Below are 60,948 nucleotides of genomic sequence, written 5' to 3' on the forward strand. Positions count from 1 at the left end.
GCACCTTTAAAGCAGCAAACTGAGGATATTCCCGACATCACAGCAACTCAGTAAACAGGATTTCAATTCATAGAGTAAGACTCAAACAGACATGCTATCTAAAGGATGAAAACAATTAAAATTTATAACAGCCAAGAGCCTGAGAGTATATGTCATGCAGGTTGTGATGAAACAATTGTCAACAAGAGAGCCAAGAGCAAGCATACCTTGGTGCACGATTCCATTGAACCTCAGTAGTCGCAGAACAAGCTTGGAAGCACCCACACCTGCGGCCTCCCAAAACCAACCCCTGGTTCACCTGGATACTGTGCAGGGAAGCATTTACAGGTCCCATCGACCAGAGAATACTCGCTCCATCCCCCACTCCATGGCAATGATCCATACACACAGTCGGCACGGATCCCTGGAACATCTGGACCAAGGCACGCGACGAAATCGTCGTAGCCAATAAACAGCGTCCGCCCGCCGAGGCTCGTCGTCATCACCCACTTCCCCACATTGAAGTCCCACCGGAAAATCTTGTATTCCGGATCGATGCGCCCCACCTTGCAGATAAGCAGGGGCTCGCCACCGCACTCCCCCAGCAATGATCCGCCCACGGTCTCCTTCAGAGTCTCTTCAAGGTCCTCGTCGAATTCGCCCCCAAGCATCCACAGCTCCAGTGTGTTGTCCTTGGGGAGCGAAGCCATGACGAGCCCGCAGGAGGGGAGGAGCCCGTAGAGGGCGCCGTTGACGATGCGCCAGTCCTGGATCTCAAAGTCGCCGCCGTAGGACGCTACGGCCCAGTGGGCGTACCAGAGGCTGCAGTACTGGATCTCGGTGCGGCCCCTCGCCGGGGCGAAGACGTAGCCGCCGCTGAGGATGACGCGGCTGTACTCCAGCGGGGGCCTGGGGAGGCGGGCCTGCGCGCCGGAGAGGAGGTCGGTGACGAGGATCTCGCCGGTGGCGCCGTCGACGGCGGCGACGCGGGCGCCGTCGGAGGTGAGGACGCCACCGGTCCTGGCGAAGGGGAGGCGGGCGCGGAAGCGGAGGAGGCGGCGGTCGGGGACGTGGAAGAGGGCGAGCGAGAAGGCGGCGCAGCCGGGCTCGAGGACCTTGAAGAGGGACAGCGAGGGGTCGGCGGTGTGGGGGACGAGGAGGTGCGGCGGCTGGTTCGCGAGCAGGGCCCGGCAGTTGGGGAGGGCGGCGCGGTAGGCGCGGCAGCCGGCGCGGAGGGCGAAGAAGTCGTGCAGGCTCGTCAGGTGCTTCGCGATGTCCGGGACCAGCTCCGCGGGGATGTACGGCCCGCCGGCGTCTCCGTCGCCGTCGACGGGGGCGTTGGCGGGCAGATCTGGGCCGCCGTCGTTCGCGGCCATCCTCCTCCCTCCCTCCTTCGCCGCGACCAGCACAAGATGATTTTATCGGAGTCGAACGAAGTCGCGAGATTTAGGGTGGCAACGGCCGGCGGAGGAGGCGGCGGAGTCCGGCGGCGACGGCACAAAAAGAGGGGAAACTGTCAAACCCTTCACCCACGTCGGCGCTTATGTGAGAGGGGAGAATTTCAGGTGCTCCTGCACCTCCCGTGTTACCATGATACATGAATTTGTGGTCCGTCAGATCGGAGATCAACGTTTAGTGTTGAAGCCTCTAGACCTGCGCAGAATCATGATACTCTTTGAGGGGTTTTCTGCAAGTTTGAGCCAACTCTTGCCATGACCGTCGGATCTTCGATCCAACGGACGACGAGTTCCTGTATCATCGTAGCACGGGAGGTGCGGGACACCTGGAAATCTCAAAATAATGTGGGAGGATTGTGCAATTTGTGTATGACATTTTCTGAAGTTCTTTTTTTTTGAGAAAGGATTAAAGTCCACCAACTGATCGTGTCGTTTACGCCAATGACGTAGGAAGTCGTTGGATCTGCTTTAGTCATGCGACATAGGGTGCGCCCATCGGTGGCTTCGGCCACCGCCCAACTACCCATACACATGTCTCATCAACCATCCGCACACACTTATCCATGTCTCATCAACCATCCGAACACACTTATCCTCTTTGTATCTAGTCCTGGCCATGGGAAGCCCAGCCCGGCCGGCCCGACCCGACGCTGCTCCCGGGCCGGGCTCGGGCCTGCCTTTTTTGCGTTTTTCTGAAGGGGCCCGGCCCGAGACCCGGCGGGCTTTTACACGTTCGGGACGGGCTTGGGCCCAAAAAAGCAGCCCGATGGCCGGGCCGGGCCAGGCCCGGGCCTACGTCTTTTGCCTCGGACTTGGCTAGGCCTGGCCCGGCCCAAGGTTTGGCCAGGTATATCTGTATCCATCCTCATCCTTATCCTCCGGTAAGCATTTATCTTTCCTAAATGAATCCTCAAGCTTGCTCCCTTTCTTTCCATCCTCCTTCCAGAAGCTTCCAAGGTTGTCGATCCCTCTCCCCTCTCCTCTCTTTCCAAATAAGTTGTAAGACATGGGTAGAGGTAGCACTGCTGCAAAGAGTGGTAGGTTCGCAACATCATTCGTATTGAATGGGGTGACCACAACATCGTTCGTGCTAGTAATGCGCGACCGCAACGCCTTCCGCGTTGCAATGAACGACCACAACGCCATCCGTGTTGCAATGAGCGACTACAACGTCAATGGGCTTCCACAATGTCGCATATGTTGCAATGGGTCACCCAATGTCGTTCATGTTGCAATGGGCAACCGCAACATCATCTGTGTTGCAATGGTAGCAGTAGAATGCTATGTGGACACAGAGCTGATAGCCAGCAACACAAACGATCCCTTCCCAAGATCAACGTGTTGACGGCTAGCGTCGACCATGGGAACTAACAAACAACCACTAATCACACCAAGCGATTCGCCGACTGGAGCGGTCGGCACGTTTCCCTCACAGGGCCCACACATCGCTTTCCCCATCTACCCTTATGCCTAACAGTGAGTACAACCACCTGTTGACCCTTTGTTTTTCTTCTTCGCCCAACCTCTTTTCTCCCTGGATCTCGTCCCCTACTTGTTCTTTTCTCTTACCACTCTGGCAGCTCACCCTCGCACATACCCCACAACCATCCTGCATCGGCAAGCAGATGTTGCAACGCAGCACATGGCTGCAAGCCTACCTCAAGTAGACAATATTGCTTCGAGGGGCAGTTGCCATGCTGCGAGGTTGCCATCACACGTCGATGTTGCAGCAACGCCGCGACATGGCAGAAGATGTTTCTAGGTCGTGACCAAGGAGAAGCGTCGTTGGTGCTGCGACCTGACAGTTATTGTAGCAAGACAATGGTTGCACCCAGTGTTGCAACTGGCTTTCTCGACGATGTTGCAAGCGCAACCACCGGGGTGGGGGGGGGGGGCATGGTCAGTGCATCGAAAAGGGCTCGAGGGTTGTAACATCGTCAGGGGCTTCAAGCACATCGATGGATTGCAACGTCGCTGGTGCCTTAGGCACATCATGGGGTTGTAACAACATGTGGTTCAGGCACATCGACGCGTGTCTCATGCAATTGCGATGACCGCAACATGGCCGATGTTGCAATGGCAACCACAAGGATGTCCATATTGTGATGGGCGGCCGCATTATTCGTTCGTGTTGCGCTGGTGGCAGCCTGACCCAACGACTACGTTGGGTCAGATCCGACGGCTTGTAACCCGACTGATCTTTGGCAAAGATCAGTTTGGCCGATGAGTTGTGCTGGCCTTTTAGATGGATCCAAGATTGCTATTATGTAATAAACCAAAACATTTGGCATAGGCTTTGCCTTATTTGCTCGTATGTTACTTGTGCATCACTTGCTAAGAAAACTCCACCACGAATTAGCTCCAACGATATTTTCGATTCAGTACAGTCAACTGCTAGATGGCGAAGACTGGCAATCGACCGTCATTGCCCAATCCTCTCAAAGTGGATGAAAGCTTCAACATCCATGTAGCTCTACCACAATCATCGATGATGAGGAAGCTCCCTCCTGCCCTCCCCCACTCGGCCAGACAGATTTCGGCACACGTTGCTACACGAGTCGATGGCTACTTCTACGCACGTGGGGGGGCGGGGGGGGGGGGGCTCTTTTCTCATCAATGCCACCGTTGCTGCAACACGATGCGAGGATGCTACAAGGCCTGGGTGCACCACTCAGTGGTGCTGCAAGGTATCTCTTGTTGTGCTGCGAGGGATCTCTCGTCTGCAACATGGAAGATGTTGCAATGGTCGGAACCTTGCCGACGATTGCAACGTGGAAGATATTGCGATGACAAGAACCTTGGCGACAACTGCAATGTGGATGGTGTAGCAACTACAACATGAGGGATGTTCTGATGGATGGAACCTTGGCAATGACTTCAATGCAGGCCATGTTGCAGAAGTTTGCAGCATAGGTCGTGGTCGGTGCAACTCTGTTTGGATGGAGGCGAGCATCAAAGAGGTTTTTTTTGCGGCTGCAACATTGGCCACTTTGCAATGATAGAAAACGCTTTGTACATGGCGCAACATGCATGGCTCATGTTGCAACCCTCGAGCACAACACGAGCCATGTTGCAAATGGTTGGGGTAGAACTGAGTGATTGATGCGGCAGAGATCGGACGACGCACACATGATTCAATGGCCATGGAGGCGACCGATCCGATCCGTGCTTCATTTGGCGACGCGTAGTGCTGTCCATAGTAATTTTTCCTCACAACCGTAACCACTTTGATGAGATCTCCGCTCTCGGCTTCCCCATTGAAGCTAGCAAGCCTATCTTACAACCCAACCATTTGGCGAGGTCTCATGCACCGACTAAGTTGTCGTCATCGCTCTTGTGTCGTTGGTGGCTCTATCTCGCGCTAGCCCCACACTAACTCCGCTGCTACCACATCACTGCCAGCTCAATCTTACTGTATGAATCAACTAGTTTTAGAAAACACAAACAACAACATCATACAACTATGTTTTTATCAAATCAAAACCCCAAATGTGTAAACAATGCGCTCAAGAAAAAATCTAGTTGTGAGAAGCATCAAATTCAAAGTTAGCAGTGATAAATTTCAGAAAAACCGCACAACTTTATAAAAAAGGTGTGGAGCCATAGTAGCCATGCTATTTCTACCTCACATGATTAATTGTTATTTTCAAATCGATCATGTTGCACATCTCAAGTCTGAAGTTGCACAAAAAGTTGTTTGCAACTTCTGGTTTAGAAACAACGCAGTCATCTACATGCACATTCTTGAAATCAATGTTGCATAGAGCATAGAAAATGTGGAACTACTCATCTTCAGAATCTACGTTCAAGATCATCAACTGAGAGAGAGAGAGAATTTCATGGTCACTTTTCCTCATGGTATTTGGCACTAGGAAATCGATTGTATATATTATGGTATAGTGATATGTGAATTGCAATGATTACTAGCTTTGCACATGCCTTTTTTTTCTCGTCTAGATCTATACCACCTAACGACGAGTACAAGCATTAAAGCGAGCCAGAGGCGCGTCACCTTTATTGCCCCTCCCTCTCCGGAGTCGGACAACACAATCAGAAAGTCATCATGCTAAGGCCGCATAGAACAGCGCACCAAAATAACAATCGCCGCCGATGAAGAATAGCATAGATCGGAAGGATCCAATCCAAAGACACATGAACGTAGACGAATGACGACCAGAACCGAGCAAGATCCACCAAAGAAAGATCCGCTAGAGACACACCTCCACATGCCCACCGACGATGCTAGACGCACCACTGGGACGGGGCTAGACGGGGAGAATATTATTCCATCTTCAGGGAGCTGCCTTCGTCTCGCCTTCTCGAGCAGGACGTAAACCCTAACAAAACTCAGAGAAATATCTAAAAACGGAGCCCTCCCGCAAGCAAAGGAAGGAATCTACTGCGCCTCCATGGCCCGAAGGCCATTGGAGACGAGGCGGACTGGCATCGACACAGGCGGGAGGTAAAGGAACCCTAAGCTTTTTTGGAGAGGAAGCGGAGGCTACGTAGACAACTCTGTGTTGCATATATATGTCGGAGGTGTAGTGGAGAAAGCCGCGCCACAGTTACTACTTTAAAATTAAATTATCCGTGCGGAATATGCTGGTTCGAAGTGTCACTAGGCCATCAATATATTTTAAGCTAATGATGTTACAAATACATGTTTTAGACTGCAATATACTCTTCTATTCAGTACGGTAAACTGTGTACACAGTATGTCGATTTTTTTTTTGAGGATGGTTAATTTGTATTTTCAACATGCTTGGGGCTCTTCTCCATTCTAGAATTTGGGGTGTGCTAATCTCATGCGTATGGGACGTCCGTGCCAGCCAGTTGGTTGAGCATAGAAGTTATATTGATGTCCTAGCTGCATGATTGCCCTTCTGCATGACAAAGTAAGGTAGATTCATCAAAGTTTTATGGCTGCTCCAGCTATAGTAGCTATCATAGTCATAGCAGTATAAATACTAGGAACTTCACTGGTTTAACCGTCCATGCTATTGTAGTTGAGAGCTATGAAGTGGATACATATATTTCCTTTGTATATTAGTATATGGTGGAGTATGCATGAAATATTGGAGTATAACAAAATACAACTTCTGTAACGACATAGCTAAAGCTTGCTAAGCTGGTGCAGGGAGTCTTCTTCATTAGTTGTGAGTGGATCATTGCCAGCAGTGTTGGAAAACAAGGTCGACCGACTTCCCAATGGATCCAAGCGAAAGCTCAGCTGTCCTCCCTTGAGGCCGGGGTACTCTTGCCCAAATGGGAGCGTGGAGCAATCTCGACACAGATCAACAAGGATGCGTCTAGTAGGCTGCACCGAGCCCAACCAGCCTCGCTGGATGCAGGTTTTCTTTCGTGTTGGGCTGTTTGGTTGTATGTAATCATTGTTGGGCTTACATGGCATGCTTCTTAAAACACCGTTTTGGCTGCATCGTTAGCACATATTTTCTTCTAAGCACCTCTTTAATTCCCTTCACCCCTTCTACACAACTGTAATTCGATTTGTGATAAGCTGTACACGAAAAATATGCACCTCGGTGTTCTGATTCCATTCAGGCGATCGAATCATAGTTTCGTTCACTCTATATGTTGAATTTCGTGTTCATATTTGAAGCTTTCGCCGCTGTTCACCGCTGGCCCCGGGAGGGAAAGCACGTTGTCGCCGCGCACCTGGACGCTGGCGTCGCGCTCCTCGGCGTCTGCAACGCCATCGCTGCCCGCGTCCACCGCCTCCTTCGCCACCCATCACTGTCCCCGTCCGACCTCGTCTCATCGTCGCCCTTGTCCCCGTCCTCGCTTCGCCGGGCGCAGGCCGTCCTCGCCAATCGCGACGGCTGCTGCGTGCCAGGGGCCACTCCCTCCCCTAGCCCCTGTCCTCGCTCCGCCGGGGCGCGGGCCGCCCTCGCCGGGGCCACTCCCTCCCCTGCACTGCTACCTTCCATCCCGTTCGTCGACCCGCCCCACAACGGCCGCGGACAACAACTCACCGCCGTCGCGCGCGTCGTCCTCGCCGTCAACGCCGTCTATCGTCGAGAGGAGGAGGCCGGCAAGGAGACACGGTAGACGGTGTTGGAGCTCCAAGGAGCCGACGGAGGAGTCGGTGAACATTCTACTTTAACCTCTATGCTCAGTGTAGTTGTTAACTCCTAATCGCGATGCATGTATACAACCAAACGCCGGGTAGAGGAGTCTTCCACGATGCAGGCAATTTATATGTAGGTAATCAATCAACATGCAAACGTCGTATTTTGGCCTGTATCTACTCAACCAGACTCTGCTCAGCCTGTCCCTTTTTTTTTTCTCATGCAACCTTTAGAAAACAATGCAGGTAACCAAACACATCCTAAGTATTTCATGGTGTTCCAGATGGCCGGTCCGGTTTTGGAATCCGATTATGTACATTTGATCATTGGCCGTTGATAGCTTGGTTCGCACATCAGGTGTGCGACGCCCACCGGTTTCACCATCATTACAGGCAGCCGCTTTAGCTCGTTCAGATTAGTTCCAGTTAATGCAAGAAACCGCATATATAACCCTTAATTTTTTTAGGAAAAAGTATATATTTCGTCCCTTAATTATTTCGAAAATATAAAAATGGTCCCTTAACTTTAAACTAGCAAACCTTAGTCCCTCAAACAATTTCTGGAACCAGATAATTTTAGTCCCTCGTGCTGCTTTGTGTGGTTTTGACCGGGTCTACGTCCACGTGGCGATCCCAGGTGTGGATCTTCTTGTTCCTTATCATTCGAACTTGGCTAGGCATTTCATCAAGCAGTTGATGCGCGTCCAGCACCAGGAGAAGGGCGTGGGCATGGAGGCCTCCGGCGAGGTGGCTCTAGTCCTTGGAGATGTCCGTAAGGCCGTTCGGGCGCTTCCCGCAGCGCGCCGCCCACGGGGTTGACGTGGAGGCTGCCGCCGCATGTGTCCGACCCGCGGGCTGCACGCACAGCTCCGCCCTGACCTTGCTGTTGTACGAGCTCGCATGTATGCCGAGGCCAAGCTGTCGCGTGCGTCTGTGCCCGCTGGCTGCACGCACAACTCCGTCCCAACCCTGCTGACCTCGCCATGCCTCGGCATCCTGCACCTTCTCTGCATCAGGAACCCGGCCTACAGCCATCCCGCCGGCCCGCACCGTCGTGCACGTTCGATGCCGCCACCCGCGAGTTCATGAGTCCCGTCATCACAACGCCCAGCAATCACGGGCCACCACCTCGTCGCCCTCGCACACCGAGCGCATCACGCAAATCACGCGCACAGACAAGAGCAGCAACGTCAACCCAGCACGCAGCACGCACACTCAGCGCGAACGGTAGCACATACACAAGCACAAATCCTAGAGCTACTCAATGCGCAGCAGCCCATCAACTCCTGGTGGAGCGGGCGAGGGAGTGCATGCTGCCGCGTGCCACCTTCGGAGCCAGGCTTGGTCATCGGCGAGCTTCAGAGCACCGGCATCCAGGGTGCCGACACACGAACCGTGTGCTAGCTGTTTGAGGTTGAAGATGCTCATTACAGTGGGGTTCATAGGTAAGTCAGAGGGATAAACAACAGGAATTAAAGTTTAAAAAATGGGGAGAGGTGGTGGGGCCCACACTTTGCCAATCCGAGTCAAAAAACCGCTCAAAGATCGGCAGAAAACCACCCAAAGTTGCACGAGGGACTAAACTTATCCAGTTTAAAAAGTTAAGAGACTAAGTTTTGCTGATTTTGAAGTTGAAGGACCATTTGTATAGTTTTGAAATAATCGAGGGACGAAAAATATACTTTTCTCTTTTATTTAAACCGCATATATAACAGGAGATTGCTCCCTGGGCGCACAATACTGGTAGGCGTGATAGGTGAAGTTAGTAGGTCGGGTAGGTGGCTTTATTACTGATGCAGTCGCTCTTGTAAGTCTTATTCTCCCAACCTAAGTGAAAATGACAGCCATCCTTTGGTTACGTGTATTTGAGAGAGAAAAAAAAATGCAAGAAGCAGCATGCTTGATCTCGCAAACCTATGCACTTGTACGCAGAAGCACGTTAATTTTTGATGAGACCATGCTGATGAAGAGGACGAGGCACGAACTGAAAGTTTGCATGTTCTACTACACCATGAAAACACTCCAAGTCTGACGTCCAACGAAAAAGTTTCATCGAAACTACCTTGCGTACGATTGTTTCCATACGATTTTCATACGACAAGAGAGGCCCGCTTCTCATGTTTGGGTCCACAACAGCACATTAGTCTGATCGTCCAAAAGTCGTATGTATAGCAGCTCTCAAGTTTCATCCTGTCATGACTCCCGATTCTCATTCCATCGGACGGTGCATGCATCTTCCACCGCCGCATCATTTAATTCCTTATATGTGAGATGTCATTTTGTGAGGTGTCATTTTATTCCTTGATGCAGATAATTCGGTGCTGCATTGTATAGTGACTTTTGGCTATGTCATCTTGTGGTAAAGTTTGGCGGATATTGTTCGGTCTCCTGCAAGCATCTTTTTGTGTTCAGTCTTATTGGACAAGATTGGCTATGTCATCTTGTGATTTTTCCACCCCAGGAGCTCATTTTAAGTGAAGACGATGCGGATGACAAATAGGTGACCTCGGACCATGACCGGTACAATAATGTTTCTTCCATAGTTTGATGTCTGTATCCATAAAAAACACAAAGAATCCCTGCGATATCTTTCTTACGCATGTCGCATCTCATATCCGCCTATCCAGTTCCAATGCAAGATTGAGCCTACCTTGATGGGTTCAGGTGCGATATCAATCCTTTGTGCCCAAGCCGCCTGGGTTCCATCCCACCCCGATCCCATCTGCCCCCGCGCCGCTCCCTCCCTGGGGCGACACGGGCGGCGAACCCCCCCCCCCCCCCAAGCCTCTCCTCGCCCCACCCATCCCATCCACCCCCTCACCGTCGCCGGTGGCCTCCGGCAGGCAAAGCCTGCGCGGAGCCGGCGGCGGCGGGGCTCGTGCTCCTCATCGGCTGCTCTTTTGATGGGGAGATCTCAGGCGGCTGGTGACTGTCCGGAGCTCGTCTTCACGACGGCGTCCTCGATCGTGGCAGCGGTGGTCGCTGGCGCGCAGCGCGGTGTCGCCACGATGGGAGCTCTGTCGCGGGCTTGCGGTCGCGGTCTTGGCCGCCCGTGCGGGTCCGATCTGGATCCTCGCGGGCCGCGGCTGGCGCGGATGGTGGAGGCGAGATTCGGGCTCGGCCGACGTGCTGTTCGCCGGATCTGGTATGGCGCGGTGCTGCGGCTCAGCACGCGGGCTGGTGGTGGCACCGGCTGTAGGTATCGTGGTGGTGCCATGGCCGGTCAGGCAGCGGTGGCCTGGACCCTTTTCGTCCAAGCCCCGACACAGATGGAGGCGGACCGTGCACGACATGCCTGAGGGAGGCTCTTCGAACAGATCCGGGTGAAAACCTGCTCTCAGCTAGCTGCCAAGGCCGGCGATGGCGGCGCTGTCTGCGTCGTTCCCTTCTTAAAGGCATCGCCGTGGAGAAGGTCAAGGCCACTCTCTGCTACCTCCGGGGAAACCCTAGATCAGTAGATCGGATGATGGCGGCGCTTTGGTGTCATTTCCCTCTTGGGGGCGTCATTCTTGGAGGTGTACATGGGCCGAGGGACCAGTGGAAGGCTTCTTTGGTGGAGCGGTGCTTCAGCTTATGCATTGATGTCGGCGGATTCCGGCGGCATGGCGCAGTGGAGATTCGGCGTCCGATGCGCGGAGATGGACTCGCGCAGGAGGAGAAAACTGTCTGGCGTCATGGTGGCGTCGATGACAGGGAGGCCTGACAAGGTCGGTGCATCAGTTCTGCTCTGAGGATGGATCGATGGAAGATGGAGGTGACGGCCCTCGCAGCGTGCGGTGCTCACTGAGAGTGTGCTAGACCGGTGTGTGACACAATCCAGGCAGTGGCCTGGATGGGGCATCCGGCTTTAGATGTTAGGCTTTGGTGCGATGTCTGTTTGGTATTAGGCCGGACATTCGGCACACCTTCATCAAGGGGATAAGAGTAGCAACAGCGTTGCCAAGATGGTGGCTTCAGGCTTATTGATGTATCACCTTGTATGGTCTTTGCGAACAATTAATAAAATGGCTGCATGCATTGTCCAGATGCAGAGGCCGGGGTACATCCCCTTTTCAAAAATAAAAAAACATTATGGCTTGATTGCAATGTTGGCTCAGATAAAGCTGTTGCCGTTGAAGGTGTCGCCGAAGCGCCATTTTGAACAGGGAAGGAGATGGCAAGGATGGCGTTTCACTGCCAGTTCTCCCCGCCCCAGGGCTGGGCGACATGGACACGGGAAAGGAGGACTGCTTGACTTGCAGATGCAGTAATTCATTTGGTGGAGAGTAATTCGCTTCCTGCTGTACTTTGTGGTGGCCAACGTCATGTTATTAATGTATGTACAAATGCCTGTGCCATCGAAGTTTCTTTCACTGGATGTACTGGAAATGTGGATTTTCTCTCTCGATGTAGCGTGTACTCCAATATACATCATACTCTGTTCCAACAGATCTCAGTGTGGTTTATTACTCTGCTTTGAGCAAAGTGTGCTAGCATTATTTGTAATTAGTTGTGCTTATAATTTGTTAGTATTATTTGCAATAAGCTGTCGTACTAATTTACAAAGACGATATGTAACTGTGTATTGCATACTCCTATAACTAAATGTCAAGTATTGTGATAACAAAAAAGGTCTTGCCACGCTTCTCCACTTATCAAGCACGCTTGTCTGTTAGTCGGTTGAGCATAGAAGTTATATGATGGTTCTAACTGTCCTGATCTGCATGCCAGTTACTTAGTTTCACCCAAGTCATATGACATATTACCAATCCTAGTAGTGTAAATACTTCTCTAAAAAGCTAGTATAGATACTAAGCGCTTCTCCACATCTAAGCTGTACAGCTCCACTGATGTTGAGGATTAATTTGATACATATGTTTCTCTATATTTAAGAGAGTATGAGATATTGGGGTATACCAAAAGATAGAAGGTTCAAGGTTTCGATTGTCTCTGCAGCAGCACTAATGTCTCCTCTTCCCGCTAGTATTTCTTTTTCTGGTGGACGTTTCAAGCTGCAATGCATCAGACTGGAAGCTATTAAGCCGCTATGCGTCGTCCACATCTGGAAGCTTTGGCCAGGAATGCCACGACCAAGGACGCGGTGCTGCTGTGCTGTCCGTGTTGATGGGTCATCCTCGAGTTGCCCCTTCCAAAGCAATCTGCTCGCTGGTGGTGGTCATCGACGTCCTCCGTGCGGCCGCGTGGAAGGCTACATATTGTTGTTTCTCGCTTGTCGTCGTGGAATTTGTTGTAGTGCTGTCCACGAAACTGCCATTGTTGCCACTGGTCTTTTGCATGTAGGGAACCCAGTCTGTGCAGGTACTGCTAGCACTTGTGATTGCTGCACAAATAGGTGCTTTATTACTTGCATATTCTTCTAGTCTGCCTCGCACCTTGTGAGTCATGGAAGATAAAAGTGCAGAGACGTCAGAGGTTCCAGTGTCGACAAATTATGGGAGAGTATGCATAAATTGTTTGCTCAGCTTGTTGAGCAATCCCAACAAAAATCTAAACAAACCATCACTTTGGAGCCTAATCCGGTCAAGTTTTCTGGACCCCATAATTATTTCAGTTGGTCACGGCATGCGACTCTGATTTAGGATCTCATGGTCTGAAACATTTTATAGACGCCCTCGCAAAAGAAAAACATTTTACAGACGGAACGTTTGTGAAACCAGATGATAAAGTTGAGTTAGAGCAATTTTAAATTGAACGAGCTCCATGTTTTGGCGTGGTTCTTGGGGTCGATGGAACCTTCAGTTCGTGAGCAGGTTGAGAATCTACAAACTGCAGCAGAAGCGTAAAAGGAAATTGAACAATAACTCTTGGGGAAAACAAACATAATGAAGTGACACGAGTGCTCCATGAGATGAGATGAAACAAGGTGAGAGGTGTATATAACTAACAAACGGAAGAAAAATACATACTCGTACATCATTAAAGGGTCTTCTATTTAACTGCCACAGAACATCCAAAACTACAATTGCACACTGGTGAATATTAATGTGCAAATTAGTCGATTTAAATTTAAAAGGGAATTCCGGTTTTTACCCCCTATTTTAACATTCTTGACACTAATTAGACCATTTAACGGGATTTAATCCGTTTTACCCCATTTAGCAACAGTGTTGCCACAATTTACCCTGTTCAAAATTTTATGGGTGTTCTGGTCGATGGGTCCCAATTGTAAGGTCCAGCTGGCATGCCACATAGGCGGATTTTTTTTCCTGATGGTTTTCCTGCACGCCGAATCACATTGCCTAGCTTCTCCCGACCGGCCAACCTCAATATGATCGCACCAGAGTAGCTCGTCGGATGGCCAAGTCGCCCAGGTCGGTCCGCACCACATTGGGCTCCATTATTCACGGCACACATCACTCGCATTCTATTTGCATGCATGATCCTACCCTAGTCTGACCCAAAACCACTGCCTCATTCGTTAGGAGGGGGTAGGAAGACGTAGGCGACAACGGTAGGCAAGACTTCAAGGTGTGGCCGCTGGCGGTCGTTGGAGCAAACAACAACCAGTACGGCAATCTTCTCCCATCCCATGCATGCTGCATCCTATGTTTGTCACCCCTGGTGGTTAGGTTTTCTGTGGCTAGATTTTCTCTCAGTCTAGGATGCATATTAGATAGGTTTAGGCTACTCGTTTCCAGTTCGAAGAAGTATTGTGATGAGATGACTGTACTTGATCAGCATGGCATGTTGCCATTGAATAAATTATAGGAGGAACTGTTGCTGATATAATATGAAATCACATATATTTTTCTTTAGTGTTATCATATACAACCTGAAGTATGAATGATTCTGTGGATCAGATTAAAAATAGTGTAAATAGACCGCTTCACTAACTCTGATGCGTACATATCCACATACCTACACTACTGGGGAAAGTGCTTATAGGTGATCACAAATCAGTGACGGGTGGGACGGGTCAGCCGCCACAGCTACTTTGAAAAGTTAGCCGTGGCGGGTGCTAAAGAGCGCCCACCACAAGTTGTTCAGAAGCAGTGGCGGGCATTTTTCGCTGCCTGCCACACGTACGGTCTCTTCATATTTTTTTTGTATAACTCACCTGTGGCGGGCGTGTCGCAATGCCCGCCACAGCTACATGCCCTGGCAGTGGCGGGCAGTTTCTTCTGACCGTCACAAGTTGACCTTGCACGATGAACACTGATGACAACATATTGCGGTGGCGTGTAAATAAGCACGCCCGCCACAGGTAGACCCGTTCACTACCTACATTGCAGTTTTCCCCGGTCGTCTCCCCCCCCCCCAAAACCACCCTTCCCTCTCCCGTAAACGCAATTTCAAATCTCTCCGCCGCTCTCGCCCCCAAACCCCGTGCCTCGTCGCCACCCGGCCTCTGGTGCGATCATATCGAGCTGGCTAGTTGGGAGAAGCTAGGGTGATCTGGTCAGCGTGTAGAAAACCATCAAGAAAAAACCCGGCGATTTGGCATTCTAGCTGGACCTTACAATTCAGACCCATTGGTCAGAATGCTCACAAAAGTTTAAACAGGGTAAATTGTGGCAAACTTTTTCTAAATGGGGTAAAACGGATGGAACCCCGCTAAATGGGGTAATTGGTGTAAGAAATGTCAAAATACGGGGTTCTAAAATTAATCAGCCAGTCTAGAGAAATCTTCTGATAATAATTAAATTAGTTATTCATAAAGTTTAGAATGTTTTATATCTTAAGAAAAATTGATAACATGGTCACTAACTTAAAACGCTGGAAAAAGAATAACAAGATTTTCAGACTAAATGCCGGGAAGTACACAATATGGCAGGTAGCAAGGATTGCTCTAGAGACACTGCCTTTGAGTTCCTGCTCATCTCTTTGTACATAAGAGAGTGGGAACAACAGACAAGTGCATGCAAGTCTGTTACTTTCATTTGGCGATTCCTCTCAAGCATTGAATGCACTCGTCTGCAATCCGCTTAGCATAGAATTTGTATGACTGGTCTAGCTGTATATGACTTTCCTGATCTGCATGATTAAGTTAGTTAGGCTCATCTAAATCGTATGGCATATAGCTGTAGTACTAATGCTAGTAGTATAAATACCGAGAACTTCTCCACACTTCTCCACATTGCACCCATTCTCAATTCTACTGCATATATTTCCCTATATTTCCCTATATTTAGTAGTGTATGAGATATTGGAGTACACCAAAAGGTAGAAGGTTTGAGGTTCCGGCTGTATCCTATATTATGATTAAAATATTGTCTTCCCACTAATGTCTGCTTCTCTTGTGGACGCCAGTGTGCGGTGGCGTGCAGTCTGTGCACCTTATGTTGGTGAATCGAAGTCTGAATAGGCTAGTTACTATCACATCCATTTTGGCACAACAAGGATGAATTATTCAACGATTGATGGCAAAGGCAGTTGATAGCAACTCAAATACACACCACACGTGCAATATCTCCATTGTTGACCAAGATCCCGGTGCCGCACCAAGGATTCCTGGGTGCATCCAAGCGCGGCGGAACGCCATGGTTGTGCTTTCGGGTCACGAACCACAGTTCAGACCTCCCTCCCAATCGCATCATGTGTGCCCACGCAATCACCTGGTGAGGGGAAGGTGATGGATGAGTTGTGGAGCAATTGCATTGAGGAGTAGGTGGTGCTCTTATGAAATGTGCAGACAGAGGAGATTGGAGGCGAGACACACTTGGCGGAGAGGGGACGGAGAGAGAAGTCAAAACCGCCATCAGCAATGTGTCACCAAGTTTATGGCTGTCCTAGCTGTATACGATTATACGAATGCATGACAAAGTTAGGTAGGCTCATCAAAGTGTTATGACTGTTCAAGCTATAGTAGTTAGTATAAATAGTAAGCGCTTCACCTGATTTAACCCGTTCCAAATTCTTGCTACTGTTGTTGAGAACTATGAAGTGGACACATATGTTTCCTTCGCGTATTAGAGAGTATGCTTGAGATATTGGGGTACAACAAAATATAACTTCTGTTAGGAAGTAGCCTGCTAAGTTGTTGAATGGAGTCTTCTTCGGTGGTTGTAAGAGGATTGTCGTGAGGCAGTGTTTTTTTCTTTTCAAAATGGCAGGATTCCTGCATTCAGACCGATCACCTTCTAATGGATCCAAATGAAAATGGATGTGTGCTCGTTTGAACCAGGGATACCGGCCGGTGCCCAAATGGGAGTGTTGTGCAATTTGGAGTTTGATCAAAATGGGTTTTCAACATGTTCCAGCTGTGTTTTTGTTTTGGAATCCGGTGATGTACATGTTACCATCAGCCGTTGTTAGCTGGAATGGTTCGCTAATCAGGTGTGTTATGCCTGCCCCGTTAACCACCACCACAAAATTTTGCAATGAAATCCGAATCGCACTGGAGTAATTTGAATGGCATGTTGAAGCATGCCTACAAGGAGGAAAGCTGCACATAACCTGGACTCCTGGAGTATCCAACGACACATCACTAAAAGATCAAAGCCAACTGGGGCAGATCAGTTTGGTTTGGGGAACCAGATATTTGGTCCTTTCCTTGGCACTTGGCATGTAACCTAAAACGAGAACAAGAATGATCAATTGACAATTCATGAAAGATGCAATATTGTCTAATTTCTCTTGTGTGACCTTGGTAGGTTGGGGTCCAAGTGCCATGCGGATGAAGAAGAGACGACACACAAACGGAAAGTTTTCGCATGCTCGAATACAAAGGGCCAGAACGGTCGATGACCGTCGCCACCCCAACCTATAGAGCTCATATTTACGGCGCTCCTCCTCGATGCACTCCGGGTAGCCGCGGCGGAGCTCCGCCATGTTTTTTTTAAAAGAAGGTTAAATTTCCTGGCCTCTGCATCAATCGATGCATACATCCATCTTTATTAATTATTCAACGAATGTCTATAAGAACATACATCAAGCCACTCGAAGCAACCACTTACATCTATAAACTTGATAATGTGGAGTGCTCTCACCCCCCGTATCTAAAATCGGTATCGCCGCCGATCCATCCACATAACGTATCGGAACCAATAGCCGGTGCAGCAGACCTAAAGCGTACACCACATGCACACATTTTAGAAGCCGTCATGATCATTCGACCGCTGACCCATCTTCAGGAGAGAGATCCGCATCATCCTTGCCAAGTCCGGCCACCCTTCGATGCCACCACGGCGCCCAACGACACCACCGCCCAACGCTTGTCCATCCAGACGCGAAGACTCTGGAAGATCTATCATGCGTAGCACCTGCCGACCAGGCATGACACAACGTAGCACCTGTCGGCTAGGCATGACTTGACATCTCCACGGAAGTTCCGTGCAAGACGAAGCCGCTCCACCTCCTGCCTCTGTCTTCCAGCGCTGCTCAACAAACGATGCTCCCAAGAGAGAAACGACACCGCAGTACCGCCATCATCCGATCCGGAAGACCAGATCCTAGGGTTTTCCCCGGAGCATCACGAGTGAGTCGACAGTAGCTAGACGACGATGCCTTCATCAAGCTAACGACGCAGAACGCCACCATCGCCCGTCATCGGCTCGGTTTTCACCGGCAACTATGTCTCCCCGACTCGCAACCGGGACTAAATAATTGATCTCGAGATCCGACCACCCAGCCTCAGGCCGACCACCTCCGACAGAGGAGATGGACACCACCGCCATAATCCTCGTGTTGTATGGCAGACCTGGAGTGCTGTCCTAGCCGCCGCTGCCCGCCATCCACGTCGCAAGGGGGTGAAGATCTGGCCGCCACCGCCGACTCAGATCCCCGGACACTAGAGGAGTTTCGCCGCCGAGCGTCGGCCAGCAAAAGTGTGGAAGGAAAGTGAACAACAACTATTAGGGAAAACAAACATAATGCAAGTGACAAGAGTGCTCCATGATATGAGATGAAACAAGATGAGAGTATTGAATTCATGCTCCAGCCTACTCATTCAAAAGTCCGTACTGATGAAGAGAGATGGGCAATATATTTCAACAACCCCCCCCCCCCCCCCCTCACGTCTGCATACGAACTCGGATGAAAAAGTTTTTTATATGAAAAATCATCTACTCAAAAAGTTACATCCGAATTTAATCGGGGAACCCCGTTAAACATTTTCAAAATCCTCAAAAACCTAACAGAAAAAAAGATACGGGGCTTTTAAGATCTGGAGAGGCAAAAAAATTCAAAAAATTTCAAATTGTGGTCAAACTGTGGTCAAACAATGGTCAAACTAATTATTCTAGAATATTAGTGTTACTAAATAATTATTTCAGTTTTTTTGAATTTTAGTCAAATCTGGTCAAACAGTGGTCAAACAATGGTCAAACTAATCATTCCAGAAATATTAGTGTTACTAAATAATTATTGTTTTTTAAAACAATAGTTTCAAACTCAAACAGTGAAATGTGTCACTTCATGCTCAAGCTAAATTCCTGAGGGTTAATAGAATTGACATCTTACTATTGTCAGGAAAACAACAAGTGCAGACTTGGAAACGAGCGAGAATAGAACGTGGAGCTCCAGGCTGCGTCCACGTGGACGGCCTTTAGTTCCGGTTCATGTAAGAACCAGGACTAAAGGTGGGAGGCATTAGTAACGACCCTTTAGTCCCGGTTCAAAAACCGGGACTAAAGGCCCTTACCAACCGGGACAAAAGCCCCCTTTTCTACTAGTGGATAAATAAAAATTCATTTTTTTTTCCAATTTGAGAAGCAGGTGTCGCTGATATATGTAGATAGTCCAAAGGTGATTTATCTATATATCCTTCACCTTGATATCATATAACCTATGTTCAGCCCTAAAGCATGTAATTGTTTCCTTGTCAACAAAGCTAATATGAACATAAAATGCGTGGTGTTAATCACCAACAGGGAAGGTAGATCCTACAGTTCTGCAACAGGCAGCAACCAAGATATACACAAAAGGGTAATATGTGCAGGAGAACTTAAAATGACAACACCTATAACAACATATATAAAAGGCACTGTACCGCGAGCTAAGAAAAGTAAGAATTATCTAACTGATAGATGCCCAATAGTAATTTTTCTTTACTGTGCACTATTTATTGTAGCATCGGTAACACAATTAATCGCCTTGAAGTGTCCTCATCGTTGAAAATAAAGCTTGTGCAGGTGCCTTTCTTCTTCTGCACTGCTGGATATATATGGAATAAAACACATGATTATCTGCCCAGGAAGTTCTGTACACAGCTTACAATCTCGGTTTATCTACACTAATTTTTGCTCAGATCGATGGCGGCACATGACAGAATGGTACACATAGCCTAAGCAAGAAGATTGAGAATAATCCAAAGTGGAAGGCAATACACCAACCATTAATCAACCAAGAATAGTAAAAAAATTCAGAGCATGTGTCATACTCATACCAAATGGAGAAATATTGAAATGAGAAAATGTTTCTCTATGAAGGAACAAAATTAGGACAACATGAATGGATAAAGTAAGAGGATTGGTCCTTTGTGAAGAAGAACTGGGTGTCAACAATTGATACATGTAGATTATTATGTTTTTGCTATAGAAGTATTTAGTATGTCCAACCCACACGAAATTACTGTTTTCTATCTAGTATAACGTCATACATGGAAACATGAAACTGGTACTGAGACAATCATTTAGACCTCTCTCTCCCTCCCTCTCCATCGCTCCCTCTCTTTCTGTTCCTCATCATTGGTGATACAACATAAAGAGAAAACAGAGACTGAAACACATGAGAGCTAGAGGATATACATTTTATCTACATTACAAATATATACAGAGAAGTAACTGTGGATGTCAATGTTAATGCAGCAACGAATCTAATGGTTTTCCAATGCATATAAGTAGCCTAATCAACATAGTTTATGAATAGATATATAGAGAGAGAAAAATTAGTAAGTATATATGTAACTCATTTTATTGATTAGAGTAGCCATTGTATCAGGCAGTTTTGGATCTTCTGAATCTCAGTTTCTCAACTTTAATAGTTTCGGGATAGAAAGCAAATAGATTGAAAACCAACTATTTTCCTAAAATTACATATCAAATAGTATCCTATTTCAAATATAGATAAAGTAACATGCCAAAGCAAGCAAATTTAATAAATATGGGAGATTATTTATTACCGGAAGCTGAATGGAGCTCTCGACCAGCATTTTCTTACCATATAAGGAAGCTCATGTCTAGAGCCGCGGAAGTGCAAACGTCCAAAGATATAATGTTGCACGAAAGCGGCTAGGCAAGCTTTCATGGAGTACTCGGCATTTCAAATGTTCAGAGATGAGATATCCAGATCTGGACTGAGCAACAGTATTATCTCAGCCTGCGTAAAATGAATTAAAATGTATGAGAAAGATAAAATATTCCTAAGTTTTAGGAAGCTAAGAACCTCGATTAATATATTTTCGGGCAAGAAAGAAGTGTATAAAATTATAATAACAGGGTGTAGTACCATCTCAATCAATAATTTAAGCTAGGAAAATGAGTACATAATTCAGTTGGTGTTTTTATTTCCATTCACAATTCATTGACATCAAGTTATCTTCTCTCTTCCTTTATGTGAGACTGCAGCTACATATTTAAGTCAGATTAGTACATGAGCTTTTTTACGCACATAACTAAACTGAGATCCTGCTTTCGCTTTTAAATCCTGACTGGATGCTAGCATTTATTCCATGGCTCCGACATTAGTTAACCAGAAGGGTTTATACAATACAATCTATCGTCGTTGCGGCAGCCGATACAATCAATTTATAATGTAAAATGGATGGATCAAGCACAAAAAGACCACCAAAATACACACATGCATACATGCACCACTCTCTGGAAAATTCCTTACTTACCGCAGCTCAGTGGTGATGAACGATCCCGGCCTTGGACATCCTCCAACTCAGAGGTGATGAAAGACCATCTCATTGTGGAACTGTCGCTCCCAATAGCACAGGAGCTTCCGAAACTCCATCCCCCTCCTATAGAACGATCCCGGCCTTATCAAATTGAACCGTTAATAATGCAAATCATAGGCACCAATAGTAACTGGAAAGGGAAGTAACGAACGCACTGGTGAATCTCAAGCCATGGAAAGAAATTAGTGAAATTCAAAAGAATAAATCTGGGACATCTCTCCGAAGTATCTTAGTATGATCCAGAATGTCTGAAAACAAAAACAATGTTGAAATGGGAATTACCAGAAATCTGGTACATGTTGCTAACAACAAATTGCATGACTGATAAACTACATCAATTATGTCACAAGCTACCAGGCACTTCCGAATCATAATGACTCTCAATCAAATTAAGCAATTGACTTCACAAACATGGGATTATAGAGAACCCGCCAATAATAAAGAACGTTTCGGGTTTAGAAATTAGAAATAAGGACGATCAGGATCAACCTGCCAAAACACGTTTTAGAACATGTCTCGGTATCTGAATATATTCATCATTCGGCACCTCCTTGACAGTTTCCAGATTGCCTGTGCATCGCCTAGACAGAGCTTGGGAGAGGCTTTCTTCCTCTCGCCTGCATCTCTTTCCTGATGAAATCATGAAAGCGTATGATAAAACAATGTTAAGAAAATAAATCATTTGCAGACGTCTTCTGTGCAAGTATCTCAACTGTAACTAAGGGTGAGTTGGAAACATGTCTCTTACCTTGTTGTCAGGGATAGCTACACTAGTAGAAAAGAGGGCTTTGGTTCAGGCCGGGTCAGCCCATTAGTCCCGGTTCAGTCCAGAACCGGGACCCATGGGGCACTGGTCCCGGTTCATGAGGCCAGGGGCCTGCCGGGCCTCGTGGGGCCATTGGTCCCGGTTCGTCTAGCTCCTTTGGTCCTGGTTGGTGGGACGAACCGGGACCAATGGGCCTCGCTCCTGGCCCACCACCATTGGTCCCAGTTGGTGGCTTGAACCGGGACCACAGGCTGCCCTTTAGTCCCGGTTCATGCCACGAACCGGGACCAATGAGGTGCCTATATATACCCCTCGCCCGCGAGCAGAGCTCTCCAGTGCTCTGTTTTTCTCTGGCCGGCGAGGGGAGGGCTCTGTGGTGCTCTACCTCACCTTCTATGCACATGAGGTATTTGATGAAATGCCTGAGCCACACTAGTTAAGCTTTCTCGTCTCGAAGCTCGACCTCAAAGCTCCATTTTCCTCGAGATTTGTCTAGGTTTAGCGGCCCGTCACGTCCCATTCCCGTCTTCACCACCGTCGATCGCCCGCGCCGATCTCGTCGCCGGCACTACCGTGGTGAGCCTCTTGTTCTTATCTTCTTTCTGAAAGAAAAAAAATTCTTACTTTAGAGAGATACTTGTCTAATTTTCTTACTATTTTATTGCTTGTTATTATATAGTGCGATGGTTTTGGTATCCGCCCCCTTGGCCCTCGTCCTGTCTATGATTCGGATGTGGTATATATTATCTTTATAACTATTGGTTCATTTATTGTTTATGAAAATTATGCCGACCAACGTGACATAGATTTTATTTATCTAGAAGGTATGTGAACTGGAAATTCCAACCGACCCCATTGTCGAGAGGTTAAATTTAGTTGAAGAAGAAAACAATTTCTTGAAGGAAAAAATAAAAAAAATTGAGGAGGAGAAGATGATATTGGAGTTGCATGTTGCGGATGTCGTCGATGATCACAAGATCAAGATGGATGCAATGCGCTTGAAGATTAGAAAGATTAGAAAATATGCCATTCATACCGAGGCTTGGTATTATTATGCCGTTAGATCAATTGTTATCTTGGTTGCGATTATGATCGCATTTGTTTTTGCATTGAAATATTTTACATAGTTTCAATGTATGGTTTAATTCATTTGATGCTCTGGAGAGCTATATGTTGTTAGATGAGAACTATGTATGTACTTTGGTTTTAATGTGATGATGAACTTCTATTAATTTGGTCACTTAATTATCTATTCATGATGTTCTGTAATGGTTTTTGACACACTTGATTATGACGCAACTGCTTCCGGTTGCATTGAGGGGGCTTCTACCGGAAAACGTCCGATTAGCCATTGTGAAGCTATGTGCATTCCTCAATGCAATCTCTCAGAAGGTGATCGATCCAGAAATCATACCAAGGCTAAGGAGTGATGTGGCGCAATGTCTTGTCAGTTTCGAGCTGGGGTTCCCACCATCCTTCTTCAATATCATGACGCACGTCCTAGTTCATCTAGTCGACGTGATTTTCATTCTGGGGCCCGTATTTCTACACAATATGTTCCCCTTTGAGAGGTTCATGGGAGTCCTAAAGAAATATGTCCGTAACCGCGCTAGGCCAGAAGGAAGCATCTCCATGGGCCATCAAACAGAGGATGTCATTGGGTTTTGTGTTGACTTCATTCCTGGCCTTAAGAAGATAGGTCTCCCTAAATCGCGGTATGAGGGGAGACTGACTGGAAAAGGCACGTTAGGAGCGGACTCAATAATATGCAGGGACGGGCATTCTTGGTCTCAAGCACACTACACAGTTCTACAGAACTCTACCTTGGTGACCCCGTATGTCGATGAACACAAGAACAGTCTGCGCTCCAAACACCCGGAGCAGTGCGACGACTGGATTACATGTGAACACATCAGGACTTTCAGCAGTTGGTTGGAAACACATCTCAGAGGTGACAACACTGTTTGTGATGAGCTGTACTCGTTGTCCAAGGGACCATCTTTGACTGTATTGACTTACAAAGGATACGAGATAAATGGAATACATTTTACACGATCGCCCAAGATCAAAAGAGCACCAACAAAAAAAAACGGTGTCCGCTTTGATGCAGCAACCGAGAGGGGAAAGGACACATATTATGGTTACATAGTGGACATATGGAAACTTGACTACGGACATGATTTTAAGGTCCCTTTGTTTAAGTGCAAATGGGTCAATCTGTCAGGAGGCGGGGTACAGGTAGACCCATAGTACGGAATGACAACAGTGGATCTGAAAAATCTTGGGTACACTGACGAACCGTTCGTCCTAGCCAATGATGTGGCACAGGTTATCTATGTGAAGGACATGTCTACAAAACCGAGAAAAAGAAAAGATAAGGAAGCGAATACATCATACGATGAGCCAAAGCGCCACATAGTTCTTTCAGAAAAAGGGACATCGTGGGAGTGGAGGGCAAGACAGACATATATCTGAAGATTATGAAAAGTTTCATGAAATTCCTCCCTTCAAAGTCAAGGCTGACCCAAGCATCCTGATAAACGATGAAGATTATCCGTGATTACGGCGCAATAAGCAAATGACACAAGCGAAGAAAAAGTGAAAACTTTCTCCCACAACTATTATGATGATACCATGCCAACTTTGTAACAGATGAGTATGATACCATTGTCCGTTTTGTACACGAAGTGCATCCAGTTTTTGCCGTAACCCTCTCAACTTTCTTGCACATGCTATGTGGATGAAATGATGATACCATGCCAACTTTCAACCTTTTGAGAGTTCATTTGAAATGCTTTTCAATTTCAGGGTCTTATAGCTCAAAATAATCAATAAATGCATGAAAAATAACAAATGAAGTCAGAAAGGGTTGAAAATTGATGATGTGGCTTTGAATGGTGCATTTTGAACACACACAAAAGTCAGGAGTTCAAATAAGTTTTAAAAAATGAAATCCCTTTGTAACAGACGAGTTTCCGTATGAAATCTTGATACTTCGAAAGAGATTGTCCGTTTTGTACACGAAGTGCATCCAGTTTTTGCCGTAACCCTCTCAACTTTCTTGCACATGCTATGTGGATGAAATGATGATACCATGCCAACTTTCAACCTTTTCAGAGTTCATTTGAAATGCTTTTCAATTTTAGGGTCTTATAGCTCAAAATAATCAGTAAATGCATGAAAAATGGTGCATGAAAAATAACAAATAAAATAAATAAGTAATTAGAAACAAAATAATATAAAATTTAATAAAATATATAAGTAGAAACAAAATAAAATAAACTTTAATAACATAAATAAAATTTATGAAACTAAAATTATCAAAGTATTTTCTGTTCAAAACATTATAAGCAACCTCTAGTATTATTGAAACTAAAATTATATAAAATTGATGCAACTAAAATTATCAAAGTATTTTCTATTCAAAATCATTGAAAGCAAAAAGAATTTTCATAAAGAACTTTTTTTGTTAGAAACTTTAATAGCAAAAAGAATTATCATAAAGTAAAATAAATAAGTAATTAGAAACAAAATAAAATAAAATAAATAAGTTTTTTGTTGTAAGTAGAAACAAAACAAAATAAATAAAGCAAAAAGAAAACAAAAAACCAGGCAAAAAATAAAAAATATGCCACCTACTGGGCCACCACGGCCTGAATACGACTAGAAACCCATCGATGGGCCAGGATTCAGGCCCGCAGAAGGCCCAGTAGGCCCATCAAGCATAGCAGTGACAATTAGGCCCATAAGCCTGCAATGGAGAGGAGCTCGAGAGGGGAGCGGCAGTGGGGCTTATAAACCACTGCGCGCCCCTCTCAACTAGCGAGGTGGGACTAAACTTTCGACGCGGGCGCAGCAGCACAAGGCCTTTGGTCCAGGTTGGTGGCACCAACCGATACTAAAGGGGTGCATTGGTGCCGGTTCGTGGCACCAACCGGTACCAATGCCCCCCTTTAGTCCCGGTTGGTGCCACCAACCGGGACCAAAGGCTGCTGCTTCCCGCCCTTTGGGCTGCTGAAAAGAGGCCTTTGGTCCCGGTTGGTGACACCAACCGGGACCTGTGGACCAAAGGCCGCCGCTTCCCGCCCTTTGGGCTGCTGAAAAGAGGCCTTTGGTCCCGGTTGGTGACACCAACCGGGACTAAAGGTGGCATTGGTACCGGTTTGTGCCACCAACCGGTACCAATGGGTTTGCTATATAAGCCAGCACTTGTGAAAATTTCGTCAGTTCTTCGATCCCTCCGACGACGCCGCCAGGCTGCCCGAGCTCGCCCGCGCCCTCGCCGTCGCCGCGCGCCGTCCCTGCCCCGACGCGCGCCGCCCTTGCCGCGCCCCCGACCCGCCCCGCCGTCGCCGTCGCCCGCGCCCGTCGTCGCCGTCGCCCGCGCCCTCGCCGTCGCCGCGCCCTCGCCCGACATCGTCGCCGCGCGCCGTCCCTGCCCCGACGCGCGCCGCCCCTGCCCCGCCGCGCGCCGCTCCTGCCCCAACGCCGTCTCCGCGCCACTCCCCGTGCCCCTGCTTGCCCCGACGCCGCCCTTCGCGCGCTCCTCTCTCTGTGAGCACCGCGCCTCTGCCGGCCCCGCCGCCGTGCTATTTTTTTACATGTTTTTTGATTTTCATATATGTATGTATGTATTTTTTAGATATATGTATTTTTTTATGTATATTCGTATATGTATGTATGTATTTTTTACATGTTTTTTGTATGTATGTATGTATTTTTTCAATTGTAATGATGTTTTAAAAATACATATATGCAAAAGTTAGATTTTTAGAAAAGTTTTATCTATATATGTTCTCCGATTTAGTACATTTTAGGTTAGTTTCATTTTTAGAAAAGTTTTATATATTTAGGAAGAAGGAAGAAGAAGGAAAAAGAAAAAGTTTTATATATGCAAAAGTTACATTTTTAGAAAAGTTTTATATATCCAGCTAGGAAAGGAAGAAGAAGAAAAAGAATGAGAGGAAAAAGGAAAATAAGAAGAATAAGAAAGGAGAAGAAGAGGAGAGGAAGAAGATGAGAAATAAATAAGAAGAAGAAAAAAGAAGAAAAAGAAGAGGAGAAGAAGAAAGGAATAGAGGAGAAGAAGAGAAAAATAGAATATTCTATTTTCTCTTTTTCTCCTCTATTCCTGTCTTCTTCTTCTCTTTTTTTTCTTCTTTTTTTTCTTCAATCTTCTCCTCTATTAATATCTTCTTCTCCTCTTTTTATTTCTTCTTCGTCTTCTTATTTTTTTATCGGATATGTCATTGTCGATATACCCCGTGTCCCGATAACTTCAACACGAGGGGGGGGGGGGTTCGACCTACCCCCTCCTCGATAACATTATTTTTCCATGTATGTATGTCGTTGTTGTCGATATAACCCCCTCCCGGATAACTTCGACCGTGATAACTTATACCACGGGAGCACCCCCCGGCCCTCTCGCTCGACCAAGACTCTCGAGGACACCCAAACCCTAGAAAAAAGATGTCGGTCTCCTACCCCCTCCCGCCGCGCCCCTACCCTTGAAGCGTTGCCGAGGCCACCCCAAACCCGGAATAAGCTAGGTCTACGTTTGCACTAATATATCCACCTGCTGTCATGTTTGTGTAATAATTGCCATGTTGTAATATTTGCAGAAACAATGGAGCACGGACGAGACGAGGAAGCAGAAGAGGTGTTGAGGGACATAATCTTAGCCAGAGGTGATGTCTTGTCGTATCTTAACGACAATGATGGTCTGGAAGAACAGGGTGAAGAAGCGGGCTACGGTGATCGAAGAGTGGAGGAGGAAAGACATGATTATGATGGCTCCGGTGACCCAATGCTGGTGCAAGAAGGAGCCCGTGGTGACGGCTCCGGTGACCGAACAGAGTCCGGCCAGGTAAATATATTAGTTAAGCCTGTGCTGACTAGTTAATTGATGCATTCATTGTTTTGGTATGTACACATATTAATTAACTCTCGTCTTTCTAATTTTTTCTAGCCCTCCGGATCGAGCACAACTTCGGTAAAGAGACGAGGCCCGAAGAGAAAGTTGCGCTCGGATGAAAGGTTTGAGATCACAGCAATCGCGCGCGACGGCCAACCGATTGAACCCATTTGGACAAAGGAAGCATTTGCTGCTCAGTGCGGGGTTCTTGTTAGGGACAAGATCCCGATCAGCATCCACCAATGGTATAAGCCTAAGAAGGAAGACCCTGAGGTGTCTTATGTCAATGATATGCAGAAAGATGATCTTTGGACTGAGTTGAAGGAAAATTCCACCCTACCGCCAGAGGAGGATCTGGAGAAGCCAGTTAAAGAGCAATTAATCAAGTCTCATGCTCTTAAGAAGATGGCAGACCTATTCAGGAGGTGGAAGAATGAGCTGAAAACGTTTGTCGACAAAGAAGAGACACCAGAATTCATCGGCAAATATGAGAAGATCAGAGATCACTGGCCCGCATTTGTGGCCCACAAGACATCGGAAAAGAGTAAGAAGTTGTCAGTGACAAACAAGAAAAATGTTGCGAAGAAGAAGCTTTACCATCGCACGGGGTCAGGTGGCTACCTCAAAGCCCGGCCTAAGTGGGCCAAGGCTGAGAATGATCTGCTTGATAAAGGGATCGAACCATAGACAATGAACTGGCCAGACCGTTGCCGGACTTGGTTCTTCGGGGCTGGCAGAACCTTGGACCCTGTATCAGGGAAGTGCGTTTGGAAGGACGAGCAAATGAGAATACCAGTCAAGAGGCTTCAGCACTATATCGATGCAGCGCAGCAAGGGACGTTCGTTCCAAACAGAGAGAACGACGAGCTCACACTGGCCCTCGGGAATTCTGAGCGCCCTGGACGGACAGGAGGCACGCCAGGCTCCGTTCCGTGGAAGGCTGGTTTTCCGGACACAGGCGGTTACAAATGCCAGGAGAGGAGGAAAAAAATGGAGCAGACCCAAATTCAGAAGCTACACGAAAGGGTTCAATCGCTAGAGGAACGAGACGTAGCTCGCAGCAATCGACCTGCCGAAACTAGCCCCGAAGCTACCCCGCCATCTCAGCGGAGAAGCAGCGTGGCTTCCACCGAGCTGCTTCAGCCGGAGCATGTCTTGACGGCTCCTGCTAGCTACCCCGTGGATGCTATCACGGAGTCTGAACATTGCCACCTTATGACGCAATGGGAGAACTTCAAAGTCAAGGTGGTTGTCGGCTCTGTTCGACCTCCTGAACCCGGCGCAACTTTTCACTGTCGTTCGATTCCAGAAGGATATGCTAGGGTGACGGTGGACGAAATAACGGAGGGATTTGAGGACCTCCAGCTTGACCACCCTACCGGTGAAGGGGAGACTCGGCTGGGTTCTGCTCTGAAGACTCCATGCCTATGGCGGAAGGAGCTCATCAACCTTCCGAACTGGACGCCTCCGGCGAGTAAGGGCACTCCGCCTCCTCCTCCGGCGAGTGATCAGGGCACTCAGCCTCCTTCTCCGGCGCGTGGCGGCACTCCGCCTCCTCCTCCGGCGAGTGATCAGGGCACTCAGCCTCCTTCTTCGGCGCGTGGCGGCACTCCGCCTCCTTCTCCGCCTGCGCCGGCGCGCCCGAGCAGCCAGCCTCCTCCTTCTCCGCCTCGTCAGCAAGGGCGGAAGAGACCCGCCGCCGCTCCGGCTGCTCCGGCGCGTCGTAGTCCTTCTCCTCCGCCTCGTAAGCAAGGAAAGAAGATAGCCGCAGCCGCTCCGTCTGCTCTGCCGGTGTCTAGCAGTACAGCCAGAGGCGGGAGGCAATACAGATTCGGTCCTTCTCTGAAGACTCCAGAGAAGTTACCATACGAGAGGACCAAGGAGGAAACCACGAAGATCGTGCGAGCCGAAGTGACGAACTTCTTTGAAGGGGTGAAAGCAAAGAAACATCCACCTCCGGAGGAGAAGGTAGATCCGGTGAAAGCGAAGCGCACTCTGGCTGCCCTGACAAAACCACCAAAGTCTCCGCCGAAAGGCAACTATGAGCGCATTATTGCAAAGACATTTGTCGAAGCGGAGCAGTCGGGAAGTACTGTCAGTGATCAAAGGTTAAAAGAACGACGAGCTGGGAAAAAAATGCCCAGCTCGGCGAACAAGCGAACCAATCGTGCCCCCCGCTCAAGGCGTCTAGCGACATCGTCGCTAATGATCCGAGGATGATGCCCGGTTATAGCAATCTTGGAGATTACCTGCCCGACGATGTACATTATGATTTCTTGGAGGTGGACGAACACAAATACCATTACGGGAAGCCTCTCGTCAAAGATGAAAGATCTCTAACAACGATGATGCGAAGATTATATGATTGGTACATGAAAACCTGCAGAGAGTCTGGGGGAGGGATATTTTGACGCTGAGAGTTAAAGAGGAGCATGACCTCGTTGGAATTGAACTGTTGAATGTTCCATTTGAGGAGTTCTTCCAGTTTTTCAATCAAAAGGCCCTCGATAAATCAACGGTCACTTGCTACTGTCTGTAAGTAGTACTACTTATGTCATTAAGTCTCTCTATATAGGTCAGCTCTTTCATTGCATGTATTTATAATTATCCTCTCTATATTATGCAGATTGAAGATCGCCGAATTGAAGAAAAGACAAATCGGTGATATTGGATTCATTAACACAAATCTCATAGATGCAACTGAGGTTAAATATCATGCCGAAAATACCGAGGACAACTTGCTACGATCGTTGGTAATAAATGAAAACAAAGATATAATACTCTTTCCTTACAACTTCAAGTGAGTGTTACTGTCTTGTGCATATTCGGTTTCCCTTATTAGTCCAGGTTATAGTAATATAATTGATGACTTATGCATGCGTGCGCAGCTTCCACTATATTCTCCTAGAGATTAAGCTTGAGCAGGGAGTAGTAACCGTCTTAGACTCGAGACGAAAAGATCCCCAGGACTATGCGGACATGGCTCAAATGCTCGAGAAGTAAGTTAAATCGATCATTATCCACCATATCAGCAACTTTGTTCATTTCCTGATATCAAGTAATTGTTTTCTTTGTCTGGCAGGGTTTGGAGAAAATTCACCAAAAAAGCTCCGGGACTGCCGAAGAAGCTGCAATTTAGACACCCGAAAGTAAGTACTATAGTAGCATGTTCCGCGCATCTCCTAGTGATTCAAGCGCTAGTTTCATCAATACCATTTAGCATGCTTGCTTATCAGTTTGATTGACCTCTATTTCTTGTAAAGTGGTTGTGGCAGGAACAAGGGAATGATTTCTGTGGATACTACGTTTGCGAGTCCATCCGCCACACGACCTGTGAGCGGGGCTACTCTGACGAACAATATGAAGTGCGTAAGCAATAATATTCATAATTTTATTTTATTACCATCATTTGTGTTGAGTTTCATTTATTCATATATATATGTATTGACCCCCTTATTAAAATTAGATCTTTCGAATGCGGGATGAACTCCTAGCACCAGATCGTATGCGAGCAATTCAAGAGGAATTGGCGGCATTCTTCCTTGACCACGTGATCGCTGAAAACGGAGAATACTATGTGGACCATGTGTTCATATATAATTAGGAGATTATATTGTAAGAGATAATTATTGTATATATGTAGCCGGTAGTGTCGGATAGATATACGAGAACTTCTTGTTCGACCAATCTCTCGGAGAAGGAGAGGTGGTCGATATCACTTCTCTCTGTATGCATATGTTCATGACGATCTTCTGTTTCCTTCATTTGCTTACTAGCTAGTGTATCTAGTCCTCTCTATACGTATATAGTACGTAGCGTCGACCAAGCACGGAGATAAGAGAGGACACTTCTCTCTATTAATTAGCTAGGTAACACAATATATGAAACACCTAAATTAACCCCCCAAAACCCCCAACCCCCCCTTAAAAAAAAAAACCCCAGCCCCTGAAATGCTGACGCGTGGATGTCTATTGGTCCCGGTTAGTGCCACCAACTGGGACCAAATGCCCTCCTGCCTGGGCTCACCGCAACGGCCACGTGGAGGCCCATCTGTCCCAGTTCGTGTAAGAACCGGGACTAAAGGGCTAGGGCATTAGTAACGATCCTTTAGTCCCCGTTCAAAAACTGGGACAAAACGCCCTTACCAACCGGGACAGATGACCCTTTTTCTACTAGTGCTAGCGCCTAGTAAGCAAAAAATGATTTCAGTTGGAAAACATAATTTCTGCTGAAGTAGCATGATATTTGCGACCAATCTGATTTGCTTCTATGTATTTTATTGAAGAAGAAAATCTTCACCAGTACCAACCAGAATGTTGGAACGAAACAGAAAGAAAAACTGTGTTGGTCATTGCCATAGCTGCAAGTCAATGAATTCTAAGATATTCTCCGACTCCAGAGGTACACCACCGTACATGCAATGCAAGCTACAGTCATGTTCATCTCTGAAAGATCTTAATTCACAAAAGGAGCACATTAGCAAACACCACCAAGTTGTGTCCAGACCATTTGCAATCAAAAGATGAGATGTGCACGGAAGGGGGTGGAGCTCACCACACCAGGCCAGTGGGTAGGAGGGAGTAGGCAGCCACAGCAACCATGTGGGAGGGCTCGTCCTTGTCCACCTGAAGCAGTAGGAGCAGCAGCTGGTCCAGATCCGAGCAACCTGCACAGAAAACAAAGGAAAGGAATCACAAGGAGGGGCATGAAGAAACTGACAAGACAAGGGAAGGAGGCGCGCACACCATGGTCGGAGGTCGCCGGAGATGGCCTGCAGCCGGCGCGCGTCCTTTCCTTGGAGGGTGAGGCGTCGGACCTCCACGGGTAGCTAGGGTTTCGGGCGTCTCAGTCCATGGCTGCAGCCGGGTCGGACCTCCATGGACGATCTCGAGGGATGGCGGCCCGCCGGTGCGGCTGCGGATCTGGGCGCTGCCCCCCTTGCCGCTGGATCCTTCCATTCCCTTCCCTCCCTTGAGAGAGGGAGAGAAGGTGAGGGGTAGGAGGAGGCCGCCGGCGGTGTCGCCATGGCCGGGCAGGGCTCCTCCCGCCTGCCCGCGACGGGAGGTGGCGGGGGCGGCAGCGACGGGCGGTGGCCTTTGAGGGAGGGGATCGGCGGCGGCTGCGAGGGCGAAGGATGTGGTGTGGCGTCGCTCGAGGGCAAAGGCTTCGGTCGCTCGAGGGCAACGTCTGGCTAATTTTCGTAGGTTAACCGTCGTAGATTTTTTTAGGACGATTTTCTGTCGATGAACCGTAGTGTTTCACAACGGGCCTCGTGGTAGCATACCTTTTTTTTGTCGGTCTCGAGGGCGGAAGGGGGGAATCGCTGGTTTGCGGGAGGTGGGATTGAGGACAAAAATTAACCGTCTCTGGTGGGACGAAAATTGACCGGCGGAGACTACCAACTGCTCCATTAGGAGTAGAGATTCATGCTCCAGCCAACTCATTCAAAAGTCCGAACTGATGGAGAGATGGGCAATATATTTCAACAGAGAGGTCTATAACTAACAAATGGGAGAAAAATACATACGTCGTCAAAGGGTTCTGTTTAACTGGCACGGAACATCCCAAACTGCAATTGCACATTGATGAATATTGATGTGCAAATTAGTCGACTTAAAATTAAATAGTCATTCTAGCGAAACCTCCCGATAATAATTACATTCATTATTTATAAATTTTAAAATGTTTTACCCGTTGAGAAAAATGCATATCATGGCCACTAATTTAAAACGATGGAAAAAGAATAAGAAGATTTCCGGACTAAATGTCAGGGAAGTACACAATACGTGAGGTACCAAGGATTGCTCTCTAGAGAAGCTTCCTCGTAGCCGTAGGTATAGTGATTACTTTCAGGCCAATTTTACCACCTGAAACACTGTCTTTGAGTCGCTGCTCAACTCCATGTTGATTTGTACACGAGAGAGTGTGACCAACAGTTCAAATGCATACAAAGAGTCTGTTAAATATCTTCCACAGAATAACTCGTGCTCTTGTTAATTTCATTTGGGAATTCCTCTCAAGCATGGAATGCGCCCGTCGGCCAATCGGCCGAGCATTGAATTTGTATGACTGTTCTAGCTATATTATAATTGTCCCGATCTGCATGATGAAGTTAGTTAGGTTCATCTAAAACACATGACATATAGCTGTAATAGTAATCTTAGAAGTATAAATACTGAGTGCTTCTTCACATTGAATCCGTTCTCAATTCTAACGCCATTGAGAATTTAAGAAGTTGATGCATATATTTCTCTATATTTAATAGTGTATGAAATATTGGAGTAAACCAAAAAGTAGAAGGCTTGAGGTTCCGGTTGTCTCCTACAATAGCAGTAACGTCTTGCCACCCTACTAATCCTTGCCACTCTAGTACACACTAGGTACAACCGGGTACATGAGGATGAAGAAATACCCAGCCAGTATGACTAGCACCTTGAAGAGGTGCAACTACTCTTCCTGGTGGTCATCGTTCCAGTGAGGATGGAGTAGCCGGTCTTGTCCAAGTAATCGATACCATATTCATGCTCTATCCGGAGGAGCACATCGAACGTACGAGTGAGCAGGTTGCACATGGCCGGGAGTTCATTGTTCGTAAGGTCAGGGTCGACGCTGGTGCGGACGCGCAACGAGGAAGCCGTGGCGCGAGACAAGGGGCACCACATGGTCAAAGAAGCCAGGATTGTCTAAGTTGGGGATGAAGGAGCTGAGAGACCGGCAATTAGGGCCCCCAAAGCCTCCACGGATGCCCCAAACCAATCTGATATGCAAGCAATGCATAATCGTGTTTTGTTAAGGGGTGTATAGAATGCTAATTGCAGGTGGTGATAACATTATCTATTTTTTCCCTCTGAAAACACACATGACAAAATTATTGCATTGTTTGCATTTGAACCGAAGTTTGGCCTTGTGCCTTCAAATCACAGCCTGAGGATTTTGATTTCTTGCCATTCGATTTTGATTTGGGTGCAAAGCGGAACTCTCGGGCCTCAGCCGTCGTCTGGTGGCTCTCTCTTGGCAGACTCGTATCGCTGCTCTCCTTTCTTGCCAAAAGACACACTGATCATCAGGTTCGGACATGTGTCTCTTCATCAAGTAATCCAAGGGTGTATAGCATGTGGAGGATTTTGTTTTTGTTCCTGCTCATCCAAGGCCACAATGGCCCCACAGCTCACAGATAAGGTCTTGTTTGTAATCTGCTGGCCGTTTGTCGTATCTTTCTTGTGTTGATGATCGATGCCGCGGCGGAGAGGACGAGTTGCTCTGGCCTGGCGGAGAGGACGAAGCCAGTTTTATCTGCAGGCCGGCCGGCTGCTCCCACCACCCGCTCGATCTTCACCCGCCACGCCCACGCACGAAATATACCCACCCAAACGCGTTTGATATCTGAAAACCACGAGCTGATCGGTACGGCAGGGAACGTGCGTCCTGTAGCGGCGGAGGAAGCAATGGAGGCGGCAGTAGCGGCGGAGGTGAGCAACAAGAGGGTGATCCTGAAGCGGCACGTGACGGGGTTCCCCACCGAGGACGACATGGAGGTCGTCACGGCGACGGTGAGCCTGGCCGTCCCGCCCGGGTTGGCGGCGGTGGTGGTGAAGAACCTCTACCTCTCTTGCGATCCCTACATGCGCAGGCGGATGACCAAGCACTCGGAGCCCAGCTACCCGGAATTCGTCCTCGGGGAGGTACCGTATTTATTTTGAAAAGCATATGCATGGTCTCAGCCTTTCTTTCCTGAATCCTGTTTCCCCACAGGAAGACTTACATTTTTGTGTCTCCGTGAATCCTTCCTACCAGGTTATAACTACTTTTGGCGTGAGCAAGGTGGTAGAATCCGGGCACCCGGATTTCAAGGCAGGTGATCTGGTGTGGGGAATGACAGCATGTGAAGAATACACCTTGATCACTAAGCTTGGGTCGATTTTCAAGATCAACCATCCTGAATTACCGCTGTCGTACTACGCAGGTGTTCTTGGTGAGTTAACTTTTAATTTTATTCGTCGCAAGCTAATCTAATCACTGTTATACATTTTCGTTATTCTGGAACCGGAGAGTTACGGTTTATTTTCTTGGTAGTAGACCATAGTCTGTTATAATCAATCACATAATTAAGGTACTAGTCCATCCTAGAAGCTTGATAATCACTTGTGTCTGCTACTTTTGATCATAATTAACAGCTGATACACTGGTAGATTCTTCCCCTAACTGCCTTTTTTCTAAAAATTTAGGCATGCCTGGCCTTACTGCATTTTCTGGATTCTTCAACGTGGCCAAGCCAAAAAAAGGCGACTATGTCTTTGTATCGGCGGCATCAGGCGCCGTCGGACAGCTTGTTGGGCAGCTTGCCAAGATCACAGGCTGCTATGTGGTTGGCAGTGCTGGTTCTGATGAGAAGGTTTGTACATGCTCGTTTTCTCTTCTCCTCCGGTTGTGCACATCCCCAGTCTTGGCAATTTCTCAATGATCCCCGAAATTGAATATGTTTCACAACATCAGTAATACAACATTTTCCATGTAATAAAATTGCCTTCTCCTCAGGTCAACCTCCTGAAAACAAAGTTTGGATTCGACGATGCCTTCAACTACAAGAAGGAGCATGACCTCAACGCCGCGCTAAAGAGGTTAATTGCAAGCCCATTTCCTTGCCATACCACCGTGTTCCATCTTCCAATGCTTTGGGCCAATTAACCAGAAGTATTTGGTGTCATAATGCTTTGTTCTCGTAGGTGCTTCCAGCAGGGCATCGACATCTACTTCGACAATGTTGGTGGCACGATGTTAGATGCGGCACTACTCAACATGAGGCTGCACGGGCGGGTGGCCGTGTGCGGGATGATCTCGCAGTACAACTTGGAGCATCCTGAGGGTGTGCGCAACCTCGCATGCGTCGTCACCAAGCGCATCCGCATAGAGGGGTTCCGAGTGATAGAGTACTTCGGCACCTACCGCAAGTTCGAAGAGGAGATGGCGGGTCACCTCAAGGAAGGAAACATTACATACATGGAGGATGTCGCCGAGGGGATCGAGAAGGTGCCGGCGGCACTTGTCGGGCTCTTCTACGGGCGCAACATCGGAAAGCAGTTGGTGGCCATTGCACCAGAGTGACATCACATGCTAGAATGTTAATTCGGGGGAAAACAATGTCCTGAAACATTACTTTGCTGAAATATGTAGTTCTGTTTTAACAGAAAAAGCTAAGTTGGTAAATGTTAACTTGGGTGTTAATGATATGAATGTTTCCAAAAATAGTAGAATTATGAATATTGACTCCTCTAGGATGCAAACTTTCCAAAATGAGGTTTTCTTCCTACTAGTATTGATCTTACTACGGAAGATGTTTTACAAGAGAATGCAATGAACATTAACAACATTGAAACTAAAGCTGAATTTGACAGCCTTTTTCAACATTCTTTATGCTCTATGCATACGGATATTGTTGGTGATTGTGATCTACTCCCTTTGTTCCTAAATATAAGCCTTTTTAGATATTTCAATACGGAGTACATACGGATATATATAGACGTATTTTAGAGTATAGATTCATTCATTTTGCTCCATATGTAGTTTATATTGGAATCTCTAAAAAGACTCAAATTTAGGAATGGAGGGAGTAAGTGGTTACGAGTTCAAAAAAAGTGTTGGTTCGGAACATATGTTAAACAAAATATATATGAAAAATGACTATAATGACATACATCAGACGGAACATTAGATGGTTGAATAACACCGACGGGCTTCAAATGGTTAGCGATACTCTCAAAGTTCATGATCCCTGCATTATTGTGTTGTCAGAGACAACAAAGAGGATTTTTAGTCTTGGTGTTCTTAATTTGCTAATAAGCACTCTGGTTATTGGCCAACAGATTTAATAAAAGAGGATTGCCACTAGGCAGTTCACCTGGGCCAATAACAAAAATAATTTGGTGACAGCTACTCGTTACATAGTGTTTATGCCAACATACTAGGACACGCATTTGTCGTTAGCAGCTATTTCTGCCTTAACAAGGATTGGTAGTGACCATACCCCTTTTTCCTTGATTTTCGATAGTAAAATCTTCAGGTTTGAGAAATGGTGATTGGATATTGAGGAGTGTACTCTGGTGGTCACTAGATCATGGAATTCGTTTTGCCATTTGGGAGACCCTGTAGATGTTTGCAACTTCAAGATTAGAAGGTGAAAAAAAACTTTAAGTGGTTGGAATATTAATGGGAAGACGGCTTAAAACATTGTTGATTAAGTCGCTTGGATATTCTTTCTAAAACACAACCTCTGCTTCAAGAGGACAAAATGAGAATGAGATGTATTAGTGGGGAGCTTAACAAGATTTAGAAGATGGGAGAAATTAAAGTAAAGTTAAGAGAGAGAGAGAGAGAGATTTTGGAAGGAGATAGAAATAAAACTTACTTTCATGACGTAGCCAATCAAAAAGAATAAAAAAGAGGATAACCTCTCTAGAGGGGCCTAATGGTATAATTTGTAACACACCTGAGGTAACAATGAGTTATTATAAAAAATCATTTTGGCAAAGAGAATAAAATCCCAATACATAGTGAATGGTTTTTGGTGTGTGGAAAATATGGTCAATAGGGAAGAGAATGAGATGTTGGATAGGGAATTCATGGAAGAGGATATAAGGAAGATGTCGTGTAGCTTGAATTTTATCTCTGAAGATTATGAGATGGTGTGAAAATGCACAGTTCTTAGATGTATAATGCTCAATCCTTATGTTTTTATCAACTTTAGGGGGGTTACGTCTGTTTTTGTGCTTGCTGTTCGGAAACTCAGTATTCCTGACAGGGACGGCGTCCTTCGATCAAGGATGAGAGGGCAGGGGTGCCCTCTTCGGAGGCAGCATCGGAAGGTGGGACAACATAGGCCCTTGGGAGTTGATGGAGCGTGGCTTTCCTCCGGTGATGAATTACTCCCTTGTCGCGGTCGTGTTGTTGGCATGATCTGAGGCCGGCGTTTGCTGTTCCGTAGTGTTTGTATCTTGTCGATTTTCTTCTTCTTCTTCTTTTCTTTTCCTTTCTTGTTGCTGGCTGTAATGTGTGGTGGTTGCTTTATATATAAAACGGGGCGAAAGCCTTTTTCGATAAACTCAGTATTCCTCCTAGACCTCAGATGGTTTTGTGGCTGTTGTGATATAACAAGTTGCTCACTACAGAGAACTTGGTCAAAAGATAAATCGCTGTGGGGGCGGGGGGCGGGGGGGGGGGGGGGGGGGGGTGTTCTCCTGTTACCCCCCGTTGGCATTTCGCCGAGCACACGGCATGCACTCCCTCAGGTGCATACTCCACCTTCCCTTGTCCACCAGGACCTCCTCATACGACCCCCGCCTGTTGGGTCAAATGGACTCACGGCGCACTGACGATCACCGGAGACAAGAAACTACGGCGAGAGGAAAGACATAAGAGCTTTGGTGGCGCACAAACACCTCGCCGCATCGACGGCTTTTCTGCTTTTTAACCTCGAGCACGAACTCGATTCAACAATTACAGAGGGGAAGATTGGGGCTCTTATACACGCGTACGCACACGCTACACCACGCCCACTCCTCGCACCACACGCACACTCCGTGCACGACCTGCGTGCCCCGGCCCGCACGCTCGTCGCGCCCAGACGCGATCAACGCGGCCGGCTGCAGTGCGTCCCCACGCACGCGACTCGCTCTGCCGGGAAAATATCCTATGATACGGTTCAGACTATGATACCGTGCTCGGGGACAGCATGGAGCGTGGCATCAGATCTGCATGCAAGATATAGGATCAACTGACTTGTTTATTTGCATATGCCCACCTGGATATTTTGCGGCTAGCTCCCCACCCCTGCTCCTCCTCTCAAGAAGCTGTGCATACTTGCAAAATCATTACAGCTCTGCACCTTCCTCACCCATAGGTCCTGCAGGGCATAAGATTTTGATTCTACCAAGTGATTATCTAATTGTACCCAGGAAGAAATGATGTGTAAATTTGCTTGGTACCATAGAGTTTACTATCAAACCCATGGGAAAAATAATTTATTAAAGAAACATTTTAAAGTTATTCGAAGATATAACCATGAAACCATAGAAGAAGCTAGGCTCCACGAAAATTTGAGATCAATGCAAACTAAATTTCACTTGATGTTTTTTTAGTTTTTCTTTTTCTTGCAGCTCCATGGATAATTATATATTGTTAGATACCTGTAAAAAATTGTATACTTTATCCTGACATGCACACATTTATTATATTGTTACTCGCTTCACTCTAATGAATAAGGCATGCATGCTTTCCCAATCCAATTTTGACTGCAAATTACATCAATAATATATATTTTTGTGACTTCAAAAATATTACATTAAAAAGTTCTTTAAAATATGAATTCTTTTTTTCGGGTTCTTTCAAATATGAATTCAACGGCATGACTTCTATTCAAATATAAAATACATATGATTGGTCTATTTTTTTATCAAAGTGGATTTTGAGGTACGTACGCATTTTATTCAAATTGGAGGGAGTATTAAATGGCACACACCGATTGTTTCCAAATGAACTGAACTAGTACTCGATAATTACAAGCAAAAGTAATCCCTGTTTTGCGTTGCTCACTTCTCTTGAAAGCTGCAACACTTTTTATTATTAATATGATCTGTAACTTCTTAATTCACTTGTGTCCCAGTGACAGAAATGTCCCGGGCAGAAAATTAGAGGTGAATATACCTTGGGCACAGATCCAACGGACCACACCGGATCATGGTATCATATGAATGTCGGTATCACTGGATATGCACTCTCGCTTTGCCTACGCCTATCTCGCTAACGCACTCACACATGCATGCACGCAACGCACACATACGACCGGGCCCGGCTCTGCGGACCCGACCTGACGCGCCCACGCAGGTCTGCACCGCGCCGGACCCGACCTAGTGCACGCACGCCGGTCGCCACTGTGCCTAGGTCACGGCTTATTCCCCCACCGCCGTCAATCATCCCTCGGCTGCGGCTACTAGAGACGACGAGTGGAACGGCGCATGGGAGACCACATGGTCCTCGAGATGCGTGTCGTCCTCCCCCTAGGGCGACTCGGGCGGCCAGAAACCTAGCCGCCGCCGCCGTAAACTCCCTCCTCCTCTCCCTCCGCCGCCACCGGAAGACGCCGCCGGGCTAAGGCCGGGGGCCGACGGCGGTGGCGGGGGATCTCCTCTCTCGTGCGTCTCCGGGGTGGGGCGGACCCCAAGGCGTGTGGTGGCGCGACCGATCTGGGATCTGCGGCGCGGCGGATGGTTGCAGGCGGCGGGAGGCCGGCCCGTCCTCGGACGGTGACGGCTTGCCGTGGCGGAGGCCAGGGCTGCGGGCGCTGCGGATGGCCCTTCGGGCGGCGGCGGCGGACGGCGGCGGCCGGCTTGGCTGCGGTGGCGTGCATGCTGCCTTCAGATCGGCGACGGCGGCATGGAGGGCCTGGTGGTCTCGTCGGCGGCACCTCCGTTCAGATCTGTTCTGACCGGTGCAGCCGGCGGTGGTGGTCATCTCTTCCGTCAGAGGTGGTTGGCCTGAGGCTGGGTGTTCGGATCTCGGGATCCGTCATCTGGCACCAGCTGCGAGTCGGGGAGACGTAGTTGCCGGTGAAAACTGAGCCGACGGCGGCCGATGGCGGTGTTCCATGTCGTTACCTTGATGAAGGCATCATCATGTGACTACCGTCGACCCACTCGTATTGCTCCGGGGGAAACCCTAGGATCTGGTGTTCCAGACCGGACGATGGCGGCACTGCGGTGTCGTTTCTCTCTTGGGAGCATCGTTTTGTGGAGCAGCGCTAGAAGTCAGAGGCAGGAGGTGGAGCGGCTTCGTCTTGCACGGAGCTTCGGTGGAGATGTCAAGTCATGTCTGACCGACAGGTGCTACGCCTGGTCATGCCTGGTCGGCAGGTGCTACGCACGACAGATCCTCCAAGGGCTTCAAGCTGTGTCGGTTGGTGATACTTGGCAGCATGGCGCTGAGGTGTATCAGTGGCGACCGCGACGTGTTCAGCTGTTTGCGCGCAGGAAGGAGGTGCCGTTGGGCGCCGTGGTGGCGTCAACGATAGCTGGACCGAGCAAGGGTGATGCATCAATACAGTTCTGAAGATGGAGCCGTGGCAGTTGGCGGCGGCGGCCTCTGAGAGCACGCCGGGCCAGTGTGTGCCCCAGACCCGGCAAGTGGCTAGGTTGGGGTCTCAGGTCTTAGATGTTAGGCTTGGCTGCGATGTCTGTTTGGTATTAGGCCCAGACTATCTGCGCCCCTTCATCAACTAGCTAGGTGTAGCGACAGTTTGTTGCTTAGACGGCAGCTTTAGTCTTACTGTTGTATCACTTTGTAAGGTCTTGTGAGAATAATTAATAAAGTGACCGTATGCATCGTCCAGATGCAGAGGCCGGGGGTCATCCTTCTTTTCTAAAAAAAAAGAACAATGTTCTAACTCCTTTGCCAACAATACTTGACGAAGACCTCTGGTACTTTGTCCTCCATTGATGCTCCAGCCGCTGCTTTTGTTCTGGAATCCAATGATGGATATCGCCTCATCTGACATTGCTTGCAATGGTTGCGGCTACCCGCAGACGGCTTATTTATTCACTTGCATTACTTGCACTTCTTTTTAGAAAACTATATATATGTGCAACTTATAAGTTTCAAAAATATGTAATTGTGTATCGCAAACTCTTACAATTGAAATCACTCACATTTTTGTTGCAACATTATATTTCATGAATCATGCTCTGAAAATTAGTATATAGCAAGTCCCCTATTTACAAACTTTGGAATTCCGTCTCTTTAACAAAATCTTATCGCATCTGGGATGTACATGATACGGATACATAGTTTGTAATAGTTGAGCAAGGGGACTAATCGCCGTGGAGAAATTTGTCGTGAACCATGTGTTCCGTGCAGATTCCCTGTTCCCTGGGGAACATGGTGACACGGACCACGGGGTCTTCATTGTCATTCATCCTCCGGCGGAGCAGCCATAGCCTGTGCAACATGGACCACCGGGTCTGTTATCATTCATCCTCCGGCGGGGCAGCGATAGCCTGAACTGCTCCTCCATCTCCTAAAAATCCACTTGAGTGCAACGCTTGCTTGACGGCGTGGTGATGCTTTACATGCAGGGCCGGTCTTGTGATTTTGGGGGCCTGGGGCGAAACTAGAACTCGGGGCCCCTTGTATTATACAAAATTTATAATAATAGCAATGGATACGAGATTTATAACAATCTCGCCTACGCTCCTATAGCTATCGCTGCAACTGTATCTACGAGGATGATCCTTTTTGTGAGATCCACAAGTGTTGGCCCATGATAAGTTGTGTTATTTCGACATTGTATGTTGGGTACGGTACTTTCTCTGTCCAGATTTATTAGTCCTTGTTGGGTTTTAAATCTACTTTTAACCTAACATTTGATTAATAAACTACTCCCTCTGTAAACTTTTAAAAGATATAGTGATCTAAACGATCTTATAAGTTTACGGATGGAGTATATGCTATATATCACAAAATATAGATCATTTAAAACATTATTTGAAATCTTACCCAATGATACTTTTTTTTGCATATAACTCATATTTTTTACGAGTTAAATTCTAACCAAATTTATACTCAACATTTGAGGGGGCCTAATAAATTCAAATGGAGGAATTTTGCATTAGCATGTGGCGTAGCCCTCACATTCTATTTGGATTCTAACTAATATACACAAATACAAAATGGTACGAAAAGACACTTAGATAAAATCAAAAATATATATTTTTAGGTTGAATGACACATGCGAAAGTAAATTAGTCAGTCAGCAATATAAGTGAGATTGTGAGAAACGGTAATAAACCAAGCGATCAGCTTGGTAAGCTACCTACAAAAAATTGCAATCAATTGGGAAAAAACAAAACGGTAATATGATATACCTGAGAACGACTGGATCTCGGACGACGGTGCTCGGCGATGACGCACGGTGGACTGGTTCGTGGCCTTGGCGGGAGGCGCTCGGCCATGTGCAATGGCTTCCAACGATTGGAGCCTAGAATAGGCATCACCTCAGCCTTGAGCAACCCATTGATTCAGAGATCGTTGCGGCCGATAGAAATAGAAATCGCTAGATCGGGGCTTGGAGATATGGAATAACGATCTGAATTGAAAGGAGAATGAACTACATCTGTACATGACGACATACACCTACAGATCCACTAGATGAGGTATAGCTACCATAGAAGAAGGGAAGCTGTGTCTGCGTCCGTGACTTGCGCCTGCGAAATTGAAGGAAATCCGCGTCAGCGGGCTGTGCGATGCCTGCGTCCCTGGCCTTCCTCGCGGCCGGCTACGTGCGTGCCTTCGGGAGGGGGCCCCTTGACCTTGGGGGCCCGGGGCGGTCGCCCCCTGCCCCCCCTCAGGGCCGGCCCTGTTTACATGGTACCCCCACCCTGCACCCTGTGCCATGGGATAGCTCGGCGGCCAGCATCCAGCAGGCAGCCTGTATGTGAAGGGGCTGACAGTGCCTCGCTGCTCATTTGGTGTCTACTATGCGGTGCACATCAGGGTAGTATCGCGCGGAGCAGGTTTTGATAAGAATATTTGGGGACATCATTTTGGAGCAGGTGCTGGTTGGAGGGGCCAAGAGGTGGAACAGTGTTGTATCTACCGCATCGACGATGGCAGATCCTGGCGGCGTGGCGCAAAGGGGTTCCGGCGATGGACACGTGTTGATTGATGAACGTGTGCATGATGATTGTGCTGTTTGGTGTCGTGATGACGTCGACAACAGTAGGGCCTGGCAATGTGAATGCGTTGATCCCTCATCAAGGTGGGACGACAGAAAATTATGGTGACAGATTCTAGATTGTGCCCATGCGGTGCGCGCAAGGGTCTGCTAGACCGGTTGGTGCTCTCGGCTCGCCGTTGGACGGCTTGGTGAGGCCACCGGTTTAGATGGTGTGCGTTGATGCAAGATCAGAACACATCATCAAGCTTGTAGGTGTAGTGACAGAACTTGCTAGGAAGATGGTTTTGAGTTGATCCATGTATTTGTTTTGCATTGCTTTGTCGAATTATATATAATAATAAAGATGGTTGTGTGCATCCTTGGATGCAGAGAGGCAGTGGGGTTTCAACCCCCTTTTCTAAAGAAAAACATACGTGTAACGGCTAAACATAGTTTAACTTATCTGGCATGTAGCTATACATACAACACAAGAAAATACTGAATTCATCAGTGTTGCCTGTTTTTCGGTTCGTCCCGGCGAACTGTATGCTTGTTTGCTTTGTGACACAAGGAACTACGACGCGTAATTAAAGTATTTAGTGTATTTATAGTACATGTTGAACTCACAACTGTTACTTACAAACTCATAACTCTACATTTTACTCTCACATGAATTGTATTTTTATTTGTGAAACCTCGCTTGAAACATGGTGAAATACAAGCATGGTACAACTTAATGCATGATCCAGTTAGGTGATTACTTCTGGTACATATAGTTGGAAGTAAAGGCACATGCAGTGCATGATTTGCCTAACTAGAAACACCTACATTTCGCATTATAGCCATTGGTTTGACCTATGCAGATTTTCACCGGCTTTTCTCCAACTTGATGTATATGACTGCTCATCACCTTCATGCTCATTTGTTCAACATGAGAGAGTGGGAGCAACAATACAAGCGCATGACGAATTTGTTACTATATTACGAGCCTTCTAATTCAACACAATTTATTGGTGGGCATTTTCTCATGCATAAATGTGCTCGTCTGCCAACCGGTTGAGCATAGAAGCCATGATTATTCGAGATGTATGACTGCAATTCAGGATGACAAAGCTAGGAAGGTTCACCAGTCATATGACTAAATATAGCTACAATAGTTAGTGTACTAGTATAAATACGAAGCACTTCTCCACATTTAACCCGATCTAATCATGGAAAATTAAGAAGCGGACACATATATTTCACCATATTTTATAAAGTATGAGATATTGGAGTAGACCAAAAGATAAAAGGTTTGAGGTTGGAGTTGTCTCCTGCGGCTGCATGAACGCCTCGTCTTCCATATGTGCTTTGGCTCACCGGGAAACCTAAACGTCTGTTACCTTGGTTGTAAACGAATTCTAATAGGTTGGTGTCTCGAAGGAAATAAGGCAAATAGCCTTCCTGGTACTTGGTGAAGATCACCATGTCCTACAATTATGAGACTGGTTAGCGGTGCTCAAGAGTGGTGTAATCTGGAAGCGGATGGAAAGGCTTCAATCCAGATTCTAAGGTTCAAAAAAGAAAAAAAAACATTCCAATACCCAAGGAGCCTGGTAATGGTATTTACATGCAGATGCTCAACTGTGTACATTCACCACGCTCAAAGAGAAACTTTCTGATTGGTTGGTACTGATCTACTTAATCTCTGTCCAAGGAGGAGCTACTACTTTCCTTACTACTGCAGGTTGTGCTACCGCTACATTGTTCATCGTCCATCGTTAAGAGGCCCAGGCTTACAATAGGCCATGAGGCTGATTGCGTTGGGTAACTCGCCTGCTCCTGGTCTTCTGATGGTTCAGAGTGAATTGCAAAAAACATCAACATTGAAGGGTAGGTTTGCACGAACCACAAGTCTACGGAATTGTGCCCAAAACCACTAATTTTTTCTTCTAAATTTTTGCAAAAAACACTAGTCGAACGGTTTGGTCGTTTTAAGTCAGATTATGACATGTGGGGCCCGTTTTTGTTGACATAGCAGTTTTGGGCTAGCCAGTTTGTTCACATGATGTTCTTCTTTTACAACCTATCAGAGAGCAAATGGATAATGGAGGAAGACAATATATTATTGTCTTTATGTAGCAATGTGATTCCAGGCTGATGTTCTTTTTAAAAATATATTTTAAGTGACAAACATTATGTATCCATTTAAAATATACATGTTTTGAAACACTATTATTTATTTTCTGACATGGTTGCACGTGCAAACTTACTAGTATAATAAAGATATTGTGTGCATTTTTTGAATGGAGAGAGGCAGGGGGTTTCAACCCCTTCTCCCTAAAAAGACATATGTGCAATGGTAAAACATTGTTTAACTTATCTGGCATGTAGTTATACTTACAACACAAAAAATACTGTATTCATCCGTGCTGCTTGATTTTCGGTTCGTTCCCGCCAGCTGTATGCTTGCTTGCTTTGTGGCACAAGAAACTACGTATGGCGTAATTAAGGTATTTAGTGTATTTGTAGTACATGTTGAAATCACAACTGTTACTCACAAACTCATAACCATATTTACTCTCGCATGAATTGTATTTTTATTTGTGAAACCGGGCTTCCCTTGAAGCATGGTCCAGTTAGGTAATTACTATTGGTACATATAGTTGGAAGTAAAGGCACATGCCTAACAAGAAACACGTACAATTTGCATCATGGCCGTTGGTTTGACCCATGCAGATTTTCACCGGCTTTTTTCCAACTAGATGTATGACTACTCATCACCTTCATGCTCATTTGTTCACATGAGAGAGTGGGAGCAACAATACAAGCGCATGATGAATTTGTTACTCTCTCCGTCCCAAAATAAGTGATTCAACTTTGCACTAACTTTGTACTAAGGTTAGTACAAAGTCGAGTCACTTATTTTGGGACGGAGGGAGTACAATATTACGAGCCTTCTAAAGTACTCCCTCCATTTCAGAACTACCAAAACGTCATATATTTATGAACGAAGGGAATATATCTTTAACACAACTTTTTTTGCGAGAAATCTTTAACAATTTATTGGTGGGCATTTCATCCACTTGAAATTTCTCTCATGCATAAATGCGCTCATCTGGCAACCGCTTCAGCATAGAAGCCATGACTATTCAAGATGTATGACTGCCCTTCGGATGATAAAGTTAGGAAGGTTCACCAAAGTCATATAACTATATATAGCTACAGTAGTTAGCGTACTAGTATAAATACGAAGCACTTCTCCACATTGAACCCATTCGTAATCCCAAAGTACTTGAGAATTAAGAAGTGGATACATGTATTTCACCATATTTTATATAGTATGAGATATTGAAGTAGACCAAAAGATAAAAGGTTTGGGGTTGGAGTTGTCTCCTGCGGTCACATGAAAGCTTCCTCTTCCCAATGTGCTTTGGTTCACCACTAAACCTAACCTTAGGATGTCCGTTACCTTGGTTGTAAACCTTATGATGCCCATTACCTTGGTTGTAAACTAATTCTAACATGTTGGTGTCTGGAAGAAAATTAAGGCAAATAGCATTCCCAATACTTGGTGAAGACTACAATGTACTACAATTATGAGGCTGGTTACCAATTCTCAAGAGTGGTGCAATCTGGAAGCAGATGGAAAGGCTTCAATCCAGATCCTAAGTTTCAAAAATGAAAAGGAAAACATTCCCAGGTCCAAGATGGAAGCCGGTATTTACATGCACTAGCTCAACCGTGTACATTCACTGTGCTGAAAGAGAAACTTCCTGATTGGTTGGAACTGATCTACTCAATCTCTATCAGAGGCAGAGCTACTACTTTCCTTACTACTACGGGTTGTGCTACTGCTACATTGTTCATCTTCCATCTTCTTGTGTTGGGTACCTGCAGGCCCAGGCTTACAAGCCACGAGGCTGACTGTGTTGGGTACCTTGCCTGGAGTCGTGCAATATGGTTAGGGCCTCCTGGTCTTTTGATGGTTTAAGGCCTTTGATATCAAAAGTTGCATCTGGGAAGAGCTTAAGTTCCCATGCTGGTGGTGCATAAGAGTACTCCATGACCGTTGGCTGCTGAAAGGGAAATACTGCGGTTGTGATGGTCGGCGGATGCGACATGAAAACTGTGCTTGCAGACTGGGAAACAAGATGAGGCGACCCAGAGGTACCATGACCCCAACCTGGGTTGTCCACAAGCCACATCGTCAGCTCATTTTGTACCTCCAGAACATGGTTGTGGAGCACAGACACTCTTCCTGCAGCTCATTCCTCTCCATTGTAACATGTTTGTGGAGGTCCCCCGCAAAAAAAACCTGTTTGTGGAGGAACGAACCAACTGTTCAGGTTACAATGTAGGTATCATGTGTGTGATAAAATGCAGTGATGCAATATAAAGATATTCTAGAATTATGATTTTGGGATGAGTCTTGCCTAGTTATCCTATGCATAAATGAATCAGAGGCAGAGCTACTACTACTGCTAAATTGTTCATCCTCCGTCCTCAGGAGGCCCAGGCTTACATGACACGAGGCTGACTGTGTGGGGTACCTTGCCTGCGGTCGGGCAACATGGTAATGGTTGGGGCCCTACCGGTGGTCTTGTGATGGTTCAAGGCCTTCGATATCAGACGCCTCGTCTCGGAAGAGCTTAAGTTCCCGTGGTGGTGCTGCATAAGAGCGCTCCATGACTATTGGCTGCTGAAAGGGGAATATTGTGCTTGTGACAGTCGGTGGCTGTGCTGGAAAAACTGTGCCGCCAGTGTGAGAAAAAGGGTGAGGCGACCCAGCGGTACAATGGCCCCAACCTGGTTTTCCCGCGACCCGTATCATCAGATCATTTTGTAGCTCCAGAATTGCAGAGCGCACTGTTCTCATCCTGCAGCTCATTCCTCTCCATTGTAACCTGTCTGTGGAAAGAACGAACCAACTGCTCAGTTATGTAGGTATCATGTGATAAAATGCAGTGCAACAATACAAAGAAATTCTGGAATGATGATTTTGGCATGAGTCTTACTATCATATGCATTTTGTCGAAAAAAAGTTATCGTATGCACTATAACGAAATAATTCGCAGTCTATAGGGTCAGATACCAATTCAAAACCATCAAGTCATGTAACTCTATTTTTTTTCTTCTTCGAACCAGGAAACTGCAAGGAAGGAAATGCAATTCGAAACGACTTACATAATGAGATTCATTCTGCAGGGTGCTATTCTCCATTCGGTGAGACTCTAATTGCGAAAGCAGATGTCAAAGTATCCGAGTGGTGTCATTCAATATACATGCTTTCCCATTGCTCTACCTATCCGCTTCTGCAAAATGATGTTGCATTCGATCGATCAGAATAAAATGTATGTTTAATTGGGTAACATACTTGACTGATATTAGAAATCTAGTAAGATGCTTATGACAAGCAGATAATACACATTAATTCACAGTCTCCCTTAGGCTGCTTTACACCACAAGTTAATGTCGGAGCTGAAGCTTGACAGATGGTCAGTTCATCCATGTTTTTATCAGCATAAACATATATACATTAGGATCCTTTATCAAAAAAGAAATATATACATTAGGATGTACTAGGGAAATGCATGACACATACTGAACCCCACTATTCACCCAAGGGACATGGATGAGAATAACGCCATGCAGATTCTCATGCCCACGCTCAATTGTAACATGCCAAACAACAACATAGAATTGGTATGACTATCCTGATATGCATGATGAAGTTAGTTAGGTTCATCTAAAGCATATGCCATATAGTTGTAGTAGTAATCCTAGTAGTATAAATACTGAGTGCTTCTCCACATTGAACCCGTTCTCAATTATATTGCCATTGATAATTAAGAAGTTGGAGTATATATTTCTCTATATTTTAGTCCCTTCACTTTTCGGAGGAAAGTTGCAAGTGTCAGATGATTCAAAATCAAAAAGACTTCAAAATCCATCATAATGGAATTTTCCATGTGGGTTTCTCCAATGTGACCAAATGTAGTGCCACACTTGTGTGGTATTCTTTTAGTCTTGCGACATTTAGCGTCAGTGTTATGGATGTATCATATTACCATCAATATTCATAACATACATGCCATCTTGGATGGAAGCATGGCCCTTCATGTTATTCATAATACTTAACAACAATTGTTGTTTTTATGAACAACTCTTTTGCAACAAACATTGTGCAATGGGCTAGAGTGTATGAAACTCTAAAATGAATTATGAAAGTAAACCTAGAGGTATTGTATTATTATCAATATTCATAACATACATCTCATTCATAATGAAAGTATGGCCCTTGTGTTATTCATAACATCGAACATAAAAAGTTCTCTTAGGAACAACCTTCTTGCAAGATACCTTATGCAATGGGCTAGAGTTTGTAAAACTCTAAATGAATTATGAAAATAAATACAGACGGCAATACACCGATGGAAGGTATAGTAACATTTACTATGTCCCCTGTGTATACCTTAACCTCATTTCAGGCTAGTCTTTTTAGGCCATAGTAGCTCTTACATTGATTCGTAACAGAATGCAATCGAGCGGGTATCTTTGTGATTAACTCACAATACCCAAGAATTAGTGATTAACATGTTTAACCATAATTCCCAAGAACTATATCTTTGACAAGCCTACTATACATCAAAAACTTGTATGACATTCATACATGAGCTGGATATTCCAGTCATCTTTCTTTCTGCCTTTATACTTCTAACAGTTTAACTTTCAGTATTTCTCCTACTCGCAAAAGAAGCACCCAACTTAAGAGTGGCGTTAGCCCCGGACTTCCTAGGCGTGTAAGTCATACTAACACCCTTTGGACACTTCCTTTCTCTTTAAGTTGTTGTTTTATTCACCTTTCATTATATGACAGGCGTTCTTCTGGATCCCTTTCCCAACAGTCAAATGCATAGTAAACACTTTTACTAATACTTGCAAACAAACATTGCTTTGTTTGTATCTGAAAATAATTTTCAGTTCCATGAATATCATATGACTATCCCAACTTTCGAAGTTTGGGTTTCATGGAAGCAAACATATTCCACTTGACCGTAAAAGAATTCTAGCTTTTGGATCGAAGGACGAGAGTCACATGATCCATAGCATTAGCGGGAGGATACAGAAAGCATGCGATATGACAAAGTCCTTCTCGGCACTTTTGAGGACAATCCTCACATTAAGTTACCAATCGTAAAGTTTTAACCAGATATTTAACAGCTATTCAATTTTAAAATGGGAAGGTGGAAACGCGAGCCATTATTCTACAACTATTTTGCAAGAAACACTTAGACAGTGTTCATAATTAATTGCACTGAGAATTAAACATGTTAATTCAACAGTGCGCTCCCACTCAAATCAATATCTCTCATAATTGATTTAGAGTGATTCAAGATCCATATTTCTATTCGATGCCATTGACGGGTTCATCACTGATGACACGAATTTCAATCGGTAGGCCAACTTGCCGATCACACCTCTATGTGATTCTTGTTCACCTTTCGATGGGCGTGTTCCGAGCTCAGGACTCTCCTGCCTGAACGTCAAAGACAACCAAGTGATCTTGCTGCGAGGTCTGACCTCACCCGCCTCATTCCTCTCGATTCGTTCGTGCTCATGTGTACATGGCGCACCCCGAAAAGATACGAATTTCAGACGGTGCTACACTTGGGTGAACACTAACTACTTTGATATTTTAAGTGAGAGATCGCCCTAATAAAAAGCGACTACCGCGCAATCAAGAAGGGTGCATCATAAGGGATAAACATGTCAGGCAATTCATAATAGCATGATATGGTATAGCCCTTTCTGACGGAGAAGTCTTTCATTTCTTCGTCTTCGGCATTCGCGTCGGTGTTCACCTTCGTGAAGATTGCCACCACCTTGTCGATGCACCAAATAATATTGCTATCTCTATAGCTAATAAAATAAGTGCATTACTTAAGGTTGACACGTAGGTCATTAAAATGACAATCATATGGCTCCAGCCATCATGCCGAATCATGACACTCAGGTCATGTTAATTACATCATATAGTCATCTCATACATAATCAAATTGAATATGAGCATTGCTATACCACATCACATGCACATCCTGCAAAACCAAGTTAGACGCCTCTAATCGGTTTATGCAAAATTTTATTTTACGTGGCTTCTAAGGTTTTGACTTAAACCGCAGCTACCAACATTTTATCATCAAGTATGATTATTCAGGTTGCTAGATTAACATCTCGGGGTGTATGAAACACGGGATAATTAAATCCCGAGCCCCATACTAAACTTCGTCATACGCATGACCCCCGTGCAGATCATATCTGCAATGCCCTTTCATCTGCGAATTTCATCTTTTTTTTGACTACGGCAGAACCCAAAGAACTGATAGCACTTCCATGATCAATTAGGATCACGGATTGCCAGAACTTTGTCAAATTCCACCATGCTGTCTCGAGATTGAGCAAACGCAAATTCTAGGGAAGCAACAAGAACGTCGGGTAACAGATTTCATCTGTCACCCGCATAAATAATTTTCAGCAATAGATCTCATCTACTACCTAATTATATTATGCAATACCCATACATCTCCATGCATTCTAGATCGAAACCTGCATCTACGCATAGCACGGCTCTTGATGCCACTGTAGGGTAACACGACAGAAAACAAAAAATTTCCGACCTACGCACCAGCCCAGGACCACTATGGAGACTGCATACATGGTTTGATCTTTTTCGTTACCGACTCGTAGCGCAGCGGGAAGTAGAGTCGATGACGATCGGCGGTGCAGATCCCCGCAGCTAGGATTTACAACCTCCCAACCGCGAGGATGTATACCCTCATCTGCTCCTCAGACAGCCCTCCGGGAGGCGGTCGAACAGCCCCCCCGGATGGTGTCGCGGACAGCCCTTCGGGAGGACCTCCGAAACTCGAACGGTCACTCGGACAGCCCTTCGGGAGGACCTTCGAAACTCGGACGGTCACACGGACAGCCCTTCGGGAGGCACTCACGAACTAAGACCGAAACTACGATCTCTCTACAGAGTTGCACACATACGGTGTCATCTATCCGGCAGGGCTTCGCCGTCCAGAACTAGTTCCTGCCGGAACCCAGACAGCCTTACGGCTCTACGAAACTCTTTTCGTGGGAGGGAGAGAAGAAGCCAGATAATGCATGGCATGTGTATGAGAGCAAGGGATGAGTGTGGAGGGCTGCCCCTCCACCTCTATTTATAGGAAATCCCAAGGGGGTAGGGTAGTTTCACAAAAAACCCAAAATGCACACGAATGAAGTCCTTCCACAAGGACCTAGGAGTGAAACCAATGAACAAGAGGGTCCCCAAGGGGGGATACCCCATGTGGCCGGCCACACCCCCATGAGGGGCCCAAAAAATGGCTCCTATCCATCCATGTCATCCCCAAGATCTTTTGGAGCAAAGCCCCAAAATGTGGCTTTCCATAAAGTAACCATAAAGCTGATTTTCACTATTCACGACGACATTTTTCAGCGTCTGATCGAACTGAAAATATTTATGTGGGCTAAGAACATTTCCAGTACCCACTAAAATGATTTTCAACGCGTTCCGAAACAATTCCGGTTTTAGTGATTTTCATCTGCGAAACGCATCTGAAGTGGCTCCGGCAGCTCCGGAACATTTCCGGTTTTTATCTCAGAAAATTCTAAAAAGCTTCCAGAATGATTCTGGCATCCTCCAAGAATTCTCAGGCATGTGCCAGAACCAATTTGACTTAATGGTGTATCCCGAAACAACTTTTCGGTATCATCGAAACTTATCCGATGACCTCTCTCTGCGGTACGATTCCGCTGTCCGAAACTTTTCGGTGTCCGAAACTTTTTCGGTGATTTTCTCTCAGACTCCCTGTCTAGTATTCAGCAGATAGATGACCCTTAAGCATGTGACCCTATAGGTTCGGTGAAGTATAGACATGACCCGGAACCCCTTCCGATCAATGATCAACATCAGAGCCGTGGACACCCATATTGACCCCTATACCCACACGAATAAATATTCGAGTGAACCTCTAGTTGTCGTGTGCTATTCCTGTTGCTTCGCGATATGTTACAAATACCCGAGGTGAGACATGTTGGCATTCCCGTGGATCAACAACTTGTCCACTATGCTAGTTACCTCGTTACCGGTTTTGTTCTCTTTTCTCGTTTCGTGTTCCGGCATCCCCGTGATCAAATCACAAAGTGTCTGGCCAGACGATGATGGACACCATAACACCGAGAGGGCCCGAGTATATCTCTCCATCGTCGGAGGAGCAAATCCCAATCTCGAGCTATCAAGTTAATTAACATACTTTCCCATGAACCCGTAAGCCGCCGTAATAGCCATCCAGTTACGGATGACGTTTAACAAACCCCAAAGTTCATGAAGCAAGCATGAAGAAACTCGATACTCTCATGGTCTAAGGAATTATGCAAACATTAACTATCTCTGTGTTATAAACCATTAACTTGTGACGACTGTATCTCATAGCATAACATCAATCCGTGTCGATTCAACACAAATGTTCTCTTAACATTGTGCCCTCAAAGTTGCTGGCATTGACATGCCCATGATCAGGAAAACAGAACCATCATGCAACACTTGAGCTAGTCTTAGAGGCCAGACTAAGAATACTTCTTACCGTTTATTATTCCACACGTGCATATGAGTCTTCCTCCGAGCCTCGTGGATATTGCAGACTCGAGAATCATTGCAGTTATAGAATGGAACACAAACATAATTATGAACTCGGAGGTAAATAATATCATTTATTATTGCCTCTAGGGCATATCTCCTACAGGCTGTGCCAGGAAAACGGTGCTGCCAGAGTGAGGAACAAGGGTGAGGTGACCCAGTAGTACCATGTCCCCAACTTGGGTTGCCCGCGACCTACTCCCTCCGTTCCAAAATAGATGACCCAACTTTGTACTAACTTTAATACAAAGTTGGGTCATCTATTTTGAAACGGAGGGAGTAGGTCGTCAGCTCATTTTGTAGCTCCACAAGTTGGTTGCGGAGCACACCGTTCTCATCCTGCAGCCATCATTACTCATTCCTCTCCATTGTAACCTGTTTGTGGAAGAACGAACCAGCTGCTCAGTTATGATATTGCATTCGATCAATCAGAATTTAGAATAAATAAAATGTACTCCCCCGGATCCTAAATATAAGTCTTTGTAGAGATTTCACTATGAACCACATACGGATGTATATAGATGCATTTTAAGTGTAGATTCATCCATTTTGCTTCGTATGTAGTCCACCTAGTGAAATCCCTACAAAGACTTATATTTAGGGAAGGGGGGAGTATGTTTAATAGCAGACTTGAGTGATATAAGGAATCTAAGATCAGTAAAATGCTAATGACAAGCAGGCAATACACATTAATTCACACTGTCTCTCTCAGGCAGCTTGACACCGACACCGTACGTTGATGTCGGAGCTGAAACGACAGATGGTAAGTTCATCCACGTTTTTACCGGCATAACTAAACATACACACTAGGATGGATCTACTAGGGAAATCCATCACATGGATGAGAACAACATCATGCAGATTCACATACCCACCCACGCTCAACTGCAACCTTCCAAATAATAACCGCATGCAAAATTGAGAAACGGGGTCACCAGAGCAATGCCGTGGTGTGGTGTAATCTAAGAGGCTAGTAGTTAATGCGCACCTAGCATTTTGCCATGCTCACCACAGAGATCATTGAGTGCGGTTATGCTTCTCGTTCTCCCTCTCTGCTTTGCGGACATGCTGCCGGTGACAGGCCTGCGAATAAAAAACTATTACTAGTACTACATGAGCAACGATGGAATTCTATTATTTCCCATGTTGTTCAGAAAATAAAGAAGAATAGAAGAATCCATTGAAATCCCCAATCAGAACGAGATCTATAAACGAGCTTCTCGGCGGCGCTGGTGCTGATGGCTTGGGCGACGTTTCCCCTCTCGACGGTTCTATCCTTGGTGGATATGCTCAGATCTGGTCGTAGTTCGTCTATGTTCATGTGTTTTCTGTTGGATACTTCTGATGTACGCTACTCTTCATCGGCAATGGTTACTGTTCTGCTGCATTGGTCCTATGAGGGCTTAGCATCACGATTTTCTGACTGTCTACTACAACAAATTTTGTTCGGGAAGGAGGATGGAAAGGAAGCTACCGGGCCAGGGGCTCCCGGTGACCTGGTGGGCGCCAAGGGCGGTGCCCGCCAGGAGCCATGACGATCATGGGATGGAACGGTCGAGGCCTCGGGCAACCTCGTACAGTTCAAGAGCTCGTGTGTCTCGTGCACACCTACAAGCCCAAGCTTGTCTTCCTCTCTGAAACACGGCAGAATAACAATTATGTAAGGAACTTAAAGTGGAGGCTCGGCCTTCGTCAATGTATCACGCAACCCGGCACTGGAAAAGGTGCCGGCATTGCCCCTCTTCTATGATGAGTGTGTGGAAATAAAAATGATCGCCGTTGGGGCGAGATACATCGATGTGTTAATTCGGTTGAATCCTCATGGTAAATAGTGGAGAGGGACCTTTGTCTACGGTGAACCAAAAGCACATGAACGACACCATATGTGGACATCGCTTAGAAGGATTAAAGATACTAGTAATCTTCCATGGCTGATGATGGCCGACTTCAATGAAACTATGTGGCAATCCGAACACTTTTCGTCCACAAAGAGATTCGAGAAGAACATGGAAAATTTTCGGGAAGTTCTGTCAGACTGCAATCTGTTTGACATGGGATACAGAGGGCCAGGGTGGACGTACAATAATAAACAGCAAGGGCATTCAAATGTTCGTGCACGCTTGGACAGATGTGTGGCATCACCCGAGTGGTCGGACTTCTTTAAACAAGCCACTGTGGAACATATTTGCTCGTCGAGGTCTGATCATCTCCCTGTCCTGCTGGGAGTTGGGGAAAGGAAAGACTGGAGGCCTGTGGATAAGGGCAACAGTGGTATTTTTAGATACGAAGAAATGTCGGAAAGGGCCGAATCACTACAACCAACGGTTACCACAGCATGGAAGGAAGATGGTCCGGCTGGGAGTTTACAGAAGATCTGCGCTAAGTTGAAACACATGCAAGAGAGTTTGCGCTATTGGGTCGCTAAGGACTTTGGATTGGTCATCAAAAAAACTTCAGAAATCCGGTTGAAGCTAAAAAGGATCTGGAGCTCGGCTCCATCACCAGAAAATCAGAAGAGAGCGAATATGCTAGCTCATTGCTACCTCTTGAGCACTGCGTTGGTTTCCCTTAAAGAGGAAAGGGTGATGCAGCAAAGTAGCGTAAGTATTTCCCTCAGTTTTTGAGAACCAAGTTATCAATCCACTAGGAGGCTACACACGAGTCCCTCGCACCTACACAAACAAATAAATCCTCGCAACCAACGCGATAAGGGGTTGTCAATCCCTACACGGTCACTTACGAGAGTGAGAACTGATAGATATGATAGGATAATATTTTTGATATTTTTGTGATAAAGATGCAAAGTAAAGAAAGTAAAAATAAAAACGGCGCCAGAAATAGCTTGTTGTCGGGAGATTAATATGATGGAAAATAGACCCGGGGGCCATAGGTTTCACTAGTGGCTTCTCTCAAGAGCATAAGTATTTACGATGGGTGAACAAATTACTGTTGAGCAATTGACAGAATTGAGCATAGTTATGAGAATATCTAGGTATGATCATGTATATAGGCATCACGTCCGAGACAAGTAGACCGACTCCTGCCTGCATCTACTACTATTACTCCACACATTGACCGCTATCCAGCATGCATCTAGAGTATTAAGTTCATAAGAACAGAGTAACGCTTTAAGCAAGATGACATGATGTAGAGGGATAAACTCATGCAATATGATATAAACCCCATCTTGTTATCCTCGATGGCAACAATACAATACGTGCCTTGCTGCCCCTACTGTCACTGGGAAAGGACACTGCAAGATTGAACCCAAAGCTAAGTACTTCTTCCATTGCAAGAAAGATCAATCTAGTAGGCCAAACCAAACTGATAATTCGAAGAGACTTGCAAAGATAACCAATCATACATAAAAGAATTCAGAGAAGATTCAAATATTGTTCATAGATAAACTTGATCATAAACCCATAATTCATTGGTCTCAACAAACACACCGCAAAAGAAGATACATCGAATAGATCTCCACAAGAGAGGGGGAGAACATTGTATTGAGATCCAAAAAGAGAGAGAAAGCCATCTAGCTAATAACTATGGACCCGAAGGTCTGAGGTAAACTACTCACACTTCATCGGAGAGGCTACGGTGTTGATGTAGAAGCCCTCCGTGATCGATGCCCCCTCCGGCCGAGCTCCGGAACAGGCCCCAAGATGGGATCTCACGGGTACGGAAGGTTGCGGCGGTGGAATTAGGTTTTTGGCTCCGTATCTGATCGTTTGGGGGTACGTAGGTATATATAGGAGGAAGGAGTACGTCGGTGGAGCAACATGGGGCCCACGAGGGTGGAGGGTGCGCCCCTACCTCGTGGCTTCCTGGTAGCTTCCTTGATGTAGGGTCCAAGTCCTCTGGATCATGTTCGTTCCGGAAATCACGTTCCCGAAGGTTCCATTCCGTTTGGACTCCGTTTGATATTCTTTTTCTGTGAAACTCTGAAATAGGCAAAAAAACAGCAATTCTGGGCTGGGCCTCCGGTTAATAGGATAGTCCCAAAAATAATATAAAAGTGTATAATAAAGCCAAATAATGTCCAAAACAGAAGATAATATAGCATGGAGCAATCAAAAATTATAGATATGTTGGAGACGTATTAAGCATCCCCAAGCTTAATTCCTGCTCGTCCTCGAGTAGGTAAATGATAAAACAGAATTTTTGATGTGGAATGCTACTTGGCATAATTTCAATGTAATTCTTCTTAATTGTGGTATGAATATTCAGATCCGAAAGATTCAAGATAAAAGTTCAATATTGACATAAAAATAATAATACTTCAAGCATACTAACTAAGCAATTATGTCCTCTTAAAATAACATGGCCAAAGAAAGTTCATCCCTAGAAAATCATATAGTTTAGTCATGCTCCATTTTCGTCACACAAGAATGCTCTCATCATGCACAACCCCGATGACAAGCCAAGCAATTGTTTCATACTTTAGTAATCTCAAACTTTTTCAACCTTCACGCAATACATGAGCGTGAGCCATGGATATAGCACTATGGGTGGAATAGAATATAATGATGGGGGTTATGTGGAGAAGACAAAAAAGGAGAAATTCTCACATCAACGAGGCTAATCAATGAGCTATGGAGATGCCCATCGATTGATGTTAATGCAAGGAGTAGGGATTGCCATGCAACGGATGCACTAGAGCTATAAATATATGAAAGCTCAACAAAAGAAACTAAGTGGGTGTGCATCCAACTTGCTTGCTCACGAAGACCTAGGGCACTTGAGGAGGCCCATTGTTGGAATATACAAGCCAAGTTCTATAATGAAAAATTCCCACTAGTATATGAAAGTGACAAAACAACAGACTCTCTATCATGAAGATTATGGTGCTACTTTGAAGCACAAGTGTGGTAAAAGGATAGTAACATTGTCCCTTCTCTCTTTTTCTCTCATTTTTTTTGGGCCTTCTCTTTTTTTATGGCCTTTCTCTTTTTTTTATTCCTCACTTGGGACAATGCTCTAGAAAATGATGATCATCACACTTCTATTTATTTACAACTCGATACTAGAACAAAGTATGACTCTATATGAATGCCTCCGGCGGTGTACCAGCAGGATAGGCAATGAACCAAGAGTGACATGTATGAAAGAATTATGAACGGTGGCTTTGCCACAAATACTATGTCAACTACATGATCATGCAAAGCAATATGACAATGATGAACGTGTCATGATAAACGGAACGGTGGAAAGTTGCATGGCAATATATCTCGGAATGGCTATGGAAATGCCATAATATGTAGGTATGGTGGCTGTTTTGAGGAAGATATAAGGAGGTTTATGTGTGAAAGAGCGTATCATATCACGGGGTTTGGATGCACCGGCGAAGTTTGCACCAACTCTCAATGTGAGAAAGGGCAATGCACGGTACCGAAGAGGCTAGCAATGATGGAAAGGTGAGAGTGCGTATAATCCATCGACTCAACATTAGTCATAAAGAACTCACATACTTATTGGCAAAATCTACAAGTCATCAAAAACCAAGCACTACACGCATGCTCCT

General features: G+C 46.0%; 2 protein-coding genes and 1 pseudogene across 3 annotated transcripts in view; 1 reads left to right on the top strand and 2 right to left on the bottom strand.

Moving 5' to 3' along the window:
* Positions 1-1,542, bottom strand: part of LOC109743203 (uncharacterized) — a 3,289-nt gene extending 1,747 nt beyond the window's left edge. Inside the window, exon 1 of the mRNA XM_020302281.4 lies at positions 207-1,542. Within this exon, the coding sequence (XP_020157870.1) occupies positions 231-1,355 (1,125 nt within the window). The 5' untranslated portion in view covers positions 1,356-1,542 and the 3' untranslated portion in view covers positions 207-230. The remainder of the gene's footprint in view (positions 1-206) is intronic.
* Positions 1,543-35,489: 33,947 nt separating this feature from the next.
* On the top strand, positions 35,490-37,165 carry LOC109743195 (2-alkenal reductase (NADP(+)-dependent)-like). Of its 2 annotated transcripts, none has more exons than XM_073509515.1 (5): positions 35,490-35,726; positions 35,797-36,016; positions 36,270-36,436; positions 36,580-36,662; positions 36,768-37,165. In XM_073509515.1, the coding sequence occupies exons 1-5, from the start codon at positions 35,490-35,492 to the stop codon at positions 37,144-37,146; spliced, it is 1,086 nt and encodes a 361-aa protein (XP_073365616.1). In that variant the 3' UTR covers positions 37,147-37,165. The 2 variants fall into 2 exon arrangements, with proteins under 2 accessions (XP_073365616.1, XP_020157860.2); XM_020302271.3 differs by having other exon boundaries at positions 35,839-36,016.
* Positions 37,166-48,521: 11,356 nt separating this feature from the next.
* LOC109743196 (protein IRON-RELATED TRANSCRIPTION FACTOR 3-like) lies at positions 48,522-56,748 on the bottom strand (annotated as a pseudogene).
* Positions 56,749-60,948: the final 4,200 nt, after the last annotated feature.

This window comes from Aegilops tauschii, chromosome 2, assembly GCF_002575655.3.
Source record: "Aegilops tauschii subsp. strangulata cultivar AL8/78 chromosome 2, Aet v6.0, whole genome shotgun sequence".
Taxonomy (NCBI): domain Eukaryota; kingdom Viridiplantae; phylum Streptophyta; class Magnoliopsida; order Poales; family Poaceae; genus Aegilops; species Aegilops tauschii.

What these genes read in the sequence shown, in the direction of transcription:
- LOC109743195 (XM_073509515.1), top strand. Translation starts at nt 35,490, where the DNA reads ATGGAGGCGGCAGTAGCGGCGGAGGTGAGCAACAAGAGGGTGATCCTG. An exon ending in CGGAATTCGTCCTCGGGGAG is followed by an intron (nt 35,727 to 35,796) that starts GTACCGTATTTA and finishes GTTTCCCCACAG; the next exon opens with GAAGACTTACATTTTTGTGT. An exon ending in CTCAACGCCGCGCTAAAGAG is followed by an intron (nt 36,663 to 36,767) that starts GTTAATTGCAAG and finishes TTGTTCTCGTAG; the next exon opens with GTGCTTCCAGCAGGGCATCG.